The sequence below is a fragment of the Malus domestica genome, chromosome 11, assembly GCF_042453785.1.
Source record: "Malus domestica chromosome 11, GDT2T_hap1".
NCBI classification, from domain to species: Eukaryota; Viridiplantae; Streptophyta; class Magnoliopsida; order Rosales; family Rosaceae; genus Malus; species Malus domestica.
In genome coordinates, this window is record NC_091671.1 from 3,346,212 (window position 1) to 3,413,899 (window position 67,688).

Consider the following 67,688-nt stretch of genomic DNA (forward strand, 5'->3'; position numbering starts at 1 on the left):
GGCATTGAAGCTAACCCTGAAAAGATCAAAGCAATCCTCGACATGAAAGAGCCAATAACTTCAAAAGACATCCAAAGTCTTACTGGCAAGGTGGCAGCCTTAACCAGGTTCATTTCTAAGGCCACAGACAAATGTGCTCCCTTTTTTAAAGCACTTAAGGGAAGTAGGAAGTACATTACATGGACTGATGAATGTGCCGAGGCATTCAAAAACCTCAAAGAGTACATGAGTAAAGCCCCTCTGCTCTCCAAACCAGAAGTTGGTGACACTCTCATCATCTATCTATCGGTTTCGGCTTCAGCAGTCAGTTCTGTTCTTATTCGAATGGACAGTGGTGTCGAACGGCCCGTTTACTACGCTAGCAAGGCCCTACAAGATGCGGAGACACGATACTCCAACATTGAGAAATTAGCTCTAGCATTGGTCATGTCTGCTCGGAAACTTCGCCCTTATTTCCAAGCACACGCCATCATCGTGCTTACCAATCACCCTCTTCGACAGATACTCCAGAGTCCTGACACGTCTGGACGAATGATCAAATGGGCGATAGCATTGGGTGAGTTTGACATCTCCTACCAACCAAAACCAGCTAAAAAAGGCCAAGCAGTAGCAGATTTCATCGCCGACTTCACATATCCTGTTGACATTGCTTCTACACCTGAAGCAGTAGCTTCATTACCATCGGAAGCTCAGAAAGTAGAATCAACGACCTCAGCATGGAGTCTATATGTTGATGGCTCATCCAACCAACAGGGCTGTGGAGCGGGACTAGTCTTGACTACGCCCGACAAAGTAGCAATGGAGTATGCTCTTCGTTTCAAATTCAAGGCATCAAACAATGAGGCCGAGTATGAAGCCCTTCTAGCAGGATTACGTTTGGCCAAACACCTCGGGGTTAAACAAATTGATATTTTCAGTGACTCCCAATTAGTGGTCAACCAGGTTACCAACAACTTTGATGCTAAGGACAGCTCCATGGCAGCATATCTTGCGCAAACACAACTTTTGCTCAAGCACTTCCACTACCAGATCACCCAAGTTCCTCGAGCGGCAAACAGTCATGCAGACGCCCTGGCTCGCCTCGCCTCAGCTGTGGAAGACAAGATTGGAAGAAAAATTCATGTCGAACTGTTGGCAACACCAAGCACCATGGCCGCAGAAGTATGCAACTTACAACGGGGGGATAGTTGGATCACCCCGATCTATAATTTCCTTGCTCATGGCACCCTCCCAAATGATAAAGTCCAGGCTAAGCAAATTCGATACAAGTCTACCCGCTACCTGATCATCAATGATCAACTCTATAAGCGAGGTTTTAGCCTGCCATACTTAAGGTGTCTTACGCCTGCCGAGGCGGAAATCGTCCTTCGGGAAATACATGAGGGAGTCTGTGGAGATCATGCTGGATCTCGGTCCCTAGCACACAAGATTTTTCGCCAAGGATATTACTGGCCAACACTCCACCAGGATGCCATCAAAGTATCCCGCTCATGTGACAAATGTCAACGATATGCGGCTATTCCTCATTCCCCTCCAGAGCCTCTTACTCCTATGATCAGCCCTTGGCCCTTCGCCCAGTGGGGACTTGATTTGATCGGCCCAATGCCGGCAGGGAAGGGCAAAGTCTGTTACGCAGTCGTTGCAGTGGACTACTTCACAAAATGGGCCGAAGTAGAACCCTTGGCAACCATTACTGAGGCAAAGATAGAAGACTTCGTGTGGAAGAACATCCTTTGTAGATTCGGCATTCCCAATGCGATAGTCACTGACAATGGGCGACAGTTTGACAACAAGAAGTTCAGGTTGTTCTGCTCTAAGTTCAACATCAACTTATGCTTTTCCTCTCCAGCTCATCCCCAGTCTAATGGACAAGTTGAGGCCATCAACAAAATAATCAAGCGCACTTTGAAAACCAGTTTGGACAAAGCTAAAGGCTGTTGGCCAGAATTTGTACCCCAAGTTCTTTGGTCATATCGCACTTCATATCGGACTTCAACAGGAGAAACTCCATTCTCACTTGCCTTTGGCACAGAGGCGGTTGTCCCTGTTGAGCTCGAGCAAGCAACATTCCGAGTCCAGAACTACATTCAAAGTGAAAATGACAAACAACTCACCCTCAACTTGGATTTAGTCGAGGAACACAGAAACCAAGCTCACTTGAGGAATGTCGCCTACAAGCAGCGCATCTCCAACTATTATGACTCTAGGGTCAAGCCTCGTTCTTTCAAAATAGGAGACTGGGTCTTAAAGAAAAGATTACTCTGCGACAGAGTCCCGAGTGAAGGCACACTTAGTCCAAACTGGGATGGACCGTATGAAGTCATTGGCATCAGTCGCCCTGGCTCTTACACACTTAGAAGCTCCGATGGCAAGACCCTTGGCCATCCATGGAACGCTGATCACTTGAAGTACTACTACAAATAGACTCACGATGTACAAGTGTTGAGCTATAGCCGTTCGGCATCCTATGTAATGAAGGCCATTTGGCAATGAATTCAATAAAGAGGTAATTTAGCCAACTCAGCCCTCACTCTTTTACATTCATAGCAAGCGATGCCGGAACCCTTCTCAATCAGAAAGCAATCTGTCTTCCACAGTCACTACAAAACAAGCAAATGAAGACCGTGTCAAGCGCCAAAAAAAAAAAAAAAAAAAAAAAAAACAACTTCATCCAAAAAGCTTCACCCGAAAAGCTTCACCTCCAAAGCTTCACCCACAAAGCTTCACCTAAAAAGCTTCACCCAAAAAGCTTCACCATCAAAGCTTCACCTAAAAAGCTTCACCCAAAAAGCTTCACCTAAAAAGCTTCACCCAAAAAGCTTCACCATCAAAGCTTCACCTAAAAAAGCTTCACCCAAAAAGCTTCACCTAAAAAGCTTCACCCAAAAAGCTTCACCATCAAAGCTTCACCTAAAAAGCTTCACCCAAAAAGTTTCACCTAAAAAGCTTCACCCAAAAAGCTTCACCATCAAAGCTTCACCTAAAAAAGCTTCACCCAACAAGCTTCACCCGAAAAGCTTCACCTCCAAAGCTTCACCCACAAAGCTTCAACACCAAAGCTTCACCTACAAAGCTTCAACACAAAACCTTGCTCCAAATAAACAAATTTTGTTCACAAAACCCAAGATGCCCTTGAACTTGTACAAAAACACTTGGGTAAACATAAACATTTTTTGTTTTACACCCACAAGGGCCCAAAATTTTCCTTCTTATTTATTCACTTATATATGTTCCCAAACATATTATAATAGATCCAACAACAAGCCAAAGTCCCAAATTTCATAATGGACAAAAGTACAAGCAATTCATCAATAATGAAGGTGCTACAAAAATTGGAATCTGCCCCAAAATAGAAATCCAACCCAAGAGACTTTTTCTCTCTCTCCCTCTTCCGCCTCCTTTCATCTATCAAATTTCTGCAACCTCTGCTCTTCTCCAATGGAGCTGAATTTTGGACACCCTATAGTTCTTGAGCATATGAACAACTTTCAAGAAGGAACCATTTCTGTTTGAGCGACGGAAATTAAAGTGTTGAAGCTCCAAACATGATAGTCGGCTTCTTGCAGATTTCGAAGCTGTTGTGATGTTTCGAAGATCTGGAAATATTTAACAGTTAGTTCATCCTGAATTTTTGATATGTTATGAAAGAGTCGATGAGGAACAACTTCAATGAAGAAAGCATACCGATCTGAACAAGATAAAATGGAGTTTCGAAGCTCACAACAAATCTGACGGGTTGACAGACAAATAATAACCAGTCCTTCATCATACCTGAATTTCTTGAGTTATACAGCTCCGAGGGATCTCAAATTTGGATATGTTGTAGTTCACAAGCTGAGGAACAACTTCAATAAAGAAAGCATACCGATCTGAACAAGAGAAAATGGAGTTTCGAAGCTCACAACAAATCTGACGGGTTGACAGAAAAATAATAACCAGTCATTCATCATACCTGAGTTTCTTGAGTTATACAGCTCCGAGGGATCTCAAATTTGGATATGTTGTAGTTCACAAGCTGAGGAACAACTTCAATGAAGAAAGCATACCGATCTGAACAAGAGAAAATGGAGTTTCGAAGCTCACAACAAATCTGACGGGTTGACAGAAAAATAATAACCAGTCATTCATCATACCTGAGTTTCTTGAGTTATACAGCTCCGAGGGATCTCAAATTTGGATATGTTGTAGTTCACAAGCTGAGGAACAACTTCAATGAAGAAAGCATGCTGATCTGAGCAAGAGAAAATAGAGTTTCAAAGCTCACAACAAATCTGACGGGTTGACAGACAAATGATAAACAGTCACTCATCATACCTGGATTTCTGGAGTTGTACTGCTCCGATGGCTCTCCAATTTGGATATGTTGTAGTTAAGGAATTAACGAACAACTTTCATGAAGACAACTTTGTGATTCGACCTACAGATGATGGTGTTATGTTGAAAAACAATTCCGGTTGTTAGGGGAAATGAAAAACAATTCCACCAAAGAAACATCATTATGATGTTTCATCATTATGGTGTTTTCATCATTATGATGCTTTCATCATTGTGATGCTTCCATCATTGTGATGCTTCCATTATGATGTTAATGCACCAACGGTTACACCTTCTGCAATTCCACTTATTCGGGCCTAGCAACCTTCATCAACAAAATCTATGAAGAAAAAGTCCGGGGCTACCACTTAGAAAACAAAAGAATGAAGTTTTGGTACTTACGACATGGACTATTAGCAAGACACCTCATTCGTCAACTCCCTCGACTAGAGACTTGGGGGACTCCCACCATATGCTACTACGCCTTGGTACTCAAAAGTTCGTGACTACTCAGTGACTTGGATTTTTCAAGTCTCCAACCGAGAAGTTTTCCTCACTCGGGAAATTAAGGGAACACTACCTCAAACTACATGCTTCACTCACAAAGCTTCAACAATACAGGTTTCAACAAAAGCAAAAATTCAAAGAACTTTATGAAGAAGGCTTTGGTGTATTTAACACAATATGTTGAAATGAAGCAAAGCTTATTTATTAATATTTTCGATAAGCCACAAATATGTACATATACATGAGTCAAAATAAACAAACAAAAGGGAGCCTTCACAAAGGTTGCTTAGGGGAAGTCTCAGCAGTCGGTAGAGCCCCAGAAAGAGAAAGCACCGGAGGGTGGTTATCCGGAGCCTCAGTACTTGACAAAACCCCAGAAGGAGGAGGCATTGGAGGTTCATCATTTGAAGCTTCATTACCAGGTACAGCCCCAGAGGACGAAGGCAATAAATGCCTTTGGAACAAACCCACAAACCGCTGATGATCAAGTAAAACCTTACCATCAGATTCCTTCATCTGGTCAAGCTTCCTCTTCATGTTTGTAGCATAGTCATGGGCGAGCCGGTGCAACTGCTTATTCTCATGCTTGAGCCCTCTAATCTCCTGTTTGAGACTCATCACTTCAGCAGCCAATGATTCAACTTGGCGGGTTCTAGCAAATAGGCGTTGGGCCATATTAGACACAGAACCTGCACACTGAACACTAAGAGCCAGAGAGTCCTTAACAGCCAACTCATCAGACCGTTTGGAAAGTAGTCTGTTATCTTTGGGAGTGAGAAGGTTCCTGGCCACCACTGCAGCGGTCATATCATTCTTCATCACAGAATCCCCAACGGTAAGAGGACCAGTAGGGGATATGAAGGATGGGCGCCATATGTTGTCTGGAGAAGGCGTGGCTGTCTCTTCTCCAAGGTTCAAGTCAAAACGACGGTCGGAGGGTCCAGACATTTTCAAATGTGTTGAAGAAGGAAGAGGTCAGACAAATCAAGATCTTAGAAGTGCAAGAAATGAGCTTCTACTGGTAGAGATTCAAGTGTGCTGTGGAACTTAATGCCAGCCTCTATAAAAATCTGCACTCGACGGAGCTTCAGAAATCGAAGAGGCGTTTGCTTTCTCAAAAGCTGGGCTGCTTAGAGACCACGAGGGCCGATCTCAGAAATCGAAGAGGCGAATGCTTTCTCAAAAGCTGGGCTGCTCAGAGACCACGAGGGCCGATCTCAGAAATCGAAGAAGCACCTGCTTTTGCAGCCTCGTCAGCACCTGTCACATGCACAATCAGCTTTGCGGAAATTACGGGCAATCTGTCGAAGATTTCTGGTGAAGTAGAAAGCACGTGAATCTTACTGATCAATCACCGCTCTCCATATGCACCATCAACTCCTCGGGTACCACATATAACTTTGTCAAAGATCTCTGACAAAGTTTAGGCACGAGAATTTCGAAGTGCCTGCTACCCTACTATTACCCATAAGGGTAAAGGAACAGCACCACTGCTTGACAACTGGAAAGTCCCTATGTGTGTCGACCTCCGTGTTTTGTGGCAAGACAGGTTGGCAAGAACGACCAACCTTTACTCACATTCGAGAAAAGACTCCTAACATAATTACTTTCTCAAAAACCGGAGTAGCACCGCTTTCCGAATCTCGAGAGTCAGATCCTCGACGAGATTGCTTGTTCGAAAACCGAAGAGGCACAACTCTCAGAACTTCGAGAGCCAGATTTCCTTAGATAAAGCTTGTCTGTAATCTCCACACGTAATATCAGCTTTCCAGATACCACATACCACTTTTTCAAAGTGCTCTGACAAAATTAAAACACGTGAAGCTGGCAGCTCCCACTACATTGCTGTGACCAAGAAGGGTAAAGGAATAGCATTACTACTTGTTATTGGGAAATCCCTATATACATTGACCTCCCTCCTCAACGGACAGGCAAACCTGCAAAAATGCTCAACCCTTTCTCACATTCGAAAAGGCACCCTCAACATAACCTCTCGAAATACTCAGCTTTATTTCCCCCCGATAATACCTCAGCAAATAAGCCACACCAAGAACAAGAGTATCTCATATCATCAGGGTCGAAAGCAAGAGTATCCCATATCATGCTTTCTCCCTGTCTTTGTCTTTGCCCTTGTCCACACCTGCAGGACAAGGAGAAATAGAGCAGTCAGTCGGAACCTGAAATCAAACCTCCAATTTGGAACTGACTGCCTGGAGCCTTTGCCTGGTTGCTTACTTAGCATTGCTCTCGAGTACTCATCCTCAACTGCTGTCAAGGTCACGAATTCCACCGGTAAATACCTCATGACAGTTGATCAGATATTGGCTCTTTACACTGAAGCTGCCAAGCGTGGATGAGTCACTATGAAGGAATGTTCTGAAGGACCATTTAAATGCAAAGGTTGCACACCACTTCTGCCATGCAAAAGATTGAAGCAGAAGGTTCAACGGTGAGCTGAAACAGATCACTACAGCACGACACCTTTCCATACCACATTCATTATTCCGTCAACAGCAAAAGTATCCCATATCATCAAGGTCGAACGTACTCTAGATTTGATGGACTTGTTTTGACCCTCAAATTTTTGAGTCGGCCTTATACTCTGAAGGGCACCAGAAAACCCTCCAGCACAGTTCAAGAATAAGCCTGTGGAAAGTTACTTCTTCAAAAGCAAAAGTATCTCATATCATCTCTTATCCATTTGCTTCTCCTTATCCTGGCAGTTGAATGAGAGACAAGGAGAATGAGAACAATCAACCGGAAGCCGACGTCAAACCTCTGATCCTGGGTTGCTTACTTGGAAGTTTGACTGCTTACCTTGTCTGTCACCTCTTTCGGCAGATCTCCTAGCTCGGCGACTTGGGGGACTCCTACTATAGGGTTTGTATCACACTTGACTAAGCCCGAAACTACAACTAAGCTTCAAGTGAAATTGATACATTACCTTGTGCGTCAACATCAGCTAAGTACACCATTCCCGGATGGAGGAAAGTTACTTCCAGAGAAGGGCAGATGAAGATCAGACCACACTTCGGTACTTAGAAGTTTCGTGATTACTCAAGGGATTGGATCTTGCAAGTCCCCAACCGAGGAGTTTCCCTCACTCGGGAACTTAGGGGAGCACTGTTTGTACCATACTTGACCAATCCCGAAACTACCGAGCACCGGCCAACGCTATACTGTCAAGGACCCAGAAGAGTTCCCCTCCGACCAGGAGGCCAATCACTACTCGACACGTGTCAAGATTAGAAGCCAATCAGAGCGCAGCACGTGTCAACATCAAGAACCAATCATAACATGACACATGTCAATGTGACAAAGCTACAAGTTTTTCTATAAATAGGGGTCATTCCCCCACAATATTGCCAAATGCCATTTTGTGTTAAATCATTCACAAGAACTCACTAAATTGAGAGCTTGATCCTTTGTACTTGTGTAAGCCCTTCACTACTAATAAGAACTCCTCTACTCCGTGGACGTAGCCAATCTGGGTGAACCACGTACATCCTGTGTTTGCTTCTCTGTCTCTATTCATTTACGTACTTATCCTCACTAGTGACCGAAGCAACCAAGCGAAGGTCACAAAACCTGACACTTTCTGTTGTACCAAAGTCTTCGCTGATTTTGTGCATCAACAACTTTCTCAAACTAAACAGTGGTACTATCACTATTTCTTAAACTAAAAAGAGTACTATTTTTTAAAATGAACACAGGTAGATGTGTGCCTTGCACGCGCTTTTGGTCAAGTTTCTTTCTTTTGTCATTATCATTAAATAAAATTATTTGATGACTTTTGATTAAAATTTCTTGTTTTGAAACATTTTTTCATTAGTTTTATAGTGTCTACCCAAACGATCATTCCTAGGAATTAATTGTTGATAATTAACAAACTAATGATGGAGCACAAATTAAGCAGGTGTGAGCAGCGTGTCGATAAAAGTGGAGACTGAACAGGTGGAGGTGATTGGAGATGGAGTTGATGTCGTTAAATTGGCCAGATCATTGATGAAGAAGCTTAGCTTCGCCACCATAGTAAGTGTTGCTGAAGTGATAACAACGGGGGAGGAAACACCAGCTAATCCAATTCAATGGGCATCAAACAATATTCACCATCCACAGTTTCCTATGCACTATGATGATAGGTACTACGGAAGGCGTTTTTAGTCGTGCTTGGTGTTTAGAGTTGGATTTAGTAAGCCACGTTTTAATGTTTAGGATTGGATTAGATAACTCACTAGATTTAAAGTATATTGAAGAAAAAAATTGAGACTAGCTTTATATCCCCACAAAATTGTAGAATATCAACACCTTCAACTTTCAACTTGAACAAATTTCCAAAGGCAGCCTTCATTTCTTACATTAATCTACCTTAAATCTAGTAGGTATCTAATCCAAAACTATCCAATTCAAGCGTGGCCTTGCTTTTTTAAACAACGTACATGTTTTTTGGATGTACGTTGTTAAACCTACTTGTATACTATTGACTTAAAGAATCAGCTGTATATGTATGGTTTTTACCGTAGGATCTTATAACGTTAGTGGTTAAATAAGTGCGTTGTGGAGCGTCTCTTTATTGTTTTTGTTGCTGTAAACCTTGCTATATATAAATTATGTTATCGTTTTTTAATTTTGTTGATTAGGGTTTATGAAACCTTTAATTTATGATCCACGTATGTTTCCTTTGTTATTTTCCTTATTCACACCTTAAAAGCACCATTTGACCCAACAATAATGAGAAGGGTTAGAGCCAACGACCTAGAAAAACAAAACCCTGAACTGATATATAACCGACTTCTGTTTTAGCGATAGTTGTCTTTACTTGTTGGAATTGGTTTTAGGTTCAACTTATGTAGGGTCAAGGAACATATTTGTGATGTGTTTGATATGGATATGGCTCCATTTTATTTGCGTCACAGCATTACAAAACAATGATTTAAGTTTGATTTTGTCTCCTTTTTACACCTAGCCCAAGTGTAAGAAGTGGCAGCCCATTTTAAAGGCATGTAGAACATAAACTTTATTAGTTGAGAAAAATTGATTCAAACGGCCGACTTTGTATAAATGTGTAAATTGGGTCCAGATCCATAGAAAACACGAATTGGAGTTGGCCCTAAAAAGAAATTAGAAAAGGGAAAAAACTTTCCAGGCGCAAGCTAATAGTGGGTTATGTGGAGTTCCATTCTACGTAACTACTTCCATGCTATGGGATGATGGGCTCTGGAGTATGCTATGACGGTTATGAAATAGAGAACTACATAGTGATTGACTAATTGAAAGTAAACAAACACAAGCACTCCTATATATAGAAAAAAAAAAAAAAACTAAAACAAACCCTATATCCTATAGAGCATAAGATCATAATCCTTAACACACAAGAAAACTATAAATAATAATAAAATAATTAACTACTTTTCCAACAAGTATGATTCAATAAAATTATTTACCAATGTGTTCAAGTTGGGTTCATGCTTGAGATGGTTTGGTGTAATTTCATAATCAGCTTGAACATCTTGGTACTCGATTCGGCTAGCTAATTTCATTTACAACCTTAGTTAGTGAAGTAATAATAATTTACCTACAAAAGTAACATACTAAAAAAATTGGAGTAATGTACGGAGAGTCATATGTCAAACTAAAAAAAAAATAAAAAATTGGAGGAGAAGGTTTGGTGTGTGTTGTTTGGTCCATATGCACTGGTTTGATGGCTTACCCTAGTGCCAATCACATAAGCATGAAGCAGCAGCCGCCGTTTGCCTCGTTAGTGTTTGCTGACCGAAACCAGTATTATTTGCCTCGTTAGTGTTAGCCACACAATAGATATAATTTTTATATTTTATTATAGAGAATGATTAGTGTTTATTATTTCGTCGTTATATAATTGTTGTGTAGTCTGTCATCAATATATGAATAATATATTGTTCTTACTAAAAAATGATCATTTTTGTAAAATATGTTTATTATAGCTACTTTCTTTATGTTTTACTCTTCAGTTTTGCTTATATTGAAGTTTCATTAGAATCATTTTCAATAAATAAATTTAAAAAAAAAATAGTATAATGCGTTACAAAGTTACCATCTTCCCCTGTGACAACTACCATTCAAAGATTCAAACTTTGACATACAGGTCCGTAGGGGTGCCATGTCCCAATTGTCTTTCTCAATGTTATCATGTAGGCAAATGTCTCTTTCAGTTTTCTGTAACTTGTTTGATCATCTCCATACAATCAACGCCCAGGAAAGAAAGAACTATTATTTGGACTTCTATTAGTTATGATTTAATTTAATTATGAACTCAAGACAAAAGGGTCACTAGATCTCCTTCAATAAACTAAAGTGTTTATTTAGAATTAGAGAAACATAAACAATATTCAAATAAAAGAATGTATAGAATATGCATGCGTAGAAGGTTTGTTGATTACATGGTCTTATATTAGGATATCTAGCTAACTTGTAAGCTTCAACAGAATCTGTATATGGGAACTCGAAATTTCATAGAACCTTGTAGTCACATGGATGCAAATTATAGCTACCCTATACCTACCATTATCTATATAATTAAGTAGAAACTTTTCGATATCAAATGTTTATTAGCTACTACTAATTGTGACTAGGTGTTTCGCCTAATACTAATCATTTTAATGTTCTGCTTAGTTACAAACTCACTCTACTAAGCTTAGAATTCATAAAATCATTAAATCAAATTTAGCTTTAACCACCTTTATCCCGTTGCCCTTTACTGGTTACTAAGCAAATTCTAGTATTGGTTGCTCACAATCAGATGCAATCGCGCACCCATTTTTACCTTTCACAAATTTTTCTAAATTTTCATCTATCTTCATCTATCGGATGGTATGAAGATGATCAAAGGGCAGTCAATGTATCTATCATATGGTAATAGACATGGTAGGGTAATTATGCCTCATTCTAGAAGATGGACTCAGTCCATGCTCACCATCATTACCCATATATATCAAATCTTCAAAGGTAATGTAAGTTGCAAAAAATATGTACCTCTTTTGATCACGTTACATTTCTCAAAGATATGAGATCTACTTGCATACATAATTCATGTGTGAGAGACACATGATGAACGATGCAGATTCAAGATTTTTCTTTACAAGAACAAGATGAAGAAACGATCATATATTTTTACAGAAAAAGAAAGTTCACATTACTCAACTTCGCAACTGCTTGTTTACACAACCTATTTAACGCACTTTATCAAACATTCTGCCCTTAGTTAGCCTCGTAGTTGGGCAAATAATGAAAACCCTATTTGAGCGGGATAACTCGAACCCGGTGTGCGAGAGAATGTTTCACGCACCAGACACGAAGTTATTTTGCATCAATTCCGAATCCGAGACGTGACACCCCCTCTACTAATCCGCCCCCATCATATATGTCAATTTCCAACTTGTTCACATTTCTCAACCCAAACAAGTAAAAACAACCCAACTTTCGTTGTAAAAACAACCCAATTTTCGTTTTCTGTGAAAAAATCATCAACTAGTCTATAATCCCAATTGAGTGTCCTACATATACAATTAATTTTTGGTGTTAATCCACCAATTTGGTCTGTTGCCTACGTATGTGGCTCATGATTCATCCCACTAGCATGCATAGTGTGTGTGCCTTATTTTACATAGAGGAAAGATGGATTAATAAGCCAAGTTACTTGCAATATTGGGATGCTTTATAAGGATTCGAGTTTATATGTCCCACACAAAGATACCTTTCTTGTCGACTTATATTGTATGCCCAAGCTTCCAATCAAAGAATTTTCATTTCCTAATAATATAACAAGAGGAAACAAACGAACCCAAGATTCCAACCCTTCCTAATCGATGCCCCCACCCCCACTTTGCTTTCTCCCTCTCTTAATTATCTTTCTAATGTTCTCTCCCTACAAGAAAACTATCAATTGTTTTTACTTTATTTTATCAGGATTCTCTTTCCATATCGCAAATTAGTTTTATAGTGAAACCTTAACTTTCTTCATAGTATCAGAACCAACTAGGTTATTTCATGTGTGAAACCCAACGGCCACACGCGTTCCACGTTACTCGAGTTGTGTTATATGCGTGTTAGGTTTGAAAATTTATCACATGTGAAGGGGCGTGTTGAGAATGAATCGTCACATTCTCACACCCCTCCTATTCGAACGGTCACAATTAAGGCATATCAACATCTAGTGTTGACTTTTTTTTAGAGAGAGAAAAAGATAAAAGTGAGATAGAAGTTGAGGGGAGAAGGGAAGAAGAGATTTGAAAGGGAGAAAATTGTACTCTATTTTATTAAGTAAATCATGTTCAATTACATTAGTAAGTAGATATCAGTATTCAGGATATGGTCCAAAAGATTTAATGGCTGATGGCGTGTGGTACCATCAAATAATTTAAAGTGTAGGCATAAATTCCATTGGATTTGCCTATTAGTTTGCACGTCCTTTTCCTTTTCCTTTTTTCCTTTTGGATATAATGAGACTACCAATAATAATATACTTGTAAATTGTGATTTGTGACTCATGAGTTTTAACTTCAAAGTCACCACAGAGCTAACATACCTGAGGTGATGAGCTAAACATCCTAAAAATACATAGCCAGAAGCTTACAAAATGAAACTACCAAATCATTACTATTCTAGACACTTATCCTTTTCTTGACGTCTTAATTTACAAAAACATATTCTCTTCCAAATAGTATAGATATCCGGTCAAAATGATCGTCATGACAAATGGCTCGCACACAATAAAAGAAAGTTTAGGAAAAAGAGTTATTTATATAATATTTGTACCTACACTGTAAGTGCTTTTATCATAAACACTTTGAATTTTTTATGAAAAACCCTAGTGCTCTCGAAAGTGTTTTCAAATTGCAAGTTTTGTCAAACATCGACATAACAATAAATAAGCTAGGACATTACTCAAAAGTATAAGATGCTTTGCTTCAAAGCACCAAACACCCATGCAAACAAACCAAGAATCCAAGCTTGTTTGCTTAATTAAAAAAAAAAACCCCACACCCACGCACATAACCCATCACATCCTCTCCTCAACCAGTTTGTAATCCAACAAACCACCCCCATACACGAGAAGCACCTCTCCCTCTCTATAGGCCCCTGCCCCATTCCCTCTCCCTCCCTCCCTCCCTCTCTCTCTCTCTCTCTCTTCCAAAACAAAGCTTCACTATCAATGGCGTAAGAAACAACCAAAGCAAAGCTTGCGTGCCAGAAACCATTGAAAAATCGCAACCTCAGGAGATTTAAATAACAAAGATTAAAACCCATATCCAAAAAAACTTTATCTTCTCCTGAAAATTTTGAAATTTTTCACACTGATACAGTAGAAACAGAGGAAAAAACAGAGTCAATCAGTGGGAGAGACAGAGGGAGAGAGAGACCAGAACGGTGTCGTTTTGGGCTCGTGGCACATGCTAATGAGAAGTAGCCAGCATTGTGGGAATTGTCAACCTGGGAAAGCCGGGAGAGCATCTGTTGGAGGGTATTTTCGACTGCATCCATGAAATCACGACGGCTCTGGCTTTCTCTGCTGCTAATAGGATGAGCGATTCAGCTTACAGAGTCGAAACCACGTCGCGCCTCGCCCAATGGAGAATCGACAACTTGTCTTCCTGCACATACCGAAAGTCCGATCCTTTCAAGATTGGCAAGTGGAATTGGTCAGTCATAAATTTCTTCCATCTTTTTTTTCTTCAAGTTTTCATTTTCTTTACCAATTTCCTCGATTTAATTCAAATAATTGATAAGAAGCTTAATCAAGAATTACCCTTTAATCTTTCAATCATATATATGATAATCTGATTGGTAGCTGGGAATTTTGGTTTGTATATTTTCTGGGATTGAATAATTTTTAACCTTTTTTTTCCTACTTTTTTTTTTTTTTTTTTTTGGGGTTTGAAATGAAGGCACTTATCTGTGGAGAAGAACAGAGTGTTGTTTGTTAAATTGTATCCAGAGATATCGAATTTCACGAGAGAGAATCCGCCGATTGCTTCGTTTATTATTCGAGTGGTGTGTTCTGTTGGTGATCGAAAGGCCTTAACTCATCCAGGTAATGGAATAGATATGTTATCCATAATGTGTTGATATTATTGTCACCAAAACGTAGCAGCATGTTATTAGTGTGTAGATACAATATCGATGCATGTCCGTTCTTTACGAGAGAATTTCTGTGAGGATTAACTCGAATGCCGGCTTTTAAGATGTCGTTCCTTTTCGGTTTTTTAATAGACTCTATCTTTGTTACGTATGTTTTAGAAGTTACAAACAAAAAGCTCAAAAGCAATGATGATTTTGTTTGGGCTATTGAGGTTCCCTTAACTGGAAAATTCATCATCGACGTTGAATTCCGTGATTTGAAGACTGCGTCCGGAGAGGTAAGCATCTTTATTGCTGATCTCTTCCAATTTTTTTGTTAATACAACATTGATGAAATTTGCATAGAGCCAACAAAATCACGTTGTTCTTACGGAACTGATCGGTTAGTGTAAGCAAAAGTGTAGGTGCTGGTTTTACCGTTCCTAATTTGACAATGATTTTGCCATTACATGTATAGGGTGGAGAACCTTGCTCCATTTGGGCTGGAGGATCAACGCAAAAACAATCAAATGCAACTGCTCTTGCGTCCCTGAGTCGAATGTTAACAGAAGGCATCCACACGGATATCATGATTAACGTGTCTGATGGAAGCATCGGAGCTCACCGGGCAATTCTTGCTGCTAGATCACCTGTTTTCCGGAGCATGTTTTCGCATGACCTCAAAGAGAAAGAACTGTCTACCATAAACATCTCCGATATGTCAATTGACGCTTGTCAGGCTTTTCTTAATTACATTTATGGAAACATAGGACATGAAGAATTTCTGACCCACAGGCTGGCACTTCTCCATGCTGCTGATAAGTACGACATCTCTGACCTGAAAGACGCCTGCCATGAAAGTCTTTTGGAAGACATTGATACAAAGAATGTGCTAGAAAGGCTCCAAAATGCATCTCTATACCAGTTGCCTCAATTGAAAACCAGCTGCATGCGGTATCTTGTGAAGTTTGGGAAGATATATGACATCCGAGATGATTTCAATGCTTTCTTGCTATGCGCAGACAGGGACTTGATAGCAGAAGTCTTCGGCGAAGTTCTTGGTGCCTGGAAAGGTTTCTGAAGTCTGCAAAAATTAAAGAAGTCATAAGCGTGGCTTCATATCTGTCCTACCTATAAATATGTGGATTGCTAGTAAAATTAGTGTCCAGGATTTGTTGTCATGATGATTCTTTAGTGCAGATTGAATTTTTTTTATGTCTTCATGTACGTATATATTGGCTCTGAACTGATGACATAGGAGTCGTCATCCGTGTTACAGAAACATAAATTCTTGGATTCAACAATGAAATTTGAATGATTTATATCTTGTTCTGTTCCTGTTTTTTTTTTTTCCAGATAACTGGGGCCAAGTGAGTTGATATGTGCATACTGAAATTACTTCACCATGTTTTCCATCTATTCGGGATCAATTGAACAAGAACCTAGAACAAAGATTTCATCCAAATTTTAACAAAATACAATCCAACTTTATGAAATGATATCGACCAATGTCAAACAATATGGTCGAAACTGTATTCAATGGGGGCGAAAGTAAGCATATATAATTTATGGGATCAATATTAGTTTTCACCAAAAAAAAGAGACAAACATTTGTTTGCTGCATAAAATGCAAACATATTCCTACTCTGATATCAGAGAGTTTAGTAAGCAACATCAATGTGAATTCAGAGTCCGACAACTCAATCCAACTCTTCATCAATCCGATTTCTCCTCACCCAGGACTACGGATTAGTAATAATGTCATTAATGTAACGCTAAGGAAAGTAATGAAGACAGAATAGTATAGAAATCCTCCTTTTTACTCAAGTCTTAAAACTCAGCATGAGCAAAGCAACCACAAGGGCAACTGGGCAAGTTTCAAAGCAAAGTTGCTTACCTTGGAGAGAAGCTCTCATTTGGGGTTCTCCCTTCTTCTTTCTAACGTTGATGTAAAGTAAGGGATGCATAAAAATGAGAGCTTGAATTATTGCTCGCAAACCATGACAGAAGAACACCTTCTGGGAGCTGCTTTTTATATGCATTTGCTCATGGAGAGAATATGGAAAGAATATATTAGGACGATCCTTTTGTTCTCTTTTTTATTTTTGGGGTGGGCTACATGATAAAATGGACTTTTTGGGCGCTTGGAGCCTTCAAATATATCTATCTATAAGGCCAGTACAAACTCAATAATGAACTCTTCTAACATCCAGCCCAAATTATTACAAAGAGAAATGGAGAAAGGTGTCAATAGGTCGTGTTCTAGTTTATTTATTTACATATATGCCGTGTTTATGTCAACTCAGTTAATCAACAACATGCATGAAGATATAAAAACAATCATACAACTCAGACTATTCATAAGAAAAATGAGAAAACTATCAATTAGTAATACTAATATCAGTGTTTTTTGTCAAATAATACTAATATCAGTTAAACAATATTGTATACATCAAATGTTATATTTTATAATGTGTCGTGTTTGAATTTGTCATCATTTGTATCATGATTTTAAAGTTTTATTGTTGCCTTTGTTTCTTTTCCTTTCTGTTTACCATTTTGGTGAATGAAGGGTCTCATCCTACAAAATAGGATGTGAAATAATATGATCATTTTACTAGTTGGAAAACGATAAGTTCCCACCCTAATAAAATAGACTTCTCAATAGGAACAAAAAAAGAAATAGATTCCTTAGCAGCAGACAAACGTCAATGTGTTAGGTTCTCCTTTGAGGGGAGGCTTGGAGTTATGGCCACATGTTAAAGCAAGAAGGTTACTGAAGGCTAGAAAAGCTTGAAAGCATTGTTTTCTACGTTCTGCCAAGTTTTAGCGTCCCGCAACCCATAAGCTATGCAGCATTTGGAACATGTAATAGGCAAACCTTTTTTATATTCAAAATAAATAAAAAACATTAGTATGAGAACGAGTCACTTAATACTATGGTCTAGTAGTATTTTTTCTTTATTTATAAGTAAGAAATCTTAGGTTTGGATTTTACGACTTGCGAATTAGATACTGATTTGTTCTTCCCATCTCTTAGTGTAAATATATTATTGTATTAAAAAAAAAGGAATTTTAACGAAAAGCTCCCGGTACTGTTCACTTTAACGAAAAACCACATTTTTACACTAAAAAGTCAATCCTAGTACTATTCACTTTACCATTTATTTTGTCCTTATTATTAAAACTCAAAGTTTTCAAGCATCTTTCATTAGCTTTCCTTAGAAAATATATATATGAAAAGATGAAAACTGTAAAAGTTCTTATCGTTAAAACTCAAAATTTTCAAGTATTTTTCATTAGCTTTTCTTAAAAAAATATATATGAAAAGATGAAAACTGTAAAAGGGTTAAAGATATATATTAGTATAGGGTCGAACATGGGAGATCATTTTGGTCTGAAAAATGGTGAAAGGGTTTAGATGTTCGTTGGTTAAAATAACATACAGGTCATTCAAGTGGGTCAGTGCAAGACATTTCGCTAAACAGTCTTTCTCTGTATATGATCTCTTTTATTTTTTAAAGACATGATATATTGAGAAAATCTCACGTTTACTTAAATTTTTTTATCACAGATATTCAATTGAACTATGCATCAAATCATCACACAACTTGCTCAATTTTCTTCAACATTGATCCCATTTATTGACACAATTGTTTGTTTACGGTATAGACTTTAGATTTCTAGTCTCATATTAATTAATCAATTTAATCTTGTAGATTTTATATCCACTAATAATAGTGGCTCTAAATTACCTTTCTATGAATTTATACCCTTTAAAAAACAACTGTGTCAATAAATAAGTCTAAGTTGAAGAAAATAGAGGAAAAGCTAAGTTTTCTCAAGACACCTTTAACAAAATTGGGAGTAATTTAGCTCAACCTAACACCCATAAAACGTGTACATAAAACTAAATCAAAAGGCTAGTCTAATTGTTCTCTTGCTAGATCGTCTTGTTAGATTAAATTAAAAGGAACCTCCCGACTTTTCGGCGAATTTATTTTAATTGAATGTTAAGGTTGATCTGTGTGAGGGCTATTTCCTTATGCTTGTATGGTGTAATCTAAACTTTTTTTTAAAAGAAAAACTAACGAAAAGTCTAAAAAAAATTTCCTTTTAATGAAAAGCCCTTTTTAAATGTATAGTGAATAGTATCAAAAAAATGTATAAATGTGATTTTTCGTTAAAAGTGAACAGTACTGAAAATGTTTTGTTAAAACTTTCTTTTTTAAAATGAAATTTTATCATTGCTTTTCAAAAAAAAAAAAAAAAAGAGCTAGTCTAAATTCTAAATTTCTAATGTTCAAGAGGATCCTTGAGAGCCTCATGATGTGTCATGCAGCAATCATAAACTCTCATTTGTCTAAAACTGGACTACTTTATCCTTATATCAGAATGATGAAGACGTTTTTATCTATTTTGGCAAACCTAGTTGAAGGTTTGCATTCCCCAAAGCAGAAGTTGTGTTTTTTTTTTAGTACATCAATTTTTTTACATTCTTACGTTAAAAGGAGGGGGAGTTCGTATTGAACTAAACATGGTAAATACCAATATTAAACTAAACATGGTAAATACCAAAAATATATATATGACAATATTTGGGAATTTCTAATATATTCATTAATCTCCAAAGTGGAGTATATATAGGAGTTATAATTGGTATTACATATATACTTCACCAATGTGTGACAATAAACTACTATTTACACTCTAACTAATATATAACTCGTAACACTCCCCCTCAAGTTGGTGCAAAGATGTCACGCATGCCCAACTTGTAAAGCTAGTTGGAAAACACACTATTAGACACAGCCTTAGTAAGAGCATCAGCAAGTTGATCTTCAGATCTCACAAACAGAAACATAATAATTTCAGCATCCAATTTTTCCTTAATGAAATGTCGATCAATCTCTACATGTTTTGTTCGATCATGTTGCACTAGATTATGAGCAATCTCAATAGCAGCCTTGTTATCACAATGAAGTTTCATAGCACCTTTGGGTTTAAACTCAAGATCTCTCAACAATTTTTTCAACCACAACAACTCACATACACCATGCGACATACCATGAAACTCAGCTTCTGCACTTGACCTAGCCACCACGTTTTGTTTCTTGCTTCTCCAAGTAACTAAATTACCACCCATAAACGTAAAGTATCCAGATGTAGATCGCCGATCAGTGATAGAACCTGCCCAATCTGCATCTGTATACCCTTCGACATTCAAATGACCATTCTTGGAGAAAAACAGGCATCTGCCAAGAGCCATCTTCAAGTACCTCAAAATACGGGTTACTGCATCCATATGAGCTTCACTATGTGAGTGCATAAACTGACTTACCACACTAACTGCATAAGCAATGTCAGGACGAGTGTGAGACAAATAAATTAATCTCCCCACAAGCCTCTGATACCGTTCCTTATGAGTAGGAACTTGATCTGGAAATAAACCCAGACGATGATTCTGCTCAATCAGAGTATCAACAGGTTTGCAATCTAACATACATGTTTCAGCTAACAAATCAAGAACATATTTCCGTTGAGACAGAAAAATACCATGCTTGGATCGTGTAACCTCGATTCCAAGAAAATACTTCCATTCACCCAATTCTTTCATCTCAAACTCAGTAGCTAGGTACTTTTGAAGACGTTGTATCTCCTCTGATCATCACCAGTCACTATCATGTTATCAACATAAATAATCAATGAAGTTAGCTTACCATTTTGTCGCTTTAGAAACAAAGTATGATCTGAATGACTCTGGATATACCCAAACTTCTTCATTGAACTTGTAAACCTCCCAAACCACGCTCTAGGAGATTGTTTCAAACCATACAAGGCCTTTTGTAACCTGTATACAACACCTTTTCTAGGAGATGTTCCAATACCAGGTGGGAGATCCATATACACTTCCTCCTTAAGATCACCATGAAGGAAATCATTCTTAACATCAAACTGCAACAGAGGCCAATCCTGGCTTGCTGCTAAGGACAGAAGAACACGCACAATATTAAGTTTGGCAACAGGAGCAAATGTTTCCTGATAGTCCACCCCATAGGTTTGAGTATAACCCTTAGCAACTAATCTAGCTTTATACCGGTCAATAGAACCATCTGCTTTGTGCTTAATAGTAAACACTCATCTACATCCAACGACTTTTTTTCCGTTTGGTAAAGGAACCAAATCCTAGGTAGAATTCTTTTCCAAAGCTTCCATCTCAACTTGCATGACATTTACCCACTTAGGGTCAGACAAAGCATCTTACAATTTTGTTGGAATTGATACATTAGATAGCTGAAATATGTAAGATGCATATGGTTTGGATAAACGATGAGTAGACACATAATTGTTGATAGGATATTTGGCTTTGGCATGCATATCAGGCTCATATTGTACTTTAGGTTTTCCACGATTAGCTCGTGGAGGCAACTGATAAGTAGAAGAATCGTCATAATTTACCTCATGTATGCCATCATCTTGTACCAAACTGTTAGAAGAATCATCACTGGACGAACCATCATTAGGCAACTGGTTAGACATATCAGCAGCAGGCAACCGATCATTAAAAGGTAATTCGTCAAACATACTAACAGGTAACTCGCTAGGCACATCTGATCTATCGTCAGTAGAAATAGTTCTGGGAATAACAGGTGACCGATCACTATCTGTAGTCGACTGATCAGTATCACGCAACATAATAGGTTTTGTTCCCAACTCTGCCTGTAACACATCATCCATACCATATCTTCAAATCTGTACTTCACTCCCCCTCTCCCCCTGAAGTGGAGAGTCGGAAGAGGGCTTCACAAAATACGAAACTTCCTCATGAAAGGTGACATCCATGGTAATATAAGTTTTTTGAGTCGGAAGATGATAACACTTATAGCCTTTTTGATTGTTAACATACCCAATAAAGATACACCGGAGAGCACATGCATCAAGTTTACTCCGCTGATTAGAGTAGACATGCACATACGCAATACACCCAAATACTTTCGGAGGAAGCTTTGATACAGAAACAAGAGAAACATGTTTTTGTAGCACATCGAACGATGTCTGAAAATCAAGAACCCTACTTGGAACACGATTGATCAAATACACAGCAGCCAAAACAGCATGACCCTACAAATGATTAGGAACACATTTATCAAACATCAAGGAGCGAGCAACTTCCATTATTTGAAGATTCTTCCGTTCGGACACACCACTTTGTTAGGGTGTAAATGGAGTAGTCGTCTGGTGAATAATATCATGATCACGAAAAAAACATGTCAAAGTGTGATTTACATATTCTCCCCCGTTATCAGACCTGAAGACCTTAACTTTGGTCTGAAACTAAGTAGACACCATTGTACAAAATTCTTGAAGAAGTAACGGAACATCACTCTTATTCTTCATCAAGAACACCCAAGTTAACCGAGTACAATCATCAATAAAAGTAGCATACCAACGGAGTCCATTAGAAGTAACTTTCGCCGGACCCCACACATCAGAATGTATCAAATCAAATGGCAAAGTAGCTTTAGAATCACTTACAGGAAATGAAGCACGATGACTCTTAGCCATGACACATGTTTCACACTTGAACTCTGAATCACTACAAGTGCGAAACAAAGAAGGAAATAGATGTTTCATATAACTGAATGATGGATGTCCCAATCGTCGATGCCACAACCAAATTTGATGTTTGTCATCCACTTTAGCACTTAAAACTTGGTGATTATTTGAACCAGAAACAACAGTATCCTCCATAGTCAAGATGTACAAACCCCCTATTCTTTTACCATGACCAATTATCTTCTGAGTTTGAATATCTTGAAAATAAGAATACGTATGGTAGAAATGAGCAGAACAATATAAGGTATCAAGAAGTTTTCCTACCGACAAAAGATTGCACTTAAGATCAGGAACAAGTAAAGCACGGACCAATGATAAGGTTGGAGTCAGAGAGATAGTGCATTCACCCTTCACAGGGGAATGTGCTCTATTTGTACTAGTAACATACGGATCACAAACATAGTCACATAACTCATCAAACACTCTAGGGTCACTAGTCACATGATCAGTGGCCCCAGTATCAATTATCCATTTATTTGTTCCACCAAGATGCATAACAACACTATAATTATATTGAGTCATTGAACAAAATCACGAACAATAAATGCACAAAAGATATGCAGCGGAATGAAAATAATTTACCAGAACATTGTAGCAGCTGTTCACGGCACTGTAGCAGAGCACTATTCATGACACTGTAGCAATCACTGTTTACGGCACTGTAGAGGATCACTGTTCACAAAGCAGACCATTGTTCACGCATTGTACTATTGCGCGATACTATTCACTTTTTTTTTTTTTTTTTTTTTTGAAGGAAATCACGAAAAATGTGGGTACAAAATTAAAGCACACAGGTCACTAAGAGCAAACTGCTCTGATGCCATATTGAACTAAACATGGTAAATACCAATATTAAACTAAACATGGTAAATACCAAAAATATATATATGACAATATTTGAGAATTTCTAATATATTCATTAATCTCCAAAGTGGAGTATATATAGGAGTTACAATTGGTATTACATATGTACTTCACCAATGTGGGACAACAAACTACTATTTACACTCTAACTAATATATAACTCGCAACAGTTCGGCTAAGCCATACAATGGACAACCTAATTTGATTTCCTCAAATGACAGGGAAAAAAACCCAAAAAAGTAGATTAATTGATGCTAATTACTGATTTCTTGTACTAATTTCTTGTCAAATTCAATCACTATCTCAAACTTCATGTATAATCCAGCAAAATAGTGTTTGACTAATGGAGAACATAGTTATTTGCAAAATAGTCAATTGTCCTTTTTTGAGACCACTGATTTTTCCACCAAAATTTTCGAAATCTTATCCAACCATACATCCAGATAAAATAAATAAATAAAACTGTTTGCAATGTTTTTTTTTAATTATATCTCCCCAAAATTACTCAAATTCCCTTAAAAGGCAACTTTCAAATTGGAGGAAATCCCACCACTTACCGTTATTAATGCAGAAGGAGGAAGCAATTTTTGCTTCCGAAAACAGGCAAAAACGGAGTTTTAAAAACAGGAGAAGGAAGAGCCTCTTTCTACACACACTTCTTCTCTTTACAAAATATTGGCAGATGGGAAATTCAATTCTCCCTTCTTTTCTTCTCTCAGTTCTTCTCATCTCTTTGTTTCATATTCCAGCGCATGCTGCCAAAAGTGTATGCATGCATTGCATTCTTTCATTTCGTCGAATTAAATTTTTGAAGTTTCGGTCTGGTCAAATTTCACTAATGGCCTTGAAATGATTTCTTTGTTTCAGTCTTACATTGTGTACTTAGGAGCAGGTCCTCATGTTCTGGACCCTTTGTCCGCCGATCTCGATAGCGTGACAAATTCTCATTACAATCTTCTTGGAACAGTTTTGGGAAGGTATATGCATTCTGTGTAGGGTTTGAATTTTCTCCCCGTGCTAATATCGTTGGATTTTTTTTTTTCATTTGTTCCAATTTGTTCAACAGCAATGAAAGGGCACAGGAATCAATATTTTACTCATATACGAGAAATATCAATGGCTTTGCTGCAATTTTGGATGATGAAGAGGCTGCTCAGATTGCAAGTAATATTTCTATTTGCAGCTTCCTTTTCTTTCCTACGTTACTTTTTTTTTCACAATGCATTTTCTGTGAACTGCAGAGGATCCAAATGTTGTGTCTGTTTTTCCAAACAGAGGAAGAAAACTACAGACAACTCGTTCATGGGATTTTCTTCGATTGGAAGAAAACGGCGAAATCCGGGCCGGCTCTATTTGGAAGAAGGCACGATTAGGTGCAAATACAATTATCGGAAACCTTGATACTGGTAATCTTAATTATTTTGTTGCTTTACAATTTAGGTTAAGTGTAAAATCGACCACATTCTTTGCTTTCCTTGATATATTTCTGCACCAATAAATGTTGCATGAGTATTTGACCTAACCACATTAGTTCAACGTTTTTCATATTATATAAAAGTTCAGGGAAGTGATGTATGATAGTTTAGGTTCAAATGTTATAATTTTTTTAAACCCTACCAACCCAAATGATTTTTGACCTAACCATAATGATTTTGACCAAACCACTTTCATATTTTACAGCATTTTGCAAGTTGATGTCAAATTCTCTTAATTATAAACAAACCAAATGTATTCCTTTTTTGTTTTACTTCACTACAAAAAGAGAATTTATTTCTTAGAAATTAACTGCAGTAAGAAATGCAGACCAGTCGAGATTGTGCTTCTAATTTCTTCCTCATTGGAATTTTCTCGGAAATATGAACAAATTAATTTGGCTGTAGAATTTTAATTAAAATAGAATTGGAAGGATATTCTAAACAGACAAGAAATTGATACAAAATTTATAATTTATATATGATTTATTGTCTATTTAAGGTCTTTTAGTTCTATTCCTGAATAAAAATTTTATAACTAGTTTTATTTGTGAATATTTCTTTTCTTTGGCATATTTTCTCCATGCGTTCTAGTAATTTTCCATTATGTATAGCATATTATTTTGTGGCCAACACTAGTCATTTGTCAAACATGCTTTCTGACATTTTCTTGTTGGGTGCTATGTTTTCTTTATTGGTTTTGTGATAGGTGTTTGGCCGGAATCAAAGAGCTTTAGCGATGAAGGGATGGGACCAATCCCATCTAAATGGCGTGGAATCTGTCAGCTGGACACCAAAGATGGTTCTCGTTGCAATAGGTCCATTCTCTTCTCCACTTCTTGCTCTTTTTTCTCAGATACTTCATCTTTTAAAGTAGATTACATCGTTTTAAGGGTTCATTAGTCCCAATTTGTATATTCAGTTAATTTAGAATCTTGATATGTAAGGTGAAAATACCAAAAGGTGTAATCGAATCTTCATTCACGCACGTAGTTATCCTTAGCGTTATCCATTAAATACTTGCCCATTTAATGTGTGTGTGCTAACGACCTGCCTTGATATTTCACTTATTAGGCACTTGTTTAAACTATGTGCAATTGAACGCCTGTTCTTAGCACTTCACTTATTAAACGCTTGCCTGACTAATGTAGGATAGGTGCTCACCAATATGTTGGTTTCTACCACTTAGGACCAGCTTTCATTCATGTGGAAAGTGATTGGGTAATTGACTTTTGAAAGTGAAATAGCATACGTTGGGAATCGTCGGGCTACATCTATCTAAAACGCGAACTTGAATATAAAGTTTGAAAACAAAGGTGGGTCCTTGGTACAAAGTTCCCCAAAGTTGTGTCTCCCACCTCTTTTTCCAGTATTGTATATATTTTAGCAATTTATCACATATCATGTTGGGGAAAATCTTTTCATTCTACTCGGAACATAGAATTCATTATTTTTACTAATTAATAAAATTCTTTTTGTCAACCAAAAGATGATGGAAAAGGCAAATTAGTCTTCTATCACATTAAAAAAATGATGGGCAATAATGTAATTTCCCATATCTAAATTTTACTTTTTTTTATTGAAATCTCACCAACATGTGATGTCAAAATACCTCAAATATTAAAAAAATAATAATAAATAAATAAAACCAAAAATAAAAACCTCTCACTCTCCCCAGGTCCTCTCTTCCTCTCCCTCTCTCCTTCTCATTTTCTAAAAAAATGTGTTCATACACACGAAGTGTGTAGGCAAATGCTAGTATGTTATTAAAAAGGTTAAGAAAGTTTTATTTTTGAAATGTTATTCCACTTGTATAATAACGTGTAGTGTATCATCCCATAGTTTGGGGACACTACAAAATCTCTCCAGGTTGGACGGCAAGAATATTTTGGAATTGTGATGGCAAAAATATGCTTTAGGAGTCATCAAAAGGAAATGTGTAGATGACAAGAAAAGCAATTTCCTCACTTATTTAGAGGCTTTTGTTTGGCCAACTGGAACCAATAAATCTGGAAAATAAGTCAACTGGATCATTGTTTATTTTGTACATTTGCATCACATGCAGACGTAATACCAACTATGCTAGCAATGTTTGTATCATACAAAATCGTTTGGGTTTGAACTAATCTAATCCAATTAAACAATTATTTTCTATTTACTATCATATTTAGATTTGTTGCTGTGTTTTGTTCATTTGCTTAATGCACATCACATCGTTATTTAATTTCGTTAATGCTGTTGTTTAACTAGGCGATAATGGCTAATTAATTTGGATTAACACCTATGTAGGAAGCTGATCGGAGCAAGGTACTTCAGCAAAGGATACGCCGTGTATGCTTCCACGGTTAACTCCTCTGCAGCCAAGTCCATCCAGCCCAACGCTCGTGACCATGCCGGTCATGGCTCACACACCCTTTCAACGGCAGGTGGTAATTTTGTTCCTAGAGCAAGTGTTTTCGGTAATGGCAATGGCACTGCAAAGGGTGGATCCCCAAAAGCTCGCGTGGCTGCGTATAAAGTATGCTGGCCTCCAATCGATGGCAACGAGTGCTTCGATGCAGACATCTTGGCCGCATTTGAAGCTGCAATTAATGATGGTGTTGATGTGCTCTCAGTGTCTCTTGGTGGTGAAGCTGCGGAGTTTTTAAGTGATGGGATTGCAATAGGGTCCTTCCATGCTGTTAAGAAGGGGATTACCGTGGTGAGCTCAGCTGGGAATTCAGGTCCTACTCCTGGGTCAGTGTCGAATGTGTCACCGTGGATGCTCACAGTTGGAGCTAGCACGATTGATCGCGAGTTCTCCAGTTATGTTACTCTTGGCAACAAGAAGCATCTCAAGGTATATAAATCTAACACCCTAATCGCTAGTCGTGCGTTTATTGTAACGAGTAATGCTATAGGGGTCACCTTAATCTATGACATGATATGGTAGTCGGTGTGCAAATACACAGTTTTGTGTAAACAATTAACCCTAATCGCTGTTAGTCTGTTCATCATCACGAATAATGCTAGAGAAATCACATTGATTTACAACGCGAACAGTTTAACATCCTTACCGTATTCTTGTTAGGCATTGTACTTCAAATGAAATCCTTTACAAGTATGAAAATTCTTCTCGTTGTACTGATAGTATTCCAACGTTTGTTACTAGGGAGCAAGTCTTTCCTCTACAGCTTTGCCAGCTAAAAAGTTCTACCCATTGATAAGTGCATGCGATGCTAAAGCTGCTAATGCGTCTGGTTCTGAAGCGTGAGTAACATCAATTTTCAATGATATGCCGTGCATAATGTACATTAACTGTATCTTCTCGAACTTCTTCAGCCATCTCTGCAAACCTGGAACCCTCGATAAAAAGAAGGCAAAGGGGAAAATTTTGGTTTGCGTTCGAGGGCAAAATCCAAGAGCCAACAAGGGTCAACAAGCTATTCTTGCAGGCGCTGTTGGAATGATTTTGGTTAATGATAAGCTAAGCGGGAATGAAATCATAGCTGATCCTCACTTGCTTCCAGCTTCACATGTTAATTATTCTGACGGAAAATCTGTCTTTGCCTACATCAAGTCGACCAAGTACATATCCTGATCTTTCATTTCATGTTTTCTTTACCTGAAAATTTCATGATTAATCTTCTAGCCTCTCATTCAATGAAAATCCATCAGGAATCCTATGGCTTACATTAATCGTGTAAAGACAGAACAAGGAACAAAACCAGCTCCATTTATGGCTTCATTCTCTTCAAGGGGACCCAACGCCATTGAGCAGTCAATCCTTAAGGTATTCCTTTGAAATTATTATGTATAAGGCTTCTTCAAATTAGTCTGTCTAACTTATACTTGTTTGCACATCAGCCTGATATCACAGCGCCAGGAGTGAGTATAATTGCTGCTTATACTCAAGCAACCGGGCCAACTGGTCAGAAGTTCGATAACCGGCGTGTATCTTTCAATACACAATCCGGAACTTCCATGTCGTGCCCTCATGTATCTGGAATTGTCGGTCTTTTGAAAACCCTTCACCCGACATGGAGCCCTGCAGCTATTAAATCTGCAATCATGACCACCGGTACAAGTTTCCCCTTCTGATTTAAGGCACCATAATTTTGTCACACTTGTGTTCGAATGGTTAAGTTTATTCGTTGGTTCCTTCTACAGCAAGTAAACGAGATAACAGCAAGGGCACAATGCTGGACTCATCCAAGGCCAGAGCAACACCGTTTGCTTATGGTGCAGGACATGTTCAACCAAACCGTGCGATGGACCCTGGACTTGTTTATGACCTAACTACTGATGATTACTTAAACTTCTTATGCGCTCGTGGCTACAATGCAACGCTGCTCAAAGTGTTTTCTAAAGAGCCACACAAATGTTCCAAGGCATATAGTCTTTTTGATTTTAACTATCCTTCTATAACAGTTCCCAATCTCCGTGACACGCCAGTGACTGTGACTAGAAGGGTTAAGAACGTCGGCTCTCCAGGCACATATGTAGTTCGTATTAAGGAACCGGTGGGAGTTTCTGTTACAGTTAAGCCTAGTACCTTGCAATTCAAGAACAGTGGCGAAGAGAAGAAGTTCAAGGTTGTTCTGAAGCCTAAGGTTCAAGGGCCTGAAGACTACGTATTTGGAGAGTTAAATTGGACGGATGGGAAGCACAATGTCAGGAGTCCTATTGTTGTCATGCACTATCAGAGATGATAAAAAAGTTCAATTCATGTTCATCATTGTTTAGAGCCTTCAAGATATCTGAATTTTAGGTTAGGAAGATGTATTTAAACGTCTTTTCTGTCATTCGGAAAAGATTTACTTATCGAAAACATCAGTGCAAAATAAGGGGAATAAAGAAGTTGAAGTATTCAGTTGGTTATCACGGTACACATGTTATATAAATTTTATAGTTATGTTAACTTCTGCAATTCTTGAAGAAGAGAAGAAGAACCCGCAGGGATTGCAAGTACTTAGCTAATTACGCTTACCCCGCGTTTCGATGAGGAAATTTAAGGGTCATAATTTTTATTCCAAAGTCATATCTTTATTTATTTTTTCATCTGTACAAAATTATAAGTATGAAGTTACACCACCAACACTCCAAACAACCAAATTAGATACTCATGCACCACGAACAAACGCCAACCCCCTGTTAAACTTAAGCAACCGCACACCGTGAACCAAAATAGATAGGAACTTCATACTCTGAGATGCACCACGAAAATGTGGAATAGCATCGTATTCAAGTGCCAGAACCTGATAGTTTCATTTGAACATAATTTTCGGTGTCTTTAAAAATAGAAATACCCTGATTAATTAATATAACAAGTAGAGATGTCAAAACAGATTAGAAACACGGAATCATCAGTAAGTAGGAAAAGAATTAAATAGTAGGGAGGACAGGAAAGAGTAGATACAAAAACAACAGAAAGTTGACCAGCTTGGAGACCAGTGATGAGATGGGGAAGTAGCAGATTTCGTGGGATGCTGCCATGAAAATAGAGTTTGGAATCGATTCATCTCTCAGCGAATACAGCACGATCAAGTACATACAGATTGTCCATCTCAGCAATGCAATTAAAAAAAATGCAGCACATAAGAACAAAATTTCACTTGCAAATTGTAATTTGGATTCCTTGAGAAGGCAAATTTCAATAGAAAATCATCCATAAATGCTGCTAGTATACGAAAGAACGTCATATATCGCTCTAACAAGCCTCTAGAGACCAGTGCCATTGTCTCTAAACTTTAATCTCTAGCAGCCTCCCACACTCTTACTGCAAATGCAAGTTCACATGCCAAGTTTAATAACTAAAGGAAAGCAGAAACAGTAGGAACACAAATCGGCTTGATTCAAACAAGGTATCACTAAATCCCTATAAAACATGACAAGCAAAGAGACAGGCACATGTTATGAACATTTGCTCAAATATTTCAGACTGTATATACCAACCTGTGCTGATCATTAGACTTCTAGTAATATTCAATTCGTGATGCTTGTCATGTCGTGGCCAACAACGATGTTCTAGCGTGCCATGATGCAAGGGCTACCGTGTCAAGATAAGCCATGACAAGCCATGCCTAGCATGCAATATGCATGCCATGACATGTCATCACATGCCCACAACAATATTTTGGCATGCCACGATGCGAGGGTTAGTGTGTCAAGACAAGTAATGACATGCATTTTTATTTACAGGTGTTCTTACCGGTAAGTGTTAGGGAATGCCTTAGGTTAGTGCCAGGTGTCATTAGTAGAGTAGAGAATATGGAGTTAGTTATAAGGTGGTTGTATTTATATATAAGTAAGGGATGTAAACAGATTGATATAGATGTGGAAAATACATAATATTCTTTTACTCTCTCTCTACTTCCTCTCTCTACATTTTCTCTCTGTACATTCATTCATTACTGTTGACATGGTATCTTCGTCGGCAAAGGGTAACACCGTCGTCGGTTCCTGATCCCTGTGCTTCCGCTCATCTTGTTAGTGCTTTGTTCTTGGTAATAGTTGCTCTCGTTCCGTCGAGGATCTCAATCGGTGGCTGAAACCCTAGAAAATTTGGGGCTTTTTCGTCTGTCAGTTGGTGATTGTTCTTCTTGAAATTCCTTCGTTAATTGTTGCTGTCGTGTGTTTCTTGAAGGCATTGTGGTGTAGTTTTATCGTCATTTTGTCTCGCTCATTTGCGATTGTTGCTGAAGTTGAATTGTCGAGATTTTCTTGATATTATCTCGATTTGAGATTATTGCGTTGCTTGATCTGGTTTCTTGATGTGCCTATTGCTTGCATATGTATTGTTGTTCGTCTGTGGAGAATCCTGTTGAAAAGTTGTGTGTTTTGGTTGTTTTCTGAGTCTTGAAGATACGTTGATCTTTTACAGTTCTCATCATGGTTACAGTTGCTCAATTAGCACTTACTCAATCACCAATTTCTTCGTTGATTCCTAGTATTGGTAACAATGTCACTGTCAAATTGGATGATTCCAATTATGTTACCTGGAATTTTCAAATGGGACTTTTATTAGAGGGAAATGGAATTCTTGGTTTTGTGGATGGATCCATTCCTTGCCCAGATAAATATCATGATTCTGATTCTGAGGACGAAACTGTTACTAATCCACACCATATTACTGATGATTACAAAGTATGGAAGATTCATGATAAAGCTCTCATGACTCTCATCACTGCTACATTGTCCACTGCTGCTCTGTCCTGTGTTATTGGTTGTCAAAGTTCACAGGAAATGTGGAATAATCTGAGGGAAAGGTTTTCTAACCTGACTAGAACCAGTATTGTTCAAATGAAGATTGATCTGCAGAACATAAAGAAAGGGTCAGAGTCTATTGATTTGTATCTGCAGCGAATCAAGGACTGTAGGGATCAACTTGCTGCTGTTGGAGTGCTTATTTCCGATGAGGATATTGTAATTGTTGCTCTTAAAGGTCTTCCCCATGAGTTTAATACTATCAAGGCAGTTATAAGGGGCAGAGAGAATCTTGTGTCTTTAAAAGAATTGCGATCCCAATTGAAAGCTGAAGAGGCTACTTTGGACGAAGTTATTAAACAGGCTCCTATAATGTCTGCTATGTATGCTTCTAATTCAGTCTATGATGCTGGGGGATCATTTGGTGGTGCAGCACATAGTGCATCTCAGCATTCTTTCAATGGTTCACATTTTCCGATCTCTTCAACCCCAGTGCTTCAACAAATGCCATTTCCTAATCAAATGTTTCAGATGAATAGTCATCTTGCTTTTGTATCTCAGGGTGGTTCAGGGACTTATAACAATTTCAGGGGGAATAACTTCAAACCAAATGGGAAAGGCAAGAAATTTTATAATAATTTTCAGCAACATCAACAAACTGGTGCTTCATTTCCACAGCAGTATTCATCAAATAATTTTCAGGGCTCTTCTTTTCAGTCTCTCCATTCTCCTATGCCTACTGAGCAAGTGTATCAACCTTTGCAGATTTGTCAAATATGTAATAGGAAAGGTCATAGTGCTCTTCATTGTTTTCAAAAAGGGTGTCAAATTTGCAATCGGAAAGGGCATACTGTTGTAACTTGTTTTGATTGAAATAGTGGTTCTTCTTCAATGGTGCCTCCCCAGTTTTATTCATCATCACAAGGGTTCTCTCCACAGCAATTTCAACGCTCTCAATAGGCTACTTTTCCTGCACAATTTCCACCTGCCCATATGGTTTATCCACCTCAGTTTCATCCTGCAATGATAAGCTCTCAAAATCATTCTCCGGTTACTATGACTGCGAGGTCTACTTCTTCTCCCTCTGCACCACAGCAAGAGTATTGGTTACTTGACTCAGGGGCCACACATCATATGACTTCTGATTTGTCTAACATTCAAATGGCTGCTCCTTACTCATCATCTGATATTGTCACTGGTGCTAATGGAGAAGGTTTACATATTGCTCATATTGGACATTCTAATCTTCCATTACAGTCTCATAATCTTTGTTTAAAATTTGTCTTACATGTACCTCAATTATCACAACATTTATTGTCCATGCATCAACTGTGCAAGGATAATAATTGTAGGTGTATTGTTGATGAGTCTTCTGTGTGCATACAGGACAAGGTCACTCAGGAAGTTCTGTATCGAGGATTGAGTAACAATGCTGTCTATCCTTTACCAGTAATGAAGTCTTCTCATGTTTCTCCTGCAGCATATATTAGACAAAGAATAAATTCTGCAATCTGGCATTGCAGATTGGGTCATCCTGCTAATTCAGTAGTCCAGGCAGCTCTTTCTAAGGCAGATATTCCTTTTACGTGTCTCAATTCTTCCCATACTTGTAAAGCTTGTTTACAAGGCAAATTTGCCAATCTACCTTTTCCTTCTTTGGCTTCCAAGTTTGTAATTCCTTTTGAAGTCATTCACACTGATGTTTGGGGTCCGTCACCTAGTTTGTCTATTGAAGGATATCGGTATTATGTGTCCTTTATTGATGAATGTACAAGGTACACATGGATATGTCCTATCATGAATAAAGCTACTGTTTTTGGTCTGTTTGTCCAATTTCAAGCTTTTGTGCAAAATTTCTTTAATGTTCATATCAGAATATTGCAAAGTGATGGTGGTGGAGAGTATATTGGGATTAATTTTTAGAATTTTCTTAAGGACAAGGGTATTTTGCATCATAAGTCTTGCCCTTACACTCCTCAACAAAATGGGCTAGTAGAGAGAAAAAATCGGCATATTACCGAGACAGCTATCACTCTTCTTCAACAAGCTTGTCTTCCTCCTAAGTTTTGGTACCATGCATGTGCCACAGCAGTATATCTTATTAATCGAATGCCTACACCTGTCTTGTCTATGAAGTCACCTTTTGAAGTGTTATATCATTCTTCACCCAAACTCGATCACTTGAAGATTTTTGGTTGTGCTTGTTATCCATCATTGAGGCCTTATATATCTCATAAGCTTGCACCAAAGACCAGTGAATGCATATTTTTGGGATATGCTGCTCAGTATAAAGGGTTTATCTGCTTTAATCCTAAAGACAATAAACTCATTGTCTCTCGACATGTTCTATTTGATGAAAGTCATTTTCCTGCAACTTATATGGCTAGTCATTTTGACTCTGGTTCCAAGGTGGCTTCCATATCTTCCACCGTACACTCCAATACTTTTCATCATCCTCCTTTAGCATCTATACCGTTTCCCCAAGTGTTCTCCAGGGATTCAAGTTCTCAGCATAATCCTCCAGTATGTTCTTCAGCACCAAGTGAGTTTGTTTCTTCTAGTACCATTCCCTCACTACCAGGGGATATTTCAATGGATCACATGTTCGGTGCAGCTATTTCTGGTCAAGTCATGTCTGAGTTACATCCTGATACTCATATGTCTCAAGTTTCTGAGTTGCAACAAGTTTCTATTGCTACTGTTAACTCTCATCCTATGCAGACTCGATCCAAGTCGGGCATTTTTAAGAAAAACAGGCCTTTTCTGTTGAAGTTCAATCTGGTGATCAAGAACATCAGTCCTACTCTGCAACATGTAAATTGTCAGAGTGGCGAGGTGCAATGCAAGAAGAAATGGATGCTCTTCAACAGAAAACTTGGACCTTGGTTCCCCTTCCTCCAGATAAGAACTTGGTTGGGTGTAAGTGGATTTATAAGATAAAAAAAAACATCATGATGGTACTGTTGCTAGGTACAAAGCCAGGTTAGTGGCTAAGGGGTTTTCACAAGAAGCTGGGTTAGATTATTATGAGATTTTTAGTCCTGTGGTTAAACCTACCACAGTGAGACTTCTCCTTTCTTTAGCTGCTTCTAATGGCTGGAAACTCAAACAATTGGATGTAAAAAATGTTTTTTTACATGGCTTTCTTGACGAGGAAGTCTTTATGGCTCAACCTCAGGGTTTTGTAGATCCTCTTCACCCAACACATGTGTGTAAACTCCAAAGATCTCTATATGGGTTGAAGCAGGCTCCCCAAGCCTGGAATGAGCGTTTTACCAAATTTCTTCTCACTTTGGGCTTCAAATCATCTTATGCTGATCCATCCTTGTTTGTCAAGTATGAGAATCAATCTATTGTTGTTCTTTTGTTGTATGTGGACGACATTATTCTTACAGGCAATAATGTTGCTGAGGTTCAAAGTGTGATACAACAGTTGACTGCAGAGTTTGATATGAAAGATCTTGGTCTTCTGCATTATTTTCTTGGTTTACAGATTGAGTATCGTTCCAGTGGTATTTTTGTTCATCAATCCAAGTATATCACGGATTTGTTACACAAGGCAGACATGTTCCATTGCAAGCCATGCATTACTCCATGCCATCCTAATCACAAGCTGTTGAATCATGGCAGTACCTTATTCTTAGATCCTTTCAAATATCGGAGTATCGTTGGGGCTCTTCAATATCTAACCTTTACTCGACCTGACATAGCCTATTCAGTGAATCAGGTTTGTCAGTTTATGCATGCTCCTCTTGAAGATCATTTCATTGATGTTAAACGGATCTTAAGATATCTCCGTGGCACTATGCATCTTGGTATCAATTTTACACATGGATCTCTTGATATTAAAGCATATACTGACGCTGATTAGGCTGGAGACCCCAATGACCGATGATCCACAACTGGTTTTGTTGTGTTTTTTGGTTCTAATCCTATTTCTTGGAGTTCCAAGAAACAACATACAGCTCGTCTACTGAAGCCGAATATCGTGCTATGGCCACCACTACTGTTGAAATAGTATGGATTCAACAACTGTTACTGGATTTGCATATTTCATGTCAATCTGTACCACTCCTTCATTGTGATAATCTTTCTACTATGGCATTGGCTACTAATCCTATACTTCATTCCAAAGCCAAACACATCGAGATAGATTGCCATTTTGTTCGTGAAAGAGTTCAACAAGGGACAATCATGCTTCAGTTTGTCTCTACCACAAAACAGTGTGCTGATGTGCTCACCAAAGGTTTATGTTCATCTCAGTTTTAGGTTCACTGTTCCAATCTTATGTTGGGTTCTTCCCTTCATAAGATTGAGGGGGAATGTTAGGGAATGCCTTAGGTTAGTGCCAGGTGTCATTAGTAGAGTAGAGAATATTGAGTTAGTTATAAGGTGGTTGTATTTATATATAAGTAAGGGATGTAAACAGATTGATATAGATGTGGAAAATACATAATATTCTTTTACTCTCTCTCTACTTCCTCTCTCTACATTTTCTCTCTGTACATTCCTTCATTACTGTTGACAGTAAGAACATGTTCAATATTTTCTTCATTCATTATGTGGTTTTCTAACACCAAAGCTTCGTATAAATAGAAATCTATGGTGCGAAAAGGATTCCAAAGTTTCTTTTTGCAGCTTCGGTGATAGCGCAGCAGCTGAACAGTTACTTCCAGTCACGTATGAAACTATCAAGTGAGATAAGCACCGAACTTTCTAACATATATTTCAATCACTTCAGCTGTAATAATTTGCTCTACAAAAATGAGGCATTGAACTTTGCTACCGGTTCTGCAATGGCAAAGCACTCCAATAAATTAACTTTATACGAAAATTAACTAACAAGGACTTGGCCATGCGTAGTTCTACTTACCAAATGACTGGAAAATTTGTAGTAGTTCGTATAACTTTAGAGATATGAAACCCAAATCGCACGCCTTTGTGCAGTTAAACTGAAAGTCTGCATGAAGTTCGCAGCCTGAGCAGTGTGAAGGAAGTAATATCAATTAGAAATAAGTATAAATCCAATGCACACAATCCAAAAGTGAGAAAAAAAAACTTACCAATTGGCATGCAAGGTTGAAGAAATCTCGCAATCATAAGCAAGACTTCTTCAAGAAAAAATTTCAACTACGAATACCATTCTCTATAGAATCGGCACTGTTCTTTGGCATCAGGGACATTCTACAGACAAACTTTAACAGCCTATAAAATGTGGTAACACCAAACAAATCACATTCCTCTTTTCATCTTTCTACCACATTTTAGTTTTATTCTTTTTTTACACTTTTGTTTCGACCAAGGTCTAAAATATCGATGATATCGGAAATATCGGTAGTCCAAAAACACGAAAATTTTGATGGAAATATCGGGATATTATCGATATCGATAAAAATTGAATAAAAACCACGGAAATTGTCAGAAAAACTTGGAAATTTGAATTGAAACTTTGCAGGATGTTTATTTAGTCAATTATCTATTAGTTTATCATAAAAAAATTGGAAGGAAATGCATTACAAGATGGATTTAACCGATTTAAGTTGATTATATAGATAGCTGGCAAACATTGTGAGTGTAGAAAATATGTAGTAATTAATGAAAGAAGTTTAAACACACCATAATCATTTATATATAATGAATTAGTACAATATTTTACAATTTATACATTGCATGGTAAGATACATGAGTGACTTAGTACCACATAGAGTTCCTATGAGGTTCAAAATTTTCACTATCTTCATCATCTCTATGTGTAGAGTAAGTGTATTGTGAAGAGTAGTCATCAAATGATAAATCCCCAAAATAGTTTTGCATGTAATTGTTAACATGCCACCCATATGGATCCGAGATTGGTTGACGTTGTCCATAAACAAAATCATTTGAAGATTGAGTCTTAGATTCTTTCTATGAGTCGCTCGATTCCATCCCAACAGGAATGGGATATGAAGGGTAGGGAAATGGTTGGTTATGAGTATAACCATGGTTACTACTTCCCACTCCAACAGAGTTCGAAGTTATAGATAACGAGTCATCTTCTTGACTTGACAAAGTCCCCTTGCCTCTTTCTCTACGAGTATAGTTCTTCCCTATGGCACCAATTCCTAGTCCTGCCCTCCTACTGCCATGGTCCTCATCCTGTGTTGCATGCGTGAAGTTTGCCTTACCAGTGAAGGGGCTCATAAATCCGAGAGGTGGTCCAACATAGTTTCCATATCCACAACTACCTCCAGCTCCATTATATCCTTCATCATTCTCACCTCCGGTGGTAGGTGAGTCTCCTGATCTTGTACTAGAGCTATCATTAGTATCAGCAGGATCTTATGGTTGTGTAGGATTGGAAGAAGGTGGAATTCCAGTGTTTCTTGGTCTTGGGCGCAAAAGTTCTTCCAAAGAGTCAGCGCTGCTAGATCCCACATTCTCCTCTAATACGCTTTCTACACTTATCCCTTCATTACGTGCTTCTTCAGAAACTCTTAGAGCTGGGTTGCCTTCATCATCATCTAAATGAAGAGGTCTAATCCATTGATAAAGTTGGTTACCCTCTGTATCATCATCTTCAGTAACAATATCAAACACATCTAGTGGGTCACCACGGTCAACATGATCTATTTCTGCTTCCTTATCTCGAATTTAAAGCTTCATGTTGTAGTAGCAATAAACTAATTTTTCCAACCTACTATGAGCCAACCTATTTCTTTGCTTTGTGTGTATGAGTGCAAATGTACTCCAATTTATTTCACAAGCAGATGAGGAAGCTGTTTGTGATAATACTTTGATTGCTAACTTTCTCACAGTTGGTGCATCAGTCTCATACATGATCCATCATTCAGCTATAATGAAAAACAATGTTGATAAGCCTAATAACTCCAACAAATTCTATTATAAACTGATAGTGAAATATGTTTACACTGACTAGGAGACATTTTTGTTCGAGCAGCAACTGATGTTAGTTCTCCAAAAGTTCTTCTTGCATCTTTAAACCATGTTAGCTAAATTCAACAAATCGTGTTAGTTTAATCCAACAATGTAATTATTATAATTTAAGTAATTATGTACCTCATTTCCAAATTGGCCAACTTCTGGTGATGCAGGGTCTAATTTAGAGTATACATTATGTACAGCACGTATAAGGGTACCATCATCTCCAACACCGGGTCTGTATTGGTATCGAGGATTCAAATAATATGTTGTTCAAAGAAACACCTACTCTAATAAGAGAAATAATACTTATGCAACTAAAGAAATGAATTGCAAATTATGACATAATTTATACCTGCTACATGCAAATCGTGGTATAATGTTTTATATCATCGGTCATTAATTATCTTTATGACCCACCTTGCACCATGTTTTCTTTCCAAGTCATCATTCACTACACGCATCAACTCATATATTGCCCCCATAGTAGGATACACTTCTGTATCAATGATCCGTAAAACTTTGTAAAGAGGTTCAAACATTTGGCACACATGTTCTGATTAAGTCCAAAAAGCATGATCAAATACTATACTTTCCACCATACGACCTGCATTTGAGCGGCTGAAATTGTGGTTGGCCCAATCGTCACTAGTGAATAGTTGCTTCAATCTTGCTTTCTTCTTAAGTAGGTTGTCTAAAATAATATAGTTGGTGGCGAATCGAGTGGTAGCTGGACGAATAATTTCTCCTTTGCAAAATTCACACATCTTTGCCAACAACCAACCGTGATTGTAAATATAATTTGTGATCGTTCTAGCTCTTTTTGCGATAGTAGAAATATTCTCTTTCTTCCCCATTGCCTCAAACATGAGATCAATACAATGTGTTGCACATGATGTCCAAAACACATTATGATGCTTCATTAACTTTTTTCCAGCTTTGACAAATGCAGAACCATTGTCGGTTACAACTTGGACAACATTATGCTCTCCCACCTCCATGATTACATCCCTCAATAATTTGTAAATATACTTGTAGTTCTTTATATGGTCTGAAGCATCTGTTGATGAAGCATTACGTGCTGACTGTTTGGAGGCACGTAATGCTTGTTTCAATTATCTCCCCGTCTCAACAGATGCTTCAGACCATATAAAGAACTACAAGTATATTTACAAATTATTGAGGGATGTAATCATGGAGGTGGGAGAGCATAAAGTTGTCCAAGTTGTGACCGACAACGGTTCTGCATTTGTCAAAGCTGGAAAAAAGTTAATGAAGCATCATAATGTGTTTTGGACATCATGTGAAGCACATTGTATTGATCTCATGTTTAAGGCAATGGGGGAGAAAGAGAATATTTCTACTGTCGCAAAAAGAGCTAGAACGATACAAATTATATTTATAATCACGGTTGGTTGTTGGCAAAGATGTGTGAATTTTGCAAAGGAGAAATTATTCGTCCAGTTACCACTCGATTCGCCACCAACTATATTGCATTAGACAACCTACTTAAGAAGAAAGCAAGGTTGAAGTAACTATTCACTAGTGACGATTGGGCCAACCACAATTTCAGCCGCTCAAATTCAGGTCGTATGGTGAAAAGTATAGTACTTGATCATGCTTTTTGGACTTAATCAGAACATGTGTGCCAAATGTTTGAACCTCTTTACAAAGTTTTACGGATCGTTGATACAGAAGTGTATCCTACTATGGGGGCAATATATGAGTTGATGCGTGTAGTGAAGGATGACTTGGAAAGAAAACATGGTGCAAGGTGGGTCATAAAGATAATTAATGACCGATGATATAAAACATTATACCACAATTTGCATGCAGCAGGTATAAATTATGTCATAATTTGCAATTCATTTCTTTAGTTGCATAAGTATTATTTCTCTTATTAGAGTAGGTGTTTCTTTGAACAGCATATTATTTGAATCCTCGTTACCAATACAGACCTGGTTTTGGAGATGATGGTACCCTTATACGTGTTGTACATAATGTATACTCTAAATTAAACCCTGCATCACCAGCAGTTGGCCAATTTGGAAATGAGGTACATAATTACTTAAATTATAATAATTACATTGTTAGATTAAACTAACACGATTTGTTGAATTCAGCTAACATGGTTTAAAGATGCAGAAGAACTTTTGGAGAACTAACATCAGTTGCTGCTCGAACAAAAATGTCTCCTAGTCAGTGTAAACATATTTCACTATCAGTTTATAATAGAATTTGTTGGAGTTATTAGGCTTATCAACATTGTTTTTCATTATAGCTGAATGGTGGATCATGTATGAGACTGATGCACCAACTGTGAGAAAGTTAGCAATCAAAGTATTATCACAAACAGCTTCCTCATCTGCTTGTGAAAGAAATTGGAGTACATTTGCACTCATACACACAAAGCAAAGAAATAGGTTGGCTCATAGTAGGTTGGAAAAATTAGTTTATTGCTACTACAACATGAAGCTTTAAATTCGAGATAAGGAAGCAGAAATAGATCATGTCGATCGTGGTGACCCACTAGATGTGTTTGATATTGTTGCTGAAGATGATGATACAGAGGGTAACCAACTTTATCAATGGATTAGACCTCTTCATTTAGATGATGATGAAGGCAACCCAGCTCTAAGAGTTGCTGAAGAAGCACGTAATGAAGGGATAAATGTAGAAAGCGTATTAGAGGAGAATGTGGGATCTAGCAGTGCTAACTCTTTGGAAGAACTTTTGCGCCCAAGACCAAGAAACACTGGAATTCCACCTTCTTCCAATCCTACACAACCACAAGATCCTGCTGATACTAATGATAGCTCTAGTACAAGATCAGGAGACTCACCTACCACCGGAGGTGGGAATGATGAAGGATATAATGGAGCTGGAGGTAGTGGTGGATATGGAAACTATGTTGGACCACCTCCCGGATTTATGAGCCCTTTCACTGGTGAGGCAAACTTCACGCATGCAACACAGGATGAGGACCATGGCAGTAGGAGGGCAGGACTAGGAATTGGTGCCATAGGGAAGAACTATACTCGTAGAGAAAGAGGCAAGGGGACTTTGTCAAGTCAAGAAGATGACTCGTTATCTATAACTTCGAACTCTGTTGGAGTGGGAAGTAGTAACCATGGTTATACTCATAACCAACCATTTCCCTACCCTTCATATCCCATTCCTGTTGGGATGGAATCGAGCGACTCATGGAAATAATCTGAAACTCAATCTTCAAATGATTTTGCTTATGGACAACGTCAACCAATCTCGGATCCATATGGGTGGCATGTTAACAATTACATGCAAAACTATTTTGGGGATTTATCATTTGATGACTACTCTTCACAATACACTTACTTTACACATAGAGATGATGAAGATAGTGAAAATTTTGAACCTCATAGGAACTCTATGTGGTACTAAGTCACTCATGTATCTTACCATGCAATGTATAAAGTGTAAAATATTGTACTAATTCATTATATATAAATGATTATGGTGTGTTTAAACTTCTTTCATTAATTACTACAAATTTTCTACACTAACAATGTTTGCCAGCTCTCTATATAATCAACTTAAATCGGTTAAATTCATCATGCAATGCATTTCCTTCCAATTTTTTATGATAAACTAATAGATAATTGACTAAATAAACATCCTGCAAAGTTTCAATACAAATTTCCAAGTTTTTCTTATAATTTCCGTGGTTTTTATTCAATTTTTATATAATATCCCGATATTTCTATAGAAATTTCCGTGTTTTTGAACTACCGATATTTCCGATACCATCGATATTTTAGATCTTGGTCTTAACATATTCTGTGAACGAAAGATATGATACGATGTAGGACTACCTTCGACAGCAAAGCTTCCATCTTTTCTTTCAAATCCAAATAGGCGTACTGTGCTTGCTCGTAAAACCTACATTTGTGGACTGCTGAGGGAACAAATGTTTTGATTTCAGTCATGTCTTCTACAGTGTAAACTTGCATCAGCCCGTCTCAAGATATTTAGACAACAAAACTGTGACCACGTCTAATAATAAATGGAGAATAATCATAACCAGATCTCAAAATACCTGAGCATCCAAGATGCTTTCCAGTGCAGATATTTGAGCCTCAGAATCCATGGCGGACGAGGCACTAGAAAATTAGAAATTAGAAAGGATCTCCTGAATATTTTGCATAACAGATTGTAGAATTTCACTAGCTATGAAGCACCAATATCTGACCGTTTCTTATGACAGGGGATTCTGTCATCCCAAAAATCTTTGGCCGGTTCGCAGATTGGTGATAAAAATCCTTCAAAAACAAGAAATTAGTCACTCAAATGTACTTGAATACAATTTTTTTACGTATGTTGAAAATTGATGATCTCCTACTCATTAGTGAGTAAGCGATCAACATTGTGTACGTACATGTGTGTATGTGCTTAAAATAGCTTCAATGGTGTTTCGCAGCACAATGCAGATGCTCAACTTGGCACACGGTCCGCTAAACTACCTTCATTATTTTCGTATAGGATGATTGCCAGTAGCGCGATGACATTCGTCAAAGATTATCAAGCTAAACATTTCTAAGTTGAAGAAAGCATTCCTCATGACATCCAAGAGAACCTGTGGTGTCATGACCAGTATCTGCAGCATAAGAAGAAAATAAATCAGTGATTAGTTCTAAATCTCGGAAATAGTTTGTACAAAAAAAGCTGATTAAGCATCGATTAATGATTACTTGAAAACCGAAGAAAATTAAACTTACATCATGTCCGGCACAATCCCATTCGTTGTTGGCCATTTAACATTTTGAGGAAGTTGGGATTATGCCTTGTATAAGGCTGCCATGGAATCTAGAAAATTCATATTATGTAATGCAAATTAAATAATTTAGAATAAGCCAGAAGTGATACAGAAAAGCCAGAAATTATATAAACTTATACAAACTTAATGATTTCGTCTAAGGGTGACACGCCTCAACCCAGATATCAAAATGATATTTGGATGGCACGTGTTGGCCGACACTCAAGAGTGACAAAAGCCATAATTATATGAATATGCAGGAACATAAGAAAACATGTAATCGAGAAGTTGTGTGAAAAACAACAATCATAAAGAATATACAAACGCTAATGAAATAGCAATGATAAAACATTAGTCATAATATAAGGATAATATCCAACTGTTAACAATCTGAAAGAAAGGATGCATGAATATGTTGAGAGCATACAACTAAACAAGAGTGTTAGTGAAATGAAAGACATTAAGTTACAATTATACATAAAAATGTCATATGTTGAGAGGAGAACACAAGATCACTGGAAGGGAAATGTCTCAATGCTCGAGTCGTATTCCTCTTCACTAGGTCTTGAAGGGGGCACAAAGTTTATAATAATAGTAATAATAAGAAAACCATTTTATATCTGAACATACTAACCCCACCATTTTGAAAACAATATAATACTACATAATAGGTTTTTCCGAAACTGTAACATTCCCTGCAGCACAATTTCCTTGTTAATTGTGAAATCTTTTGTCCTTCTAAACTTTGTTTTTGGTTTTTTCTCATAATCATGAATACTCGTGGTGGGAATGTACCTCGTGGTGGTAATATACCTCCTTGTCCTCGTACTGATGTTTTGAGTGGAATTCATCAATTGGTTGTCGCTCTGCAACATGCATTCCCTAGGAATAGCGAGCAAAGCCGCACTTATGTGGAAATTGCCTTAAGTCATAGGTGCATATGAGGAGGCCAAGGAATGGCTTGAAAATGTTGAAGATATTTTTGAATGTATAGATTGCCCTGCAGAGAAACGGGCGAAGACCGCAGGGTATTTTCTTATGGGTGGTGCAAAAATTTGGTGGGAGTCTACGAAACGATCTCAACCGCCTAATCAGCCAATGACATGAAGTACTTTTCGAAGAATCTTTTCATATTATTTTATGAGTCCTCAGTATAAAGCAAGTAAGAGACGAGAATTCTATGCGCACTGCCAGGGCAACATGTCGGTAACAGAACTTGATTGTACTTTTAGACGATTGGCGAGACACGTTCCCTCTGTTTATGAGCACCCACAAGAGATGATGAACCAACTTGATATTGCTCTAGATGATGACATCCGCAACTTTATGTTAGCACATGAGTATAATTCTTATGAGAGTATGATCAGAGCAGCTTTGAGAATGGAGCGGTCACTTTTGAATTGCAGCAGTCATAATTTGACTCGAAATCAGTTTACTCGGGGTCAAGGTTTTTTATCTCGAAGCACCAGGGAGTCTTCATGTTCTTCTACTATCGGCCCTAGACACTCACTATCATTCAAACGTCACGGTTAGGGTTTGGGATCTTCTAGTGAAGGATCGGGTAATAAGGTGTCGAGATAGTTTTTTAGTCATTTCACACCAGCCGCTCTGATTTGTATGCGTTCTGGCAGACGTCATCGAGGAAATTATGCTGCATGGAGTGACTAGCGCTTTAGGTGTGGAGGCGCTAGACATTATGCCGTGATTGTTCTACTGGTCAACCTACCGAAGGTATTGCATCTAATTCAGTTTATGGAGGAAGTGGTAGCTCGGGTACTTAGAATCAGAGTCAAGGACAACATCAGAATTCAGAAAATGCGTTGGCACAAAGTTTAGTCAATTCGTATTAAAATATTATTAATTTTTTTTTATAAAATAAAAAAAATTGTTTTAATTTCGGATAGAATTTTTAATTAATCTTGTCACGTTACATGTCATTATCCGAAAGTATTACTTTGTGGATAGATTTCCGATAAGATTTTCAAACAATCCCAACGTGTCACATGTCACTATCTGTTTACAATAATTTAGTCAAGATTTCGATAAGATTTTCAACCAATCACGTAATGCCACGTGGCATTATCCAAAACCTCATTCTTTCTTTTTTTGTCCATATAAACCCTACATCCATTCTTATTCATACACCAATCTCAAACAAGCTTAAAATCTTTTTCATTGTTTTTAAATCTTGAGTTCTTACGATGTCTTCTTCAAAGAGATTGTATGAAATCGATGAGCAACAGAAAAAATTGTTGCAGAACAAGAAGAATTGTTCAATCTCGAGGAAGGTGGAGATGAGGCTTTCACAATGGAAGAGGATGAGGATGATGAACATAGAAGGCAAAGAGCCTCACATTCCCGTCGTGTCATGGAAGTTGTGGGTCAGATATCCAAACCCAAACGTGCGGCAAACTTTGATAGAAAGATGGAAAGACGAGGTAAAGATCTCTTGGAAGATTATTTTATCCCCAACAGTTTATTCCCTGATCATACTTTTAGACGTCGTTTTAGAATGCAACGAAGTTTGTTCGACAAAATCATGATTGTTATTTGCAACCATGATCCATACTTTGTGCAAAAAAATGATGCTTATCATGTTCTAGGTTTTCTTCCTGAACAAAAAATTAATGATGCCTTGCGAATGCTTGCATAGGAAGCATCTGCAAGTCAAGTGGATGAGATAGCGAGGATGGGAAAATCAATTGTTATGGAGTCCCTGATGAGGTTTTGCTCCGCAATTGAAGCCCTCTATAACAATGAGTACATCCAGAAACCCACGACAATGGACCTACGAAGGTTTTTGACGAAGGGTAAGATACGAGGCTTTCCTGACATGATTTGAAGCATCGACTGTACACACTGGACCTGGAAAAACTATTCAAGTGCGTGGAAATGAGCTTATGGCGATAGAAAATGAGCCAAAAGTATCATTTTGGAAGCGGTGGCTTCATTTGATACATGGATTTGGCATGCTTTTTTTGGTGTCCCAGAAGCTCAAAATGACCTTAATGTCCTTGCCTAATCTCTAATGTTTGATGAGGTGCTACAAGGATAAGCACCGAGAGTCACATATTAGGTCAATGGCCATAAATACGAAAGAGCATACTACCTAGCAGACGACATTTACCTAAGATGGACAATGTTTGTCAAAATAGTGCCACATCCACAAAGTGAAAAAGAAAAACACTTCATAAAATGTCAAGATGGGTGTAGAAAGGAGCTTGCAGGATATCAAAACAACGCTCCAAGCTTACAGGATACCGAAACATTCTAGCAGCAGCTTTGACAATCGCCCAACGAGATTGCAAGATACCAAAACAACGCTCCACATCCTTCCTACACCCCTCTTAACATTTTGCGAAGTGTTTTTCTTTTTCACTTTATGGATGTGGCATTGTTTTGACAAACGTTGTCGACCTTGGGTAAATGTCGTCTGCTAAGTAACATGCTCCTTCGTATTTATGGTCATTGACCCAATATGTAACTCTCGGTGCTTTTCCTTACAGCACATCGTCGAACACTGGAGATTGGGTAAAGACATTGAGGTCATTTTGAGTTCCCGACACACCAAAAAAAGCATGCCAAATCCATTTATCAAATGAAGCCATCGCTTCCAAAACGATACTTTTGGCCCATTTTCTGTGGCCATAAGCTCCTTGACACACACTTGGACAGTTTTTCCAAGTCCAGTGCATACAGTCGATACTTCCAATGATGCCAGGAAAGCCTCGCATCTCACCCTTCTTCAAAAGCCTTCGCATGTCTATTATCGTGAGTTTTCGGAGGTACTCATTGATGTAAAGAGCTTTGATTGCGAAGCAAAACCTCATAAATGACTCCAGAACAGTTGATTTTCCCATTCTCGTTATTGCATCCACTTGATCTGCAGATACTCCATATGCAAGCATTTGCAAGGTAGCAATAATTTTTTGCTCAGAAAGAAGACCTAGAACATGAAAAGCCTCTTTTTTTTTTTTTGCACAAAGTATGGATCATGGTTGCAATTAGCAATCATGATTTTGTTGAACAAATTTCGTTACATTCTAAAACGACGTCTAAAAATATGATCAGTGAATAAACTATTGGGGATAAAATAGTCTTCCAAGATATCTTTATCTCGTCTTTCCCTATTTCTATCCAAGTTTGCGGTACGTCTGGGTTTGGATATCTGACCCATAACTTCCATGACACGATAGGAATGTGAGGCTCTCTGCCTTCTATGTTCATCATTCACATCCTCTTACATTGCGAAAGCCTCATCTCTACCTTCCTCGAGATTGAACAATTTTTCCTGTTCTGCCAACAATTTTTTCTGTTTCTCATCGATTTCATACAATCTCCTTAAAGAAGACATTGTAAGAATTCAAGATTTAAAAACGATGAAGAATGATTATGAGCTAGTTTGAGTTTGGTGTATGAATTAGGATGGATGTAAGGTTTATATAGACAAAAAAAGAAATGATGAGATTCTAGATAATGTCATGTGGCACTACGTAATTGGTTGAAAATTTTATTGAAATCTTGACTAAATTATTGTAAACAGATAGTGACACGTGACGTGTCAAAATTGGTTGAAAATCTTATTGGAAATCTATCCACAAAATAGTACTTTGGGATAATGACACGTGGCGTAACAAGATTGGTTAAAAATTCTATCCGAAATTAAAACTATTTTTTTATTATTTTATAATAAAAAATTAATAATATTTTAATACAAATTGACTAGACTTTGTGTCAGCGCATTTTTTAGGAGTGGAGATACATTTGACCAATTATTGTTCATTAGGGTCAATTAGTATTTATTTGAGTGGATTAAATGAGTTAGGCGCCAACGCATTTTTAGGGATGGACTTGCTCTTAGGAGAACGAGCAGTGGACTGGACAACTCCTGCCTCAAAAAATTTGGATGGTAATTTCCTATTCGCTTGCAATGTTCTTGACAAGGGCCTTGTAAAGGGACTAGGATTCTTTACCCTCCTTTTTCCATCCGCTTCCCTCATTTCCTCTCACATTCTCTATTTTATCTTTCTCTTTCAATATAAAATTAATATAAGATATTTACATAGCTTAACCGTGACCGTCCAAATAGGAGATGAGAGAAGGAAAGGAAAAAAAAAAGGAGAGAATCCTACTCCCTTGTAAAGAGATATATGCAGACATCTTTGTCCGCACAAAATTCTAGTTGACCTCCACTTGACAAGGCCTCCCTGTGGACCAAAAATCCTACCTTCTCGTAATTGAAATATCACTCCACTCCTCTATACAAACAAACCCGCTATTGATTTCTCAGAAAAATATAACAAAAATTGCTGAGTGAAAACATGCTTCCAGGAAAATCAAAATTTTGGACTGATCAAATACAAAAAATAATAAATATAATAAAAACATGATACTTACTTGGGGAAGACGACGGTTAGTTTGGAATCGCGTTGCTCTCTCAGGAACATACATATGATCATATGGCAGAAGAACATTGTGGCAGTGTACTAGGAACTGATGATCAGTTGTCTCATCTGTTATCATTCCTTCCCGGACTTCTGTTAATCCATTACGCACAACATTGGGGAAGAACACATAGTTCATGATAATGTAAGGATTTGGATTTTCAGTTCCATCAATGGTAGGAAGTTTAAGCGAGAGAGATGGAGAAACAAAGAGCGAGAGAGGGTAAGCCGAAGAAGAAGATAGAGAGCTTTGCTTGGGGTGCCCATCTGAAGATGGAAAGCTCAAATTTATAGGGCCTAGCTAGGGTAAATGTTAATTGAGTTCACGAAAGTCACAGTGCTCTAAATTTCTGCTGTTTGGATTTTCTCCTTCTTATGTACAAAGCTCAACGAAAGCATGGTTAAATGACTTAGATCATTCTCCAACACAACTTATAAATGCTCCAAGTCATTCGGCCATAGCCGTTGGATTACAAAAATCCAACTTCAACTACCCTTCAAACTTGGCCGTGGCCGTTGGATTACAAATAGCCATTGGAATCTTTAGCCTTTGTAAGCTGAGTGATATCATTTCCTTTTTTATTCCTTTGTTTTGTTGCTGTTAGTTTCATGCATGGTGCATCAATCACTTCATCTTCATGCATTCTTTCTTTACTCGGGCCTTGTTTTTTTCCATAGCACTGTGACTCTCGTGAAAACTCAAGTAACATTCAAGTAAGGATAATGTTAGGAGACCAAATTACTAAATCATATTTTATAAATTAAATGATATGGACATTAATGATTGAATTATCACTTAAAGTTGATTAACGTACTTATTTTCTACCGATGACACATTATTTGCTTTGCAAATTTAATCTCTAGCATTATCCTTAGATAATTAACGGGAGACTTTGGATGTGGTCCTTAGTCATGAATATTCTTTGATTGAAACCTTGTTAGTTTTTAATTTTTGATTGAGATCCCTGAAATTAATGTGATAATTTATTTTTATGTACGTTACTATTTTTTAAAAATTAAAAATTAGAAATTTTAGTTGTTTATATAAATGAGATTTTAAATAAAAAACCATAATTTGTGGGATTAAAAATATTAAAATATAATCTACTATTGTGTGTGTGTGTGTGTAAACATGGGTACATTCATCAAAATTAACCAAAAAAATCAAAACATGGGTATATTCTTCAAAATCACAAAAAAAAAAAAAAAATATTAAACTTAATAACATTAGTAAATTTCTTCGGTTAAACTTGACATAGATACATTTTAAAATCAAAGAAAAAAGAATGTACCCATCTAAGTTTAAAAATGGATTAAAAAAAATTGAATAGATTTTATATTAAAAAAATGGTACATTTTACATATAACAATTTTGTATATTTAAGAATGAGTACATTTTAAGATTAAAAAGTTTTACATGAATGGGTACATATAATTAGCATGGGTACATTTAGCAAAATAAAAAGTACAAATAAAAAAAATATGGGTACAAATACAAATAAACTTTAAAAAATATGGGCACAAAAAGAAATTAATATATGGGTACAAATTAAAATTGAAAAGAAAATTGGTACAAATTAAAAAAAATTACATATTAAAAATGGATACAAACTAAAACTAAAAATATATGATAAAAAATTTAGTCATAAATATAAATATACTAATTGTAATATTTTTAACATTAAATGAATATATTTAGAAATAAAAAATATTTAATTATTGAAATAATTAATGATTTAATAATACCAAGAACCTTGATCAAAAATTAAAAATAAATAGGATTTTAATCAATAGAGTAGTAAAATGAAGGATGAGAACCTAATTTTTCCGATAATTAATTGTTCACACAGACTTTGGAAAATCTGCCACAAAAAGTAAAAATATTTGGTTTTGAAGGACAAAGTAAATTTTGGATCCACTTTTTCCATGAAAAAAAGCCAAACCTGAAGATTCTCTGCAATCTTTTCTCTGATTTCATGCACGATGCATCGATCACTTCATGCATGCTTTCTCTTTATACATTTCAGGCCTTGTTTTTTCCATAGCACTGTGACTCGTGAAAACTCATCCGACATTCAACTCTCTTTCCAATTCCACGTCATTTAGGACTATTGCGGTAATCAGTTTATATGGAAAATGATCATTTCCGATCTCTTTCTCCTAATTCATCATATCAGAAGATTCGGATCATTAAAATTTGATGCAACGGCTATAAACATGGACCCACTTAGTTATAATAACTTTTGTCGTTTGATCAAATTTCAATAGTCCGGATTCCCTGATTTGATGGATTAGGAGGAAAAGATCCAGAGATGATCCCTTTCCCAGTTTATATATGCAATAAAATGACCATGTGGCACTATATCTAGATAGACATGGTGTTGAATTTTTACATGTGCATTTCGGGTTCGAAACTCATGTCTTTCTTCTTTTTTTTCCTTCGACAAAGAGACTAATTTATACAAAATTCATCTAAATTATAGAATACTTAAGCCTTGTTGCTATAAGAAAGTAATTAAGAAACTAATTTATACAAAATTCATCTAAATTATAGAATACTTAAGCCTTGTTGCTATAAGAAAGTAATTACTCAATCGAGCTGTAGTTACAAAAACTATTTTTACCTAATTATTCTTAATCGTTTTATTTAAAAGATATTACATTACTTTTGTCGAACAAGATCCATTTTTATCGACCTGGATTCTACCCATGTTACATTACCTTTATAGAGAAACTTCAACTTTCCCTAATTTCCACGTTTTTAAGTCAATTTATTTTCGTAGGAGATGCATTAACTGTATAATCAAATGAAAAAATAATAAAAATAAAATCAATTCATACCAACCTGTTTCCAAAAGAAGAAAAAAAAAACAAAGAAAAATCTTACAAGATGTCCCTATGATGTTACAAAATCCTCCAACAACCTTTAGCAGAGACACAGGCATCCTCTAAATACTCAAAACTATAATTAGCTTAACATAACTCAAGACCAACACTCTAAGGTGACAAACCCGAAATCAAAACCTTTCGGCCAATCTGGCAGTAACTGCTCTTAATTTCGAATACACTTTTCCGGCAGGGGACCCTAAGATAAGGCTGCAAAGAGAATCCCTTGCAACTTTAATATTTGCAAACGAACCCAGTATGTGAATCTTGGTGTCAGCAATCACAATCCTCGTCTTTGTAGCATTCTCGATTGCAAACTTTGTTTTACCGCCCTTACCGGACAGTCTTCCTATAGCACGAGACAAGTGCTCCCCACGAAGGGTTTTAACGTCCTTGATCTCAAACGACTCTACATAGAGCTCATCCATTCGCAAAAGGGCAATGGCATCTATAACATCAAAGCCCAGCATGAAAGCCTGAACAAAATCAGCGCACTTCTGTAGATTACTTACTTCGGGTGTGTCGGCTCTAGTCTTCAACTCAACTTTGCGACCCTTGAGATTCATACGAATGTCTATCTTCATCTGCTCATAAATTGGTGTGTATATGTCCATCCAAGCTTTCTTGAGGGGCGAATAACGATGTGGCGGGACAGAGACTTTCCGGAACTGGACTTGTCCATCTGACATCTCATGAGCCTTCAAAGGCGCAAACAATGGCTTGGGTGGTAAAGTCACAGCCGCTGAATTTGGTGCAGATGGACCTGCTTCAACTTCCATGGCTGTAAGAGCTCCGTTGGACTGCATTTTTACCTCCGCCCACTACGACCCTTCAAAGATTAATCAAAAGTTGATCAAGGGATTAATACAGCAGCACAAAATCAGATATTCATACAAACCCCGTTTACAAACCAAAACAAACATCTATTACAATAAACCTCTACTCTAATAAGCTCTATATGCCACTTAGTACTACGGTGTAGTGGTATTCCTCTTCACTCCTAGGTGACAGGTCTTAGGTTTGGTCATAAAGAAACAACCTTTCCGTTGCGCCAAGGCTCACCCACAAGCTCTATATATCAATGAAATTATAAATATACGAGACATTCTATAACGCAAAATAGCCTTATATAGTGGACTACAACAGTTATTCTCACAACCACCACCATGGAAACATTCCGGGGCCTAAGATGCAATCATGAACCTACGATTTCACAACTGCTTCAATTAATCCACTTCCAAATTTACATAACAAATATAAAAAATTAAATTAAATTTCGTATCCGAAGCGATTAAATATTCCCAATTTCATCATTAGGTGCCTGAAAAATTCTTATCGAGCACGAAAGCAGAACAGGCATCCAAATTTACACAGACCCAAATAAGAAAAAACAAAGCTTTCATCAAATTAAAACAAAGATACAGATATAAACCGATTTTTCAACATACCCATAAGATCTTAGATTATGCATGGTCTAATTCGATTGCGATTAAGAAATGATACAGAAAAGACTGGACCTTTATGATAAAAGAGAAAGTACCTGGACCGGGATGTAAGTAGAATTTGAGCTGCTTCTTCTCTCTTCCTCTGCGTCTTCGTCGATATGAGAGAGCAGAGAGAGAGGCTCGAAAGAGGAAAAGAAGGATTAACTAGGGTTTTGATTTTATATGAAGTAGGTGTTTTGGGTACGGATTGGGCCTTATTTGTTCATATAAAATTGTTTAACAGGCTAGTCCACTTGCAACCCTCCTATGGGCTTTTATTATCATTGAACTGTTATTTATTTATTTTATTTTATTTTGATAAACGATAGTGTTATTGAGTTAGATAGTTAAATGTTTAAAGAAAGGGAATTGGTGGAGATCGAAAGCATAAGTATTATTGTTTTCCCTCAATACGGTAAAGTATCATTTGCTTGAACTGTTAATTAATTACATAGTTTTTTGTTAGTCTTTAATTCTTTGATATTAGCCATATTCTAATTTAATCTATTGGGTGTCTTCAGTTGAGAATTTGAAAGATTTTAAAGGTTCATGCGTATTTAACTTGAGGTTTTAAAAGAGTTACACGGAGAGGTTCGAATTTGGATGTATGTGACAAAACATTGTTCTGGTCAATTCGGTTTCATCTAGATCACTTTTAACAATCAGTTTTTAACTCCTTAATATGTTTTGAGTGAAAGATATTGTAAAGATTACTCTTGATCTTACTAACCCCGACAAACAAACAAGACCGTTGAATTATTGTGCTATATCTGATCATTTTAGAAGTCACATGAGAGTAGTTTGCTCAAAACAGATTTATCAACATGTAACTTTTAGATCTGATATTGCATTGTTATGTGAAAAGAAACTTACATTTGACATTGTATTGTTCGGTCAAAATATCACTAGGAACGATTGTTTAAACTTACACATGAATTACACGAAGAACAATTACTGTACTTAATTTTCTTCAAATAAGGACGTCCTTAACATATATAAAACTAATATTGTTGTCGAGGTTTATCATGCGGAATAATAATCCGACATATTTCTTCTATCGTCCTTGTTTAAATGTTGTCACAAACTAAAAGCTAAGAACATGTTTGGTACTTTACTTGAATCCAACTTTTTAAAATCAAAAATAATTTTCAAGTTTTAGGTCTTAAAAACTTGTTTGGTATGACTATTTTCAAAAACTGAACTCAAGACTAACTCAAAAATATAGTATATTATCTAAAAACACAAAAAGTGAGTTTTTAGAGTTTTTAAACTTAAACTCGCTCATTTCTTTTATCTCCCTCCTCTCCTCTCACTCCAAATTTATCTCTCTTTTCTTCTTTCTCTCTCCCCCTTCTCTATTTGTTTTTTACCTTTTTGGTCTCTCCTCCAATATCCCTCTTTATTCTCTCGGTTCTTTTTCTCACTTCTCTTCCTCTCTATCTTCTCTGATCTTCTCAATTCTTTATCTTTCCTCCAATCATCTCTTACTTTCTTTCCTCCTCTCTCTCTCCTCTTTCTCTCCCCTTTTTATGGATCTTTTTGTCCAGTTTAAGTTGTAAGATTTAAAAATTTTAAATCGCATACCAAACAAGTTTTTGAGTCTTAAAGAAAATTGTTTTCAAGAAAAATTCTTAAGAAATGTTTTGAGAAATTATAAAAAATTTCAAATAAGATACCAAACAAACCCTAAGTAATCTCGTGAATCAGTACAATCCATACATGTAGAATCATGTCTAGAAGTTCTGCGAAAACCTTAAAAGTCCGCAGCCTCGATGATTAGGGCGAACATATCTTCCGCTGCTGCCCTCGATCATCACGGCGAACATACTTCCACTACAGCCTGCAGCAGCGGAAGATAAGCTTAATGGTTATCTTAGCAATGACAGATAACAGTAGTCATACCCAAGATACATAGTTATTCAATGACTAACAATATAAAAGTACTGCTTCTAAGAAGAATAAAACATCAAACACACATTAAGCGAAAGCATCCAATCCAGAAATATTTTTGGTTTCCAAAAACTCGCATCGTCCCTAATTAATAATGATGATCATGTGGTATAATCCTGCCAAAGTTTTTCTCCTCAGTTTTATCATGCTTCACCTCATGGAACGTAACAAAAGCAAAGGAAACGAGATCATCGAAATATCTAAACTTACAAAATTCCGCAGCCTCAAGACTTGCAGAAAGGATTGAGTTGCCACCAGAGTCGTTTGAGATGGAAACTCGAAACACCGCTACGCGTGTATAAGGAACAGAGTCGTCAGCAGCCTTGCCATCGTACACGAACCACATACGGTCATCATCAAATCGACCTATGTGACAGTTAAACGGGGGTAAGAAAGGACAGAATATTGGCCCAAGCTCATGCAGAACCTGATACGGCTTGGGGTCAGATTCTCAGACCCTCGCAGGTTCTCAGACCACTATATTAACAAATGAGCTAACTGAAATGAAATTTGGATTTCAAACCAAAAAATATGTTCTTAATTTTAAACTCTGCATTTATATTTGAGTTTCTTGACCCGTTCATCTAATTCCCGAAAAGATCCAAGCTTTCAGTTTGATACTAAGAACAACTGAGATCAAGCAAATGTAAACACTAGAGCTAAGTTAAACTTCTCGAAAGAAAATCGCAGATAGCGAAAGGAATTTACCTGAGTCGTGTTAGAACATACACTTCCGGTGTCAAATTTAAGAGGAAAAGTGAACGACCATTAGTTTTATGTGTCAGCTATCACAACTTGCATTCAACAAATTCAACCAAACAAGAGCCAAAGAAAACTAAATTACACCTCCCCAACACAAATTATTATAATCAAGGCATTTCATTAACAACTCGAGAACATATCCTAATGAATGCCATGAATAAGTTTTAGATGTCGGTGATTTTTGTAGAGATGATTTTGAGAGAAACTTAAAGGATGAATGATTGGATCGTCATAACACATTACAGAGTAGGCCCTAAGAAGTGTATCAAAATTTGTGTCAAAAAATGTCTCCCAATATATAATATAGACACATGTTTTAAAATATTTTTTCATGACTCACTTCATAATATATTTCAATAATACAACCGTCTAACTTTTAGATCGTTGCTCATAATTTTAGATATGCAATCTTACCATGTGTATTAATGAATTCAATTTGACACTTTGATAGTATAACATGCCAATTACAATAACTTAGAGCATCTCCAATAGATTCTCTAAATGAACTCGTGCTAGATTTTGTCACAATTCCTATCCACCTTCTATTTTGTCACAATTCCTATTCACCTTCTAGGATAGGAATTCTCCAAAAAGCTCCTAAATCTAGAAAATGAGAAAGTAATTCCTAACATTAATTACTAATATTTTAAATAAGAGCTCCTTTGCTATTGGTCAACCATGGAAAGGGGTCCTATTCGGATTCCTTCCACCAAATTCATCAATTTGGGCTCTTGAAATTTAATCAAACGGCTAAAGTTATTATAATTTTTAAAATAGACCCATGTTTTTAGTCGTTGGATTAAATTTCAAAAGTCCGAAATAATAGATTTGATGAATTTAGTGAAAGGGATCCTGTAACATTCCGGCCCGGGACGGATCACTTCCCGGGCCAGTTCCACCACCGTAGCACAATATTGTCCGCTTTGGGCTTACCATTCCCTCACGGTTTTGTTTTTAGGAACTCACGAGCAACTTCTCAGTGGGTCACCCATCATGTGAGTGCTCTGGCCTTATTCTCGCTTAACTTCGGAGTTCCTACGGAACTCGAAGCCAGTGAGCTCCCAAAGGTCTCGTGCTAGGTAGGGATGAGAATATACATTTAAGAATCACTCCTCTAGACAATGTGGGATGTTATATGATTGAAGTAGAAATTTTTAAAGAGCTCCAAAACTATTTTTTTGATCTTATTAACTAAAACTGAATTAAAAATATTTAAAACATAATTAAAGATGCTTTTAATATTTAATTAGCTTCTAAACACGAGTATCGCAAGATTTTTTTAATCACGCGCACTACGACCCATTACAAATTTGTAAACTATTTAAGTAAATAGAAAAACAAACTTGTAAATTATTCAACTGAAGTACCAAAAACAAAAATAAAACGATAACATAGAGCAACTTGCATGACTTCCGTTTCCCGTTTCATGTAAGTCCTTCCACATTAGCTCAGCTGCGAGTCCCTCTGCAACCCCCACCTTCTAATCCTCAATTGAAACTGCGCCACCGCCGCCAAAACCTTCACAGTCTGCTCCGGACTCAACACCTCCACCACCTTCCTCACCGTTGACCCGCGAAGACCATCGGCGCTCTCGAAAACCCCCAGCATGGCCGTCTTCAGCATCTCCATCGCCATATCCAGCGATGATATCTCCCCGTCCATCTGCCTCCCCACCCTCCGCACCAGCGCCAGAATAGGCGGCGCCGCCACGCTCTCCTGAATCCTCGCCATTGTTTCCGAGAGATCCCGCTCCCCCCGCCTCGTCTCGCCCTTCACCGCGTCCATCTCCCTCGCCTGCTCCGCCGTCAAGTCCTCAACCGAGCTGTCCACCATGCGCAGCACCATTGACGGCTTGAATCCCGCCAACCAGAGCAAGCTCCGCTCGAAGGAGCTGAGCCACGGCGGCGAAAACAAGACGAACACATCCTCCTCCGCCGTTCTGGCTTTCTCAGCGAAGTACTGCTGGTAGTGAGACAGAACCTGTTCGATTAAGTTCCTCTCTCGGGCATCCTTGTTTTCGTAGTCCGGCGATTCGACCAGTTTAAGGAGCTGGTCCAGAAACGTTTGCTGGCGGTCCAGCCAGCCGCCGAGGAACTTGACAAACCGTTCCCTGGCCGGGTGAGCAGCGGCCATGTTCTCGGAAAAGAGCCAACCAAATTGTCTGTGTCTTATGTCAAAAAACGGGATGTCACTGCCTCAATTTATAGAGAAATTTTTCAGTGTGATCGGTACACGTGATACATCACATGTTATTGTACAAATAGTGGTATATATATGCTGAAAAGTTAATAACTTGACAAATAAAATTTTCACCACTTCTATTAAAACATGTTGTATACTACTTGTGTTCTCGTCACAACTAAAATTTTTTGCAATTTATATGGTTTCGATTTCCCTTTTTGGTAATTTTCTGTCTTTTTGGCATGTGAGTTTTGGAGTTACTTTCCTGAAAAGGCAACTTCATTGGTGTGCGATGCGGTTGCTTCGTTATGAAGGCTTTAACTTGTTTGGTAAGGCGGGGAAGATCACATAGAAAGTGCTCTTCAAGTGTAGGCGGTGAAGCAATGGCAATTCTGTGGGCTTGGTGAATGACTTGCATGAAACGATTTCATCATCGTTTTGACATTTAAATATACTGTCAAATATAAATTAATATTCTATTATTGAACTATATAATGTAAATTGATATTTAGTTAAAATGATTTCTGAGATTTGAGTCGATAGAAGTGATTATTGAGTCTGTTTTCTTATGTGAAACATCTCTGTTAAATAAAAACCAAAATGACAAAATATCTTAATTTGATAAACAATGGCCAAATATTAGACAAGAATTGAGGGTATTTTGTCATTTTCTCTCATTTAATGGAGATTTTTCGAATGACCAAATAATTTACACTAGACAAACTTAAAGATTAGTTCTATGTATTTTAAATTTCAGAGACTAAAGGGAAGGCGTATGTCAATTTCAAAAATCATTTTAGCTAAAAAACTGCGTAAACTCATTTTATATAAGTTTATCTTTCTAAGTATTGGTAGCACAGTAATATTAACTTTACAATTAGATAATGGACTAACATAGAACGAGTTGATAATTATAAAAATATATGAATCACTAAATGTCTATGTTACATAACAGTGAATTCGTTCTATATAAGTTGATATTTTCGAGCTATCCAACCTTTTTTATTTCTTTTGGAGGGTTGCAAGTGTCGAGCAGTAAGAGAGACACGTAATTGAAACGGTGGGAGACATTCAAGTCTTCTGGCTTGGTGATATTTTTGCTTGGCCCACGGTGGGACCCACAACCGACGATGTCATAAAATGATATACCTATCCAAATCGGGTATTCCACCTCCTATTACTATCTTTGGTACTGGAATCAAGCACGTTCTTTGAGACGAGAACTTTTGCGCCACCTGGTGCTCCTACCAATCGTTGTTAGACACTTGGCCACTTTACTTACGGACACATGGCATGTCGACTGATTGACAAGTGGCATATTTATGTAACTAACTACTGGAATTCATTATTTTCATTATTTTTCTATTACCACATAATCCAGGTTACGGAAACTGAATACGATGATCTTTATTAACTTAGCCTATTGACTCACCTCACACAACCAATGCCTTGAATTTTTCTTTCTCGCTCTCTTGAACGGTACGAATTTCCAGTACGAATATCATGATCCTTAAATTGTAACAGTGATTCAACGCCATATTATGGGATACGTCCATACAGACAAACTCGTATAGAAAAATGTAGCATTATCATTTCACTCCAAATGCAACACGCAAGGGCACCTTGAGCCATTGCTTTCATCAAATGGTCACTGAATTTGAAACCACCCTTGCTCTAGCACATGTAGTATCTAAGGTATCGTTTGGTCTGCAGACAAGACGAGACGGAACGAAGAGGGAGCAAAGATGCTCTCGGATGAAAATAAGGAGGAAAAAGAAGAAGACGGAGAGGTTATAATTTTATGTTCTACGAATGTAGAATAAGTCATTCCATGGGATGAGGCGAAACGAAAATTCATCCAAAATTCGTTCCATGAAACAGCGCGTTCCACCCGTTTTAGGCACCTCAAACGTGAGACGGAACGCCTTGTCCTACTCCGTTCCGTCCCGTCCCACATACCAAACGGTACCTAAGGGTGCGTTTGGTACGCAGACGGGACGGGACGGAACGGGACGAAACGGGACGGGACGAGACGGAACGAATGTGTAATTTTTGAAAAAGACATGGGGTATATTTGTCTTAAAATGGTAAAACATTGTGTTCCACAGACGTGGAACAAACCCGTTCCAGGGGGGGAGGTGGAACGCAAAAATACCCAAAATCTGTCCCGTGGAACAGCCCGTTCCACCCATTTTTGGCGCACCAAACACGGGACGGAACGCCTCATCCCGTTCCGTCCCGTCCCGTCCCACGTACCAAACGCACCCTAACAGCAACTACAAGAGAAACATCATCAAGGAACTTTCGAAACTCAATCCGAAAAGGTCAATCTAGCAGGGGCTAAAGAACAGATTCAAAGTAAAACGTAATACTCAAAGAAAATCACGGCCAAAGGATTGGAGTTTGGAACAGCAAACAGTTTTCGTATAAATTGCAACCCTCGTTCGCGGGTCTCGATCAAAAAGACTAGATCAAAGGGTAACAAATACATAATATTCGAACTTGAACCCTTGTAATTGAGTTCTCAAACTAAGCGTATTCCAACAATGAAATGAATTTTTAAGGTATTGAGTTTACTCAGCCTCCGAAAAGGTACCCGGCTGCTTGTTCTTCGTTACCGTCAAAAAATTTAAGAGCTTGTATTACCGCATCTCTCCCAAACCCTAGCTCAACAAGCTTTGCAACTTTAGCTTCAAAATCAGATCCCTGCAACCAGCATTGTCAGATATAAAAATTTCATTCGATGATCCAACTTATCTGTATGGCGAACCCCGAAGGAGTGAAAACCGTAGTTGATATCTTAGAACTGAGATTAAGCAAACGTAAACACTACAGCGTAATTAAATTTCTCAATAGAAATTAGAAAATAGTGTGTTTGCTAAAACAAATTACCTGAGTCGGGTTAGAACGAGCACTCCCTGTGTCAAGTTTAAAAGGAAAAGGAAACGACCATCAGTTATATGCGGGAAAAATTCATGCATGAACTGCTCTCACAATTTGCAAGTAACAAATTCAACCAAGAAGAGCAAACAAACTAAATTTCACACCTTGACACAAATCACCATCAAGGCATCCCATAAACTCTATAATTCTCATTTAACCGATTCAACCAAACAAGAGCAAACAAACTAAATTGCACCTCCCGACACAAATCATAACCAAAGCATCCATTAACGACTATGAGCAATATCCAAACTAACCAGAAGATTGCCCTCCAGATGGCACAGTTTTGCTCGTATCTGCTGTTCCCGGTGTAACCTGAAGAATACCATATTAAAGCAAAATGAGCAATAATCCTAATGAATGCTATGATCCAAAAAACCATGTAACCTAAAGAAATAAAAGTCGAAGGTCAACTACCTTACTATATTTGAAACTTTTATAAGACAACATTATCCTAATGAATGCTATGATCCAAAAAACCATGTAATATCCATAGATTCTACACTTAACAATAAAATTAGGAGGGGATGGGAAGATATGGAAAAAACCTAAAAAAATGGAGCAAATACAAAGCCTCATACAAGATGATCCAATTGTTTGCAAGGACAACACCAGAATTTTTATCCTAATTTTTTTTATTATTAGACAATACATTTCAGAATCAGAAACTGCAAAAAGATTCCTTGACTTCAGGAAAAGTATAAATTCGAGTAGACTTACAGGAGCTCCTGAGCTGGATGCTTCCTTGGCAAACCTTTCTTCATCGAGAAAACGAGATGGGATGTCTTTTTCTAAAACAAATACATAGATTTAGATTTTTCTTTAACAAGGGACCATAAATATTCCAGAATATTTAAATATCCATACATAGAGATCATGGGACCAACCTTGCAAAAATGGTACAGAAACTTCTCCACCGCCAACTCTCAAAACATTTTCATTCAAATCTATAATGCACTGATGACATCTTTAATGTTAGAAGACTAACAAATGGGGCTCCTCCATTAATTAAAACCATTGAGAAAGACAGCTTGCACAAAATTTGGAGCATGGATTCTACCTGATGCTTACGGAGCATATCCAACCCAAAGAGAAACTCCATATTTGGAGCATCGAGAACCATGAATGAACAAGGGTAAAATATACTTCCAATCTACAGAAACAATGTTAAAAAGCCTGTCACTCAAGTAAGAATTTCAGACAGTATAATATGATATGGATTGCTTATTACAGGCAGCTACCTTGATAGGAGCTACATGTATTCGACCCAATATCTCGGATTGACCAACTCCATGAGCAATGCCCTTATAACGTTGATCTAAAAGCCTCAACAATCTAGAGAGTTCAATGCCCAAAACAACACATCGTTAGGTTTTTGCTCCTGTAACTCTCATGTTATTCATAAAAATATGGAAGAAAAAATAAACAGAATTTGTAATTAAAAAACCAGCAGTAAAGCATTCAAAAATTGCCTTCCTTTTTACAAAACTTATCAGTAGGGTTGGTCACCAAAGCAAAATTTATGTGGCTAAAGTTGCCAAATCAACATCAGTATTCATAAAAATATGAAGGAAAAAAAATCAACAGAAATTCAAATAAAGAAAACAGCAATAAAGCATTCAAAAGTCTCCTTTTTCACATGAACTTATCTAAGGTTTGGTCGCAAAATTATTCTAAGTGGCTAAAGTGGTATGATATAAGTAGCTAGTGAAAACAACCGACTGCGATTGTTATCGGACACCATACAGTTCCTACTGTTCTACATGATCCAAATCTACATCGGCATTCATCTCAAAATCATGCATGCATATTTATTGTGTATGGGCCACTGAATGTCCACCATGAAACACATATTAAATGAGTCGTTTGTGTAAATATACTTTCACAACCAGTAAAGAGAAAATTACTATTTAATAGTTAAAAATATCTCATACCCACAACGCTCGGCACAACTTTTAGATATAATAGTTGACTGCGCTCCACTATCAACAAATGCCTGGATACAAGTGGAAATAGACAAAGTATGTAACTTTTGCAGTCACTTAAAGTACAGACAATCAATAAAGAAAGACAACTGATAATACTACTCGTGATGGGTAGCGTTTATTGAGTTGTACAGGAAACATAAAGGGCAGTAAAAGGCAACACAGATGACACAAAAATATTCCAGCAGTCTCATATCACATTGAACTGAAGAGAAAGAAAAGTAACAGTCCTAAGCTATATGGGAATAATTACCTTCAACGGGATACCATTCACTTCCATGTCAACATACAACATAACCTGGAAAAACATAGAACATCAAACAAAATACCAACTTAAAATGATAACACTGGTAGCAACAGCTGATAATCATACATACCACTCTTGCGAAAGCTTCAGGGTTATGCTCCAAAGCAGCAGCCCAATTTTCATCAATTCCTTTCTGCAAAGGAATTAGCAATATTAAACAAAATATATACTGTGAGCAATTAAGATTTGATTTTAAGGGTATGTTACCACTGCAAATGTTTTAGGAAAGAATAACTACAACTCCAGGTTATTAAAGAAACTATGGAGTTGGATTATCGCTTGTGAACCACACTCCCTTGACAAAGACAATAATCACAATACCACTAACCTGGCGAATAGCAGCTTCAATCTTCTTCTGGGCTTCAACATCAAAAGGATCTGCATAAAGAAGAGCCTGCTCACAAGATTCAGGTAAACAAAAGCTCCATGAGTTACAGGGATTAAATTCATGCCAAAATCAATATTCAAGAGGTAGGACAGGATAAACAGGTATACTCACAGATACAGACATTGCAATATCTTTTACAGTTAGTTAACGTAACTGTATTTCTCGGAAACTTCATAAACTACCATATGGCTATATGTGTTTTATTAATCGGAGAGTATGGAGACAGATTACAGTGAAGGCCATATTAAGTAGCAACTATCCTACAATGACTACGGAAGAAAATGTAACTTACAAGCTCCTCATCTTGTTTCTGTTTTAGTTCAGATTTTTGGCGATGACGCTCTCTTAAAAGTTCCTGCAGTCTATTGAGATCATTTCCAAGAATAACTTGTGCCAAGTCTGGGTCACTCTGTAAGTTACAAACACAAGAAAAGACTATAAGAAACTCACGGGAAGTAGAAAATCACGAACTAAGGACAGTGAATTACATTTTGAAAGACTGCAACAAACAGTTTATATCAGAATAGCAATGCAAAATTTAAAAAGGAAGATTTCATTCAACTTATTGCTGTTTCTTTTCAAACACTATGTAGCAAGTATCGGCAAACGCCAACCAAAACCAGAATAAGAAGTAAAAGAACACCATTGCTACCTGAAACAACTGTGCTATCAAATTAGAATCATTCCTAATGTGCTGCTGGAAAGCTTCTGGATTTACCGCAGACCCATCCGGATTGAAGCTCAAAGCATTGGTGGGTGCACTGAAATATACTCACAGGCCCATTAAACACACGAACATCATACAGTGAATTGCACATAAAGTACAACATTATCAAGTATACCTCGAAGCGGTAGTGGATACCATCATTATCAAGTCTTCATCTCTGACACCAAGAGCACTCAGCTTCTCAGAATTCCTCATCTCCCTCCCATTATATAGCAGCTGCTGCTGATGAAGCAGCACCCGCGTCTGCTCATGCGCATTAAAAAACATATCAAGCATGCGTTACACATTACTCTATTAACTAATCTGCTAACTGAATTTAAAATTAGCTTCCAAACCAAAAATAAAGTTCCGAACTTTTAATTCTGCAATCATATTCCAGTGATGAACTCTAAATCCCAATCACAGAAAGACCTAAACTTTACTTCAATATGATATTGTTTTCCCCAAAAACAGCATAATCCCACAAAAATAAAGTAAAAATAAATAAATCATCAATAATTAAATTAAATTAAATTTCTCACCTCCACCTCCAGCAGAGCTTTCACATTCTCAACCTATCACACAAAAAATCAAATCAAATATAAAAAAAAAAAAAAAAAAAACTTGAGCTTCCAAATTAATTGAAAGAACTATCAAATCAATTGGGGGTTTCTGCTGAAGTGAAAAATTAGGGTCTTACAGTCTCGTGAGGATCGACGTCTAACGAGAGGATCTGTTCGTCCGCAGTCATCACTGTGATCTTCATCTTCTTCAATCTGTCGCTGCGATTGGATCTCCGAAGTCGATTGGTGATGATTTTGTGAGATTGTATTGTGGATAGTATCGAATCGGAGCTTCGGGTTTTTGGATATAATAGAGGATCTGTTTGATTAGTTTGGACTTCCAGTCCCACTTGGAGAAGACGGAGAGAAGGATCCTCTGTGATACGAATTAGTTGCACTCGTCTAGTTTCCTTCCTCTAAAAGAAAGTTATATTCTTTTCCTAGTATTTGTTTAAGAAAATAAATTGATGTAATTTTTATTTTTTGATGGAATCAGCGGATAGCTTCGACATGGCAACCATTTTTTCAAGGGCCAAAAAATTCAAAAAGGCATTTATATCTTCCTTTGGTCATAATCGTGTGATTATGCTTATTATTTTAAATTTATTAACTTTTGATCCAACTAAGCGATTTTTCTACTTTATAATGATGACTCCACCTATTTTTAAGAGTGTGTATTTACAACTTCTCCTAAATACCCTTTATAGCCTTTTGAGTGCTTTTGTACCGTTATTTGATGTGCACATTTGATTTTAGGCTCATTTTGCAAAGTTATGCATTTTAATATTATATTATATTACCACTTAATATTACGATATTGTTCTTCACTTAAGAGAAAAATATTAGGTTTGATTTTCACTAGAGACGGATTTGAACTATATTATTATTAGTTCATTGTGAGGTTTAGCTCACTCCCTCACTCATTTAGTATAGATACAATCGTTAGATAAAAAAATTGTATATTGTTTTCTTTGTTATGGTGCTTTTGAACATTTTGTAGCAGGTAATTAATAAGAAGTAGGATGATAACATGGGATGGCAACAATTCGTATGATCGAAAGAATCACATGTACGTGTGAATGTTGGTTATTTCTAGCATCATTAGGTTTATCGACATTATAAATTTACAAACCACCAGGGTAGGTTTATCAAATTACAAACCTAATTAAAAGATTTCTATGCTTCATCATAGGTTCATTAACCCAACCGTCTCTCTCTTTCACATCCCCTTTCTCTCGTTATCTCTTTCTGGATCGTTCATTCACCTTCTTTCCTCCTGAGTTTTTTGTTTTTCTTTTTCACGTATGAAAAGGGGAAAGGGACGTGTTTCACATTTTTCACCGGCGTCGGAAATTTTCATATGAAAAGGGTTCACGTGTTCAAGAAGAAGGGATTCCAATTTTCAAAACCACACAATCTCAATTTTTTGGTGCTTTCTAACCAACTAGGTTTGGATGAAATTTGATGTGTAAAATTATTAGGGTTTTATGCAATTGGATTTGCTGGTTATATATCGATGGAAGAGATTCGACATGACGTGAAACCTTCTTCTCTCTTTTTATTTTTTGTTTTTTGTTTGTTTTATCAATTAGTATTTTACTTTCGTATAATAAGAATTATTTAAATTAATAGCTTAATCTACCGTAAAATTATCTTAGAACTCATGTAAAAAAGGACCTCACAGGTCTTCAAAATGAAGGCCTTAGAGAGCAGCTCTGATTAAACTAAGCTACAAATGGGGTTATAGTAAAAAGAAGAAAGGCTTGAATTCTTAGTTCAAGTGTCATGGAGGCTTCTAACTCCAGTCGAACGCATGTCCTAATTGATTCATGTTCTCCTCTTTTAAAAAAAATTATTCGATCTTTATGAACCCTAGCTGTACTGCTTAATTTTACTCCAATAAAACAAAAAACAAAGCAACATAAATTCGAAGATCAACGTCCAAATCCTGATGGCAGCTACAATGTCAATTGAAACCCTTTTTTAGTCAATAAAACTTCATAAGATGAAACACAGGAAAATCTATATAAACCAGAAACCTTGATTACAATTACAAACAATGAAAATATAACCTAATTAAGAAACTAAAATTCAAATAATAACAAGGATGAGAATAAAGAAACAAAGCCCTAGCTAGCTAGCTAGAAATTAAGGTGGAGGTGCCGTGTAACCCAAGAAGGGTTTTATGGTCATCCAACGCCTGCATGAAGATGTTCCACGAATATTATTTCTATCACTGACATGATCCACAGATTGCTTGATGATGAAGTGATTCTTCAACGGACCAACACCAAAGAACACAGCGATGAATATCAATATCACCAA

The 67,688-nt window shown here is 37.3% G+C and overlaps 5 protein-coding genes and 4 long non-coding RNA genes across 11 annotated transcripts in view; 3 read left to right on the plus strand and 6 right to left on the minus strand.

Annotated features, from left to right (window-relative positions):
• The window catches only part of LOC139189603 (uncharacterized), a 13,986-nt gene extending 4,643 nt beyond the window's left edge, over nt 1-9,343 (plus strand). Inside the window, exon 2 of the long non-coding RNA XR_011573404.1 lies at nt 8,738-9,343. This is a non-coding gene — a long non-coding RNA (uncharacterized lncRNA). The remainder of the gene's footprint in view (nt 1-8,737) is intronic.
• LOC139189602 (uncharacterized) lies at nt 3,278-4,523 on the minus strand. The gene is made up of 5 exons (XR_011573403.1): nt 4,315-4,523; nt 4,134-4,231; nt 3,953-4,050; nt 3,772-3,869; nt 3,278-3,596 (listed from the first exon to the last, which is right to left on the minus strand). It is a non-coding gene; the product is annotated as an uncharacterized lncRNA (long non-coding RNA).
• Nucleotides 9,344-13,642: 4,299 nt separating the features above from the next.
• On the plus strand, nt 13,643-16,240 carry LOC103447210 (BTB/POZ domain-containing protein At1g55760-like). The gene is made up of 4 exons (XM_008386392.4): nt 13,643-14,498; nt 14,745-14,890; nt 15,097-15,215; nt 15,395-16,240. The coding sequence occupies exons 1-4, from the start codon at nt 14,380-14,382 to the stop codon at nt 15,995-15,997; spliced, it is 987 nt and encodes a 328-aa protein (XP_008384614.2). The 5' UTR covers nt 13,643-14,379; the 3' UTR covers nt 15,998-16,240.
• On the minus strand, nt 15,211-16,954 carry LOC139189304 (uncharacterized). Its single transcript, XR_011573077.1, has 2 exons — nt 16,814-16,954; nt 15,211-16,000 (listed from the first exon to the last, which is right to left on the minus strand). It is a non-coding gene; the product is annotated as an uncharacterized lncRNA (long non-coding RNA).
• A 6,984-nt stretch (nt 16,955-23,938) lies between these two features.
• Nucleotides 23,939-29,729, plus strand: LOC103447209 (subtilisin-like protease SBT5.4). The gene is made up of 11 exons (XM_008386391.4): nt 23,939-24,163; nt 24,265-24,374; nt 24,464-24,561; nt 24,639-24,803; nt 25,579-25,687; nt 27,159-27,708; nt 28,021-28,118; nt 28,191-28,436; nt 28,527-28,641; nt 28,716-28,929; nt 29,019-29,729. Exons 1-11 carry the CDS (start codon nt 23,963-23,965, stop codon nt 29,558-29,560), a joined length of 2,448 nt encoding a protein of 815 aa, XP_008384613.2. The 5' UTR covers nt 23,939-23,962; the 3' UTR covers nt 29,561-29,729.
• Nucleotides 29,730-36,435: 6,706 nt separating this feature from the next.
• On the minus strand, nt 36,436-49,620 carry LOC103447212 (uncharacterized). 3 transcript variants are annotated; one of them, XR_003766526.2, is made up of 8 exons: nt 49,162-49,620; nt 43,727-43,814; nt 43,387-43,605; nt 43,048-43,270; nt 42,824-42,906; nt 37,118-37,249; nt 36,928-37,032; nt 36,436-36,845 (listed from the first exon to the last, which is right to left on the minus strand). It is a non-coding gene; the product is annotated as an uncharacterized lncRNA (long non-coding RNA). The 3 variants fall into 3 exon arrangements; XR_003766522.2 differs by having other exon boundaries at nt 37,118-37,238; nt 42,824-42,942; XR_011573566.1 differs by having other exon boundaries at nt 42,824-42,942.
• A 2,404-nt stretch (nt 49,621-52,024) lies between these two features.
• On the minus strand, nt 52,025-53,776 carry LOC103412742 (uncharacterized). The gene is made up of 2 exons (XM_017326148.3): nt 53,635-53,776; nt 52,025-52,923 (listed from the first exon to the last, which is right to left on the minus strand). Exon 2 carries the CDS (start codon nt 52,898-52,900, stop codon nt 52,226-52,228), a length of 675 nt encoding a protein of 224 aa, XP_017181637.2. The 5' UTR covers nt 52,901-52,923; nt 53,635-53,776; the 3' UTR covers nt 52,025-52,225.
• A 3,957-nt stretch (nt 53,777-57,733) lies between these two features.
• LOC103429852 (protein ZW2-like) lies at nt 57,734-58,423 on the minus strand. The gene has a single exon (XM_008367975.2). The coding sequence runs from the start codon at nt 58,421-58,423 to the stop codon at nt 57,734-57,736; it is 690 nt and encodes a 229-aa protein (XP_008366197.1).
• Nucleotides 58,424-60,867: 2,444 nt separating this feature from the next.
• Nucleotides 60,868-65,784, minus strand: LOC103447214 (protein DNA-DAMAGE INDUCIBLE 1). The gene is made up of 16 exons (XM_008386395.4): nt 65,501-65,784; nt 65,343-65,375; nt 64,937-65,064; nt 64,747-64,855; nt 64,387-64,503; nt 64,035-64,100; nt 63,777-63,839; nt 63,653-63,697; nt 63,349-63,410; nt 62,656-62,749; nt 62,475-62,567; nt 62,302-62,371; nt 62,135-62,205; nt 61,672-61,729; nt 61,364-61,389; nt 60,868-61,177 (listed from the first exon to the last, which is right to left on the minus strand). Exons 1-16 carry the CDS (start codon nt 65,564-65,566, stop codon nt 61,049-61,051), a joined length of 1,230 nt encoding a protein of 409 aa, XP_008384617.2. The 5' UTR covers nt 65,567-65,784; the 3' UTR covers nt 60,868-61,048.
• Between the last annotated feature and the right edge of the window lie 1,904 nt (nt 65,785-67,688).

Coding starts and splice junctions, on each gene's coding strand:
- LOC103447214 (XM_008386395.4), bottom strand. CDS start 65,566: ATGAAGATCACAGTGATGACTGCGGACGAACAGATCCTCTCGTTAGAC. Junction 63,840..64,034: donor TTGAAGCTGCTATTCGCCAG/GTTAGTGGTATT, acceptor ATTCCTTTGCAG/AAAGGAATTGATGAAAATTG. Junction 62,568..62,655: donor TACATGTAGCTCCTATCAAG/GTAGCTGCCTGT, acceptor TTGTTTCTGTAG/ATTGGAAGTATATTTTACCC.
- LOC103412742 (XM_017326148.3), bottom strand. CDS start 52,900: ATGCAGTCCAACGGAGCTCTTACAGCCATGGAAGTTGAAGCAGGTCCA.
- LOC103447210 (XM_008386392.4), top strand. CDS start 14,380: ATGAGCGATTCAGCTTACAGAGTCGAAACCACGTCGCGCCTCGCCCAA. Junction 14,499..14,744: donor AAGATTGGCAAGTGGAATTG/GTCAGTCATAAA, acceptor TTTGAAATGAAG/GCACTTATCTGTGGAGAAGA. Junction 15,216..15,394: donor TGAAGACTGCGTCCGGAGAG/GTAAGCATCTTT, acceptor TTACATGTATAG/GGTGGAGAACCTTGCTCCAT.
- LOC103447209 (XM_008386391.4), top strand. CDS start 23,963: ATGCAGAAGGAGGAAGCAATTTTTGCTTCCGAAAACAGGCAAAAACGG. Junction 24,375..24,463: donor CTTGGAACAGTTTTGGGAAG/GTATATGCATTC, acceptor TTTGTTCAACAG/CAATGAAAGGGCACAGGAAT. Junction 28,437..28,526: donor GCCTACATCAAGTCGACCAA/GTACATATCCTG, acceptor AAAATCCATCAG/GAATCCTATGGCTTACATTA.
- LOC103429852 (XM_008367975.2), bottom strand. CDS start 58,423: ATGGCCGCTGCTCACCCGGCCAGGGAACGGTTTGTCAAGTTCCTCGGC.